We start from the raw sequence: 64,909 nt of genomic DNA on the forward strand, positions 1-64,909 counted from the left end.
CTCACACTCCATATCAAGCCCCCCAAGGCCTCCCAACGAGAGCAGAACAGGAGATTCTCTGCCTGGCGCTCCTTATGCCAGCTAAGGGGGAACAGTAGAGAAAGGATGAGATGGCCAGTTCAGCGACCCTCTGGGCCAAGGGAAGGGAAGAGGAGTTGTACTCATGTATGGAGTTTATATCGACTTATGTCTCAGTCCATTTAGTTCTCTGTTTATGCGGGGAGTTATTTGCCACCTTGAGCAAACCTCCATCCTAGTTACCACTGGTTCCAAATATTCTTCGTGCAGTCACGGAAAACCAAACTGTGGATTCTGAAGAATCAGCTCAGAGCTTGGCACAGCGTTCTTAGAGCACTGCCTTGGCTATGCAGAAACCCTTGGGTCCAGCAACAGTCTGAGCTGGATGAGAGATGGAGGAAGGGAGCCCCATTTTCCAGGATGTCCCACTTTGTGCATATGCATGATTCCCCTAAGAGGTCACCATTCCTCTGCTTCCTTTGAGGTCTGGGAGTTTCCCTGGGTTTAGCTATTAAGGTATAGGACAGGAGGTGCCTTTTGGTTCTGGGGCCATAGGACAGGGCCTCAGCAGGAGGAGACCCAGCTGAGCAGGTAACTATTCATGGGGCAGAGTGTGGGCAAAATGGATTGTTACCTTTTGGAAGCAGCAAGTCCCCCAGTTCTCCTGACCCTCCAACATCACTGCATGGAGTCAGTAAAATGGGCAAGGTGTGGACTATGGGAATTTGGAAGGAAGGGAAGTGAGAGCCTAGTAGTTGTGGGGATGGGGGCAGAGCACTTTTTCTGTCAATGTCGCTGAACAGAACAGTCTTCCATCTTTTTTTTTTTTTTAAATATGTTTATTTATTTATTTATTTGGCTGTGCCGGGTCTTAGTTGCAGCATGTGAGATCTAGTTCCCTGACCAGGGATCGAACCTGGGGCCCCTGCATTGGGAGCGTGGAGTCTTGGCCACTGGACACCAAGGAAGTCCTTCCTTCTTAAATTCAGAGAAAAAAAGCAGTGATGGGTGGAAGAGTTGCCTGTGTCCTGGGCAGTAGAGCATTTCTCTGGTCTTCTCCAGATATACCCAATCCAATCCTACAGGTAGAGGAGTCTGCACATTTTTTTACCTCCTAGAATTTCTCCTATCAGGAACTCCCAAATTCCCCACCTGAACCGGGGGCTGCTGAGCTTTTCCTCCCTGGATTGCTTTCCCCCAGGTGAACCATGTCAGCACCATGACAAGGTCCAACAACTATAAATATCAACCAGCCTTCCATGTCTCTATGAAGTTAAATGTTTGCCAAAGTGTGAGGATAAGAATATTTATTAGCAGTTTGGTAGCCGTAGTTAGACATTTTAAATATTTGACATGCGGTATGTGGACCTCAATTTGTACTCTTGCTCTGACCTCATAAATATTTTTATTTTTTAAAAAATATTTTGTATTTTAAAAAATCTTGGTAAAGTATGACAGTCAGAGGAACCAGCTGGGGGCGCCCTGTACAAGTCGTCAAGTGAAGCTTTCCTTTGACACCCACCTCTTCCCATTCTAGTGCCTGCTCCCCGTCCAGCTTCTTTGAAAATTGCTTTTGTCTTCTGTAACTACTGATGAAATAAAATTTATATTTTAAGGCAGGACAAGAGAAATTAAACATAAATTTCCCTTTCAGTGTCTGTTTAGGCCTCCTCTCTCCACAATGTGTGGTGTGCATCTGCATTACACATTAACCAGAGCTTCTGATGCTTCTTACTCACCTCTTCATAATTTTAAGTGTGATCATTTAAGATTAGAATGTAGTGAATTCATAATTTTCAGGAAGTGAAGATCTAAAATTTTGCATATGGTGGTAATAGGATGTGTTCCTAGTACATCTGAACTTATCACTTGATGTGGTTCAGTGCAGGCCACTCCAAAATGTGCCACTTTGACATATTGGTTATACTTAAGAGACAACCAAGAAGGACACTCTGAACCTTCGTTGTCCCCCTGAAAGCAGGAAATAAATCTCCCATACAAAAGGTATCCTCCTGTTAACAGAATGTAAAAAGATATTCTAATCACCAAAGATAGGAAACTGAAAGCTAAGAAGGCTGCATAAACAAACTGTGTTATTTTACTAATTTAATACCCTAAGACAAAACTTCTTTGTTTTGTCAATTTTTCACAAATGTATTGTTTCTTTGTCTAAAAGGTATAAAAGCTGCCTACTTGGGTCACTTCTCTGAGTCTCATTTTTCTATGAGCTCCCATACATACGAATTAAATTTGTTTTTCTCCAGTTGATCTGCCATATGTCCATTTAGTTATTAGAGCAGCCAAAGAACCTAGAAGAGAAGATAGAAAAATTTTTCCTCCCCACACACCCATTAACAAGATACGTGATGAATTAACTATGACTTGAGTCTGCTATGCTATGAAGTAATTCCCGGGGCACATAAAGCCTGATCATCACTGAGGTAGAGCAAAGGGAAGAAACAAACAAATGGTAAGTGCTGATGCCTGATCATTCAAATCTTCCACCTTGAGGTGAGTAGGGGATGTGTGAAGAATTTTAATCCACTGATTCTCAAACTTGCCAGAGCGTTGGAATCATCTGAGGAGTTTTGGAAAACTGCGATGCCTGTGTCCCATCAGCGAAGTTCTGATGTAATGTTCCGGGGCATAGCCTAAAATGGGGGAGTTTTAGAAACTCCCCAGGTGATTCTAACGTGCAGTCAAGTTTGAGAACCATTGTCCAGATTTAAACCTAAAATGTTCCTCCGTTTCTATATGTACATTCACCATTCCACAGTTTTTGAAATTAGATTACTCAGAACTTGATATATTGATAGATAATATGTTATTGATTAAACAGAGTTCCATATATACCTATATATGGCATGGTCTGGCACAATATTTCTTTGATTATACATCTAATTTCACCTGGCACACATATGCATTATTCTTTTTGAGTTGAAAATGTGGCCCCGTCCTGCCTGTGTTGCCAGATTGGCATTGACAGTAGCGTGTCTATTAAAGCTGTCTAACTTTCATGTACTGGGATCCTGACTGATTAAAATCAATAATTTTCATGACTCTCAGAGAGAGGGCTAGGTAGCATTGGTGCTTAAATCTTTGTCCTACCACCTGAGAAGCAGATTTTGCTGTCTGAGAGTAGGATACTGGTCACTGTAAACTTTGCTAAATATCCAATTTAACCTTAATTTTTAAAGTGTACTTACGTTGAAATGTGCTGAATAAGAATGAGAATTCTATCAGAATATAAGGCCACTGCTTCTAGGTTTCATCCCATTCCTGCTATGTCCCCTTACTGAATTAAGTAATTTAGTTGACCTCCATTGTCTATTGAAGGCCAAGTATGTGCCCAGGATACCATATGTTTCTCTCCATTTCTCTCATCAAATTGGTGGATGCTTAGATGCTTGGATACTACTAGACTGAAAATACTAAGAAGGTAAGGACAGTATTTTTTTAATTACTATATTCCCACTATCTTACACATGCTTAAAACATAGAATACTATAAAGATGTGGTGAATGAATGGATAAATAAATGAAAGAGCAAATATAAACAATATTTTTCTGGCATTAACAAAGTTTTCCAAAATACAGGTAACATAATAGGACTGAAAATAATAAATCATAATGTCAACAAAATGTAAGAAATAAACTGATTTCCAGATTCATAGGCCGAGGAAATTCTATTATTTTGAGATTTGAAATGTCTATACTGTAATTTTATTCTATAGGTTAGATTTTGAGATTTCCTCAGGATGGCAAATATATGTTAGTGGAAGATAAATATTACTAGTGATGGGAAACAGAAAACAAGACTTAGAATGAGACAGTCAGGATTTATTTGTATTGATTTATTTTTATTTTTAAAATTTTTATAGGAGTATAGTTGATTGACAATGTTGTGTTAGTTTCAGGTGTACAGCAAAGTGAATCAGTTATGCATATACATATATCCACTCTTTTTTAGATTCTTTTCCCATATAGGCCATTAAGAGTATTGAGTAGAGTTCCCCGTGCTGCACAGTAGGCCCTTATTAGTTATCTATGTTATATATAGTAGTGTGTATATCTCAATCCCAATCTCCCAATTTATCCCTCCCACACACTTACCCCCTGGTAACCATAAGTTTGTTTTCTACATCTGTAACTTTATTTCTGTTTTGTAGATGAGTTCATTTGTGCCCTTATTTTAGATTCCACATATATGCGGTATCACATGATATTTGTCTTTCATGAGACAGGATTTAAATAGGCATATATATAAAATCACTTAGCATTAGGTGATATAAACATCATGCACTGACAAAAACAAAACAGATTTGCATTTGAAAGAGTAACACACATGATTGAGAACTCACATTTCTAGAAATAGAATGATACATATTCCCTGTAAGAAAGAAGAAAAAGAAACTGAATAAAGAAGGAAACAAAGAAAAGAAAGAAACCAAGAAAGAATAACAAAGAAAATACCTTGGTGTATGGTCATGGGATAAATGATGACTGAAATGTGAAAAAATTGCATAAACTGTAATGTGCTAAATTCCATGAAACTGGGAGTTCACTTCTTTCAGATACTCAGGGCAAGGGAAAATCTCTCAAATGAGTTAGGGGGCAGGCTGATTTGCTCTAACAAAGACTGTGACTCAGAGGCTGTTTTTCTTTTTTCTTTCTTTTTTTTAGCGGGGGCTGCCCTGAGTGGCATGCGGGATCTTAGTACCCTGACCAAGGATGGAACACTGAAGTGGAAGAGGACCGCCAGGGAAGTCCCCAGAGGCTGTTTTTCTTTCACGTGTCCGTTCATATATAACAGGTAATCAAGAGGAAGATTGATATCTTCAATAACTGGCTTTTTTCTAAGTGCACAAAAAAGAGCTTATTGACGCCATCTCTTAGCCATCCTGAGAAAATATCCTGAGCAAGGGGGTCTAAGTGTAAGAAAATAATGTACTGTGTTCCAAAGCAGTTGTGTTTCCACCCTATTGGGTCAAGATTAGGCACATGACACACCAAGCTTCAAAACTTATCTGGAAGTGCTGGATGCACATTAAAAGCTCTTGTTTGTTTGGTTTGGTTTGGTTTAGAAGACAAAAATTCAATGACAGGAACAGCAGAAGAAATATACATGAGGTTATGTTCCATGAAAATAAACTGATCTTCAACAAGAACGATGTCATCGTGTTCTGGGTTAGAACCAGGAATGAGTTCTCCAGAAGAGTAAACTCTGCTTTTCACCATCGTCAAGATGTCGAGTGTTTACCTTTTCAGCATCTGGCTCCTAAGGGTCATGGACAAGGAATATTTACTTATCTTTGAATCTCTGAAATAGAAGACTAAGTCAGAATTGATTCTCCAAATTTGGAAATACTTATCAGAAATGTGCCCTTATTCTGTCCATCTATATTACCTAGCTTTCATAGAACACGTTCTCTCTTCTCTTCTCCCCTGTTTCATGTAGCCCTTCATTAACTAACAAATTTCTTTATCAGCTTCTTTTGACAAACTTTATCTCTCCAGGTGATCTCAGATTGTATAATTTTACTTTATTTGCTTTCAACTCATCACTTCTTTCCATTTCCACCTAAAATTCCTGAGTGCTTTCTGTTGACACTCAAATTTCAGTGAGCAACAGTCATTACACCTTGAATTTCATAAGCTTAATTTTGCCCCTTTTCAAAGAAAGTTTTCTAGCTAATATTCTTCTTATTTAGTTTGCATTTAGTTGTACATACTGGCAGAATTAGCTACTATGGGCCTTTGGACTTGTCTTTGATTAGAAGGTGAGGAAAATGTGTACTGGATACATTTTCTTAGTTATAATATCAAGAATTACTTATTCTAAAGACATTTCTACATCTTTCAGTTTTGATGACCTTTATTAGAATTAATGTCATCTGGGTCATATTTACAATTGAATAATGAAATCAAGGTGAGACCACTGGGAACATTGCCAGTTAAACCCATCATGTGAGTCTTCTCATCCCCAGAAGAGGTTATTTATTTAGCTGGTCACTTTTTTTTTCTTTTTTTGTGTCAGAGATTTTTCAAAACAAGATTCTTCAAAAAAAAAAAATTCTTCAGAGAATATTATCGATGGAAATAAAAAGACTGATACAGAAAATTCAGCATATGTGTAGTTTAAAAAGGGAGATAAACATGTAAAACAGAGAATGTATAAAGTGAGAAGAGAACATGGCCCATGATAAATTCCTGGGAAAGCTATAATTTTAAAGAAACATTAAGGAAAATGAAAGGAATAATGGCAAAATAAAGGAAATAAATGGTACTTTGAAAGCATAAACTGAGTGCTTACCATGTGAGCTCGATTTTATCAGCACCATATAGTTGACCTTTATCAGTGCAGCTAAAGATACTAAGAATTAGCGGAGATGACTGCCCAGGTTCTCCTCCTGTCGGCTTTCCTTTGACTCCTTGCTAGTGACTAAGGATTCAAGATTATGTTAAATATAGTTCCTGTTATTAGATAATGAGAAATGCAGAAAATATGATTTTCATCCCCAGCTCAACTCCTGATGTGTGATTTTGGTCAAATTTCCTCATATCTCTTTGATATTTTATTATATTTTTTAAACATTTTATCTCTTAATTTTCTATCTTTTTTATAAGATTTAATTTCTTCACCTGAAACATTTGTCTTTTAGAGCATGAAAACTTTCAAACTTTGGGGGACTCTGAATTGTACAAGCATGCCACTGTTTTAAAGGGAAGGGCTTAATTTTATTGTTTTCTTACTAGAGAAAATCGTAAGGAAATACCTTTTTTTTAAAAGATAGGAAGAAAATCTACAAAAAACTGGAAGAAGAGAGACTTGTTGCTGTGTGGAAAGGAGATTAGTAGCAATTGTTTCCTTCAATCCCATTTTAGGAAAAGCATCATTCACTCTGTGTTACTTCATCTGCAACCATGAGGAATTCTTCCTATGTGAGTTTCTCCCCTCACCGATGGTTCATTTCCAAGATACCTGGGAAGCATCCACAATTAACCTGAATTAACATAATCCTTTTAAGTAGAAAAATCACATTTACTGAAAGGAAGCAGGCTGTAAAAATCAAAAAAGGATGATGAAGAAAAATTTGTCTGATTTGTAGAGCCTTGTGCTTGGAAGATCAGCACAGTTTCTAGAGAGTTAGAGTCCAGGGAATCTTCTCATATGGAGTGAAGGAACCATTGCCTCAGTAAATGTTCAGACTAATCTGACATCATTTCTCAACAATTCTGTAGTAACATTGTTCTTCATCAACCAGGTAAAAACATACCATAGAGTCTATTATTCCCCTCAACATCCTATCCTTGAGCGCAAATCTTTAATTCTGTATATATCAAAATTGTGTCTTTTTTTAGGAAATGTGTGGCTGGACTGTATAGCTATTGTTTTTTTGTATTTCTCTTCCATATTATTATTTATTTGTTTATATGTTTATATTCTTATAAGCAAGTTTTCCACTATCCTCTGTGTTACTGCCTTACATGCTCTAGATTTTAGGCACAACTTTAGGAATCAGTTAGCATATCTATATAAACTACTTTATGGATCTTATTGTCAATGAAAATTCAATTAACAGTCAAGGTAAGGGAAAAAAAGAGCATTTTACTCAGCCAAACTGAGGAGTATAACCCAGGAGACAGACCCTCAGGGGCTCTGAGAACTATTCCACCTGTTAGAAATGGAAGGAACAGTCACATAACTTTTCAAGACAAAGGGATCATACATCCAAATGACATATTGATATTTTATATAAAGTTCACCAAAGATATACAGTCCAGGTAACTCATACAAAGTTAGCAGCAAGTCGTTATGATCCCTTACAGAGTTGAGAAAGAATGTTCTTCTTCAATAAGTTACATTGCCAACATTAGAAGAAAGGGAAGAAAAGGATCTTTATGCTCGAGTGGGCACCCCCATGTTTGAGGAGGTCTAGTTAGTGTGGAATGCAGATGCACACTACACATGAGGGAGGGAGAGAGGAGGCCCAAACAAACACAGGAAGAGAATTTTATGTTTAAATTTTCTTGTCATACCTAAAAATACAAATATTATTTCATCATTATCAATGTCTCATCTACTTTTTTCCATCAACTAGTGCAGTGGATTCAAATCGGGGTGATTTTTTCTTTCCAAGGGCAATTGTTGATATGTGGAAAAATTTTTGGTTGTCAGAATTGGAAGTTACCATTGATATTTCATGGGTAGAGACCAAGGATTCTGCTAAACATCCTACAAGACAGACCTACAAGAAAGAAAAAACCAGTCCCAACTGTCAATTGTTCTGATATTGAAGAAACCCTGAACTAGAAAATCTTAATATAGGTGAATAGTAAGACTTTTAATTAGCCAGTAATAGGAGAGAACAGGCAGGAATAAATGGAAAGCTAAGAATGAAAATAAAATGTTGTCGGTCTAAGATTTATATGGGATTCCCTGCAATCACTCTAGATGATTAAATTCATATCTACTAGCAAACAATATTTTTACTTGGAATTTTGTCACTGTGATTTGAGACTTTCTGCCTTTCAATCTGTAAACATATTTTCAATACTGTGAATAGTACATCTGAATACATTCCTTGATTATTTTGTTGCTTATTTATTAAAACTTGTTTTAGGTACTGAGGAGTAGCCATGAAAAAGACAGACATCATGCCTACTCTTATGAAGACTATAGTCAGGGAGCAAGGAACTGAATAAATGCTCCAGGAATTGTAGTTAAAATTTGGGTCAGTGTATGAAAGGGGGAAAAAGGGAGTATATTAAAGGAAGATAAAATGAAGTATAAACTTAGGCTAGTGTAAGGGAGTGGCATTTGAAGACAGACTTGAAGGGTAAATAGGGTGGGGTAGGTGGAGATCCTGAGGTGGGAACCAGGTCAGGTACAGGACCTAGAGGAAGACTAGAAGGACGGGAACAGATCACCACATTTCCCTATTCTGCCTCACTATAGATCACTTTCAGAAGATTGCACACTAAAGAACCACACACCATCAGGGAATCTTAGATCTAGGGAAAGGAACAGGATTTTATTGAGCATGGCTAATTTTCAGGTAGTTTGGCATCTTGCATCAGAATTTGGATGTAGTGATGCTCGCTGCCTGCTAATTCCAATGTACTGCATCTTCCTTCTTTGTCCAGAGTCAGGAAACCTGTATCCAATGGAAAACACTTTTTGCACTTATAGATTTTAGAGACAAAGCCTCTTTCTCAAAATGAAGGCTTTATAGAGCCTTGAGCTTAATAATGTATCACCCAAAGAATTTCAATTAACTTTATCACCCAGCCATTGGATACAAGTTCCATAAAGGCAGGTATGCTGCAGGATTTTCTTCATAGCTTTGTCATTGCTACCTAGGTCTGTACCTGGCACTCAGTAAAGAGAGGGTTGAATCATCATTATGATCATAATATCCTTCTTTAAAAAATATTTAATTTACTTATTTTGTTGTGACAGGTCTTAGTTGTGGCTCGCTGGGTCCTTAGTTGTGGCATGCACACTCTTATTTGGGGCATGCATGTGGGACCTAGTTCCCTGACCAGGGATCGAAGCTGGGCCCCCTTCATTGGGAGCATGGAATCTTAACCACTGTGCCACCAGGGAAGTCCTGATTGTAATATCCTTTTAATCTCTTGGCTGTACCATCCTCCAGCTCTCTAAGTGCTCACACAGACATCACTCACCCAGTATTCCTCAGCAGCCTCTTCAGTGGAACGGTGTCTGTGAGCCCTGTGCTCCTGACTTTGAGAGCAGACCAAACAGAGCAAGCTCTTGTTGGCTTCACAGAAGATCTTCTTTGTCTCCTTATGGGTCCCACACACATGTTTCTTAGAGTTCAGGAATTGCCCGAGATTTGCTTTTCTGGCAATGGACACCAGATTCTTCAGAAGAAAATTGGTTTTGAGGTTTGTCTGCTCTGATCGTTGTCTGCACACTGGGCAACTGGCAGGGTCTTCAGCTTGCTCCCAGAGAAGACAGAGACAGGACCTACAGAAGCTGTGTCCACAGCCTATGGTGAGTGGGTCTAGAAGGTAATTCAGGCACACGAGGCAGGTGAGCTCTTTCTGGAAGGCTTCTGGGATGTCTGAGTCCATTTTTCTAAGGGAAGGAAATCAGGAGTTTATTCCTCTTCCCCCAAGACAAAAGAGGCCCAAGGACCAAGAGGACTTGGTGTCAGCCTGCAACCTCCTGGGTGTGGAGGCTGAGAACCCTCTGGGTGGTGGGATCTGAGTACACACGGCCACTGGTCCTGCTCAGCAAAGGGATGCTGCAGCTGATGGAGTGTAAGTTGCAGGAAGTCCACCCATTGCTGACTCTCTGTGGACAGATAGTTGAGAACTGGCATGGGAACCCCATCCAGAAAGAGTCTCTGTGTGTCTTCTTCTTGGTGCTCCAGGTTACCCACTACCTGAGTACCGGGCAGGTAAAGAGCGTGAAGCTGTGCCTGAAGCAGCTGCTGCAGTGCCTCCACACCATCTCCATACTGCACATGAGAAGATAGTGCCCAGCAACCACGCCAACCTCTTCCACTGGCTGCCCAAGGGACACATGTGCTTGCTTCTCTACCTGGTGACTGTGATGCACTCCATGCAAGCCGGCTACTTAGAGAAAGTGCAGAAGTCCACAGACAAGGTCCTCATGTAGCTGGAGAAGCACAAGGTGGTCTACTGCAGCCCCATCCTGTCCTCCTTCCAAGTAATCCTGCTTGAGCACATCATCACGTGCAGGCTCGTGACAGGACATAAGGCCACTGCACTGCAGGAGGTGTCCCAGGTCTGTCAGCTGTGCCAGCAACCCCCCTGGCTCTGCTCCAACCACTCAGCATACACTGCTGGGCTTGTATTGTGTCTCTGTCAACTGCATGGACAATGCTAAAGCCCAGTTCACCACAGCTTTGCGGCTCACCAGTCACCAGGAGCTGTGGGCCTTCATGGTGACCAACCTGGTGAGTGTGTATATAAGGGAAGGACGTAGACACCAAGAGGTACTATTCAGTTTGTCGGAGAGGATCAGTGCAGACCACAGCTTCCCTGTCAGCTCGCACTGCCTGCTAACGGCAGCTTTCCAAGTGCTTAGGCTCTTCATCTTCCAGGGACTCTATGAGGAGGCCAGTCGCACTTTACATCATGTTTGTCTCTGCGTATTTCTTGAAGCCTTTCTTTGCTTCTAGGGCATTTTGTACATAGAACAGTTGAAATAAGAACCTCAAAACTTACCGTCTGTCCTGATGTTAAGGTGCGTTTAGTGACCACTCTGTTATCTATGTATATGTAAAGTTAAGGATAAGTTCTTAAGTGTACAGTTAAAAATTCAGTACTTGATATTTAATATTCCACTCTAGCTTTATGGAAGCCAACCCGTGTGTACGTGCATGCATGTGTTTGTGCGGGCTTTGACCCTCCCCTTCACTGCAGCATCTTTCGATTACATAAAGCTGTTGTAAATACCTTCCTGTGAGTCCAAATTCAGAGGCTCACAGTTTCTCAATCATAAGAACTTAAGACAGCCAGCAAGGGAGGCCCCAGGGAGACATTACAGCTAGTGTCATACAGCTAAGTGTTTACGAAAACCAGATAAATAAAAGTCCAAACTTTAAGCACACAGGGGTGTGAGGGGGTAGCAGAAAGATTCCTGTTGGCAGGTAAATTATTGAAAGCTGGTCAGACCCCTCGTGTGCGCCTCCCACTTCGTCCTATCGGCAGTGGGGCCCTCAGGGTCTAAGGTTCTGGAGGCGCTGGTCCAGGGGTGCCAGGTTCCCTCACAGACGCATAGCTGCCTTCCCCTGTTGGGTCCTCACAGTTGCCCGTTGGTGAGGCCAGGGTCCTCCCACTGGGGTAATCACTCCCAGTTCCAGTTATTGGGAATGCAGGCAGGGAAATCGGAAAGGGCCACTGGGCACAGTGGGTAAATTTGTTGGTTGCATTGTCTTTGTTTCCTTAAAGGGTTTTTAATAAGCATGTTTGGCATACTTCTTTTAATGGGTTTGTAACATTTTATTTATATATATATATACATATATATATACATATATATACATATATATATACATATATATATATATATATATGTATATATATATAGTGTGTGTGTGTGGTACCCGCGCCTCTCACTGTTGTGGCCATTCCCGTTGTGGAGCACAGGCTCCAGACACGCAGGCTCAGCGGCCATGGCTCACAGGCCCAGCCGCTCCACGGCATGTGGGATCTTCCCGGACCGGGGCACGAACCCGAGTCCCCTGCATCGGCAGGCGGACTCTCAACCATTGCGTCACCAGGGAAGCCCACTGTCTTATATTTTTAGCAGCCTGTATCTTCAGCTGGTGCTTTTAATCAGGAGAAAAAAAATTTTGTAAATGCAAAACATTGTTTAAAAGACATAGCCATAGAACATAGCTTCTCGTTTGTGGATTTCTTTTCCTGTATATTCAAAGTAAAATAACTTTCGGGAACCATCAAAAAATAAAATAGGGACCTCCCTGGTGGTCCAGTGGTTAAGAATCCTCCTTCCAACTCAGGGGATGCAGGTTCGATCCTTGGCTGAAATGTTGAACGTATTTGGAAAACCGTGTTGCAAATTATACAATTTGCTTCCTTGCTCAACATGAAATCTGTAAAATTAGTGCCAAAGACATGATTCTTTTTATTTCAAATGTCAGATAATACAGGAAGTTCTTGCTACTAGGATGCAGTAAGTTGTAGTTTTTTTTTGTTTGTTTTGTTTTTTCTGCAGTACGCGGGCCTCTCACTGTTGTAGCCTTTCCCATTGCCAAGCACAGGCTCCGGACACGCAGGCTCAGCGGCCATGGCTGATGGGCCCAGCCGCTCCACGTCATGTGGGATCTTCCCGGACCAGGGCACGAACCCGTGTCCCCTTTATCAGCAGGTGGACTCTCAACCACTGTGCCCCAGGGAAGCCATAGGATCTAGTAAGGTTTATAACGTAAGCTAGATAGTAAATTTAATTAACCAGTATTGAAAAACTTATCATAATATATTCAGAAAGTATATTTAGTGGTGGAATTACAATGGTGAATATACAATTCAGTGTGGGACAGCAACATTGAAATCAAAAACCAATGCTCTATTGTATGATGGTAAAATGGGAACAGACAATGTTCCCTGTCCTACCATCTCATCCTTCGTGGCCTAGGTGATGATCCTAAGTTAAATTAAAATAATATAAAACAATAATGTAAGACCACCTTGATTGCAATACACACAATCACCCTCACACTTGTAGTATCTACACTAACAGAGCCTCCAACACACAGATGCACTTTTCCAAGATAATTAAAAATCAATTGGGCTTAAGCTCAATGTGTGTAATCTAATCAGTTTTTGACATCCACCTTCAAATCCTGAAACTTTAAACTTTTAGATTCTAGTCCCTAACTTTTATTGCAAAGCTCCTTTCCAATAAGATAATTGTTTTGTCTATTTATTAATTTATTCAGGCAAAGATTTGTTCAGTGCCCCTCATGAGGCACTTCCTTTCTTTAGGTCTTTTCCCTTATATTATTGTAAAAGTAAGGGACCTGCAAATTCTGGGTTCTCTAAGAAAAGAAGACTTATCCCCGTCTCCAGGGCCAGTGGAGATTTCTCTGTCAAATCGGTTTTCACCTTGAGGGTGAATTGATGTGTAGGACAGAGTAGATCATGAGGAAGGAGGAGAAAGTTGGGGGCTGACGTGGGTCTGGTTGGTGACCAGGTCTGTCCATGCTGTGTAAGCCCTGGGTTCCTGTACTGGTGTCAGGAAGTGGGAAGCACACGCCCACACTTCGGTGAGTTGAGCAAGCTCACAACACAGGTGAACAGCCACGTCACACATTCCAGACAAATGTCTGTAAGGCAAGCTTTTATTGTCAGGAAGATGGAAGACACCAACAAAAGTTTGCATTTGACACTATCTTTATAACCAATAGCAGTAAAAGGAGGTTCCATTACAGTAGAAAGAGCCTAAAGACAATGAAGTAACCTTGATTCGCTGCAGCTGAGAAGGGTTCCCTCAGAGAAGGAGTCCTGAGCATCCAGTCCGGGTCCTGACTTAGCCCTGCTCACGTGTGGCCAGTGCAAATGAAAGGCCTGACAGGGAAAGTGAACAGGCCATCCTCGTACCTCCAAAGGAGGGAGCGCCCGGCAACGTCCACAAAACCCATACTCCCACTGTCAAAATCAAGGAACACGCCAACCCTGCCCTGAGGTTTCCCTATGTACCGAGGAGTGTTTGGGATGGTGGTCCAGAGACGGTAATGATGACCCTCCTTCACACACACAAGGAGAAAGTTGTCCCTGTTGCATTCCTTCAGTATGCCGTCATCCTTCCTTGTCCAGGGATCCTTACAGACACCTACAGCCCAGTCCCAAGAGCTGTCCACATCCACCTGCCAGTACTGTTTGCCAGAGGTGAAGCCCCGGGATCCCCATGCAGCAAAATACTGCGATGTTCTGCCATCCAAAGACACATAGAGGCTGTCACGCTCATACTTCAGACTTCTTGCATCATCAAACAGCCTGATGTGCTGGCTGCTTACTTCATTATGGAATAAAATTGTTACTGTGGAGAGATGAGAGAATACTCCAGTCAAAATCAATGTTAAAAATAAAATTATGTCTATGAGAGAAGAGGGTCCACCTAGGGTCTCACTGGGAGAAAAAAAACCAAAGAAAACCTTAAGATTATTAGAAGTGCAGTTCTAACTGGAAACATTGGATTCAAATGTTGCCGGGATATCTGCTGAGGAAACGGATAACTAGTTACCGTGGAAAACACTTCCTAAAAATTCAGAGATTATACAGGATAGGGAGGTCATGGCTACTTCTGGCTGGGTACTTTTCCTGACATCTAAAAGACTGGACACCGGGCACTGATCACCTCCAAGACCATGACAGTATAACTCACCTCCACCTCCACCACCACTGCTCAGGGAAAAAAAAATTCATTGTAGAGTAGAGAATTGGTGATCATTCTAGCATCTCAGTTAAGTTAGTAAATGGACACTGCAGAAACAAAGCCTAAGGATGGCTTCTTAAAAGTGGTTTCCTTGTAGGAATTTCCGCCTTTGATATGTGGTTCCAACGTGAGGCCTAGTCTTCCACTTCCTGCTACGTTACCCTCCAGAGTTAGGTTGATCATGAAGCTCTATGTGGCTCATCAACCACCGATTTGCTTCCTTGTTGTTGTTCACAAATCCTGGTCTCTGCATCTAATTTTTGTGGCTTATATATTTTTTTCTAATTATATCAATGGAAAAAAACACATCATACATTCAATTGCCAAGAAACTTTCAAGCAAAAATGTTTTTTACCTCTAAGTAACTGCACTTAGACCCTGAAATTGGAATGTCCTGGATTAATAACCCGTTTCCTAGAATTCAGTGAACAACTGACATTGTATGTGATGCTATTTCTAGGGCTCAAGGAGCCATTTTTGGATCATGTCCTTTTTTTCATTATAAAAATTATTTATCAGATTTATAAGTAATTTATAAGGCCTGAATCACATCTATCCCTACACCAGCCTGCGTGTATTTTGTAAGGATTTTAATGACTCTGTGACTGCACATGTCTATACGTGCCTATTTGCAGGCTGTTCTGTACAAGGTGAGAGATGAAGAGGGAAAGATTGTCTGTGGAAACATTACTGAAGGACCTTTCAGGGTGGACACACCGATGGGGTGACACTCACCTCAGAAGCAGTTGAGCCAGTCCATCAGCCCAGTGATGGGTCTTGCATGGAGTTCTGGCAGCAGAGGCTGAGGCATGTGCAGCTGTGCTGACTCGCTCCTGTAAGGAGGAAGATGCGGTTAAACTTTCTGCCGGCCAGGACTTCTTAACCACAGCCTTTAAGAAAAAGTCAGCATCCTTCAGCTCAACTCTCTTATCAAAATCCTTTTCTCCACAATCATGGGATGGGATCATGCCATTCTTAGGAAATTTTTTCTCACTTTAATTCACGACCTGATTTCACCCCCATTTATCAGAGACACTTGCCTCTCTCACCTAATGTCTGGGAAGTACTAGTCCTTGCACTTCAGTGTGTTTATGATTTTGAAATTTAAATCAGAAAAAAACTGGCCTTTTAGAAACTTCTGCATTGAGCTCTACAGCACATATCTCTCTAAGCCACAGGAGCAAACTTCTGATGCTCAGTTCTGATTCAAACGGAACAGGAAATCATACTCAGCAAAACAGGCACCACACATGCACACACAAGCAATGTAGTATTATCTAGTAAATTATGTGTTCCCTTTGTTAAATGCAGCTTGATCTCTTTCACAGCACCCTGGTCAGCATCACAAGATTAGACTTACCATTTCAGTTTGTCTCCCAATTCCTGTCAAAAATAAAATAAAAAAATATAAGATTTGACTTCTTCATAAATAGCCAACCAGGATTTGGTTTGGGGAAAACTTCAGAAGACATCTAATCACCACCACAAGAAAACAGTCTGGAAAATTCGTTTTCCTTTTTCTCCCTAAAGAAAACTCTGGCACGATGTGTTGAAAGTATCTAAATTCTTAATAAATTAACAAACCTGAGGGTGAAAGAGAAAGAGCAAGAGAGAGAGAGAGAGTGAGAGAGAGAGAAAGGACAAAGGTAGTGATTGTGCATTGCTGCAACCCTCAGCTCTCTGTAAATTCGTCTTTCCTAGGGCTTGTCCAAAAGGGTAATATGCCCCTCCAAAAAGGCAACTCAAACCTAAGATATCCCAACAGGAGGTGGAAATATATGAGCTTTTGCCAAGTGTCTCCCATTGCCCAGCTGGAGATCAAAAAACTGAATGACAAAACATAAGTTGCTCCTTTCTGGTTTTGACAGAAGCAAGCTACAAAAGGAGATTTTGAGAAGGGAATATTCCTGGGGAGTCTCCATAATAACAATTCTGTAAAGCTTGCTCAATCATGGTTTGGATGAGTTGCATTTCATCTATAATATTTCCAACTAGGAGAGACTCCCACCTTAGGATGCAAGAGATGAATAAATATCCCCCTGGTACCATTTAATGGTCATTGAAGGTGTGAGCTTCAGATAAAATATTTTCAATCCTCGGTTCTTACCTGGAGCAGCTCCACATCTGGTTTATAGGACATTTTCATGAGCTCTTTGTATATTACTTTGAGGTCTGTCTTCTTTCCACTCATTTCCTCTTGTCTTTTTCTGATTTTCTTACAAATCTTTTGGCTTTCTTTTATAATACTCCCTAAGTAGTAATTTTCTTCCTCCTGAAGAAATGGAGTTACCATCTGATAAGTTTTCCTAATCATGTCTCCATATCAATACACGTAGAACTGTTGTGAGATGGATTTCAACCGCATTTAGTTTGCTCTGATTCATGTTCTCTCCCAAGAAGCTACATCCATCCCAAATTCGTATCTTCTAAGAAATCAATTTATTCCTCTTTCCTTCACTTATTTTTCATTGTTTTTAACTGCATCAAGAGCCAAACCCACCCTTTCCTCAAACCATTTTCATCAAATTCATGAGTTCCTGAAACATCTGGAGAAAATCTTTTCATGGATCATTTCTTTCATATGCCTGCTTTCAAATCTGAAAGACCCCATGCAAGCAATTGAAATGTATGGGTGATTCATACATCATATGCAATATCCTCAGCTCAATGTTAATAAGTAAATTCGTTTCTCATCTCAATCCTCCCAAACTCCACAGCCTGAGTTTCTCTCTGAGCAGCCATGTTCCATTTTACTGTCAGGGTTAGTATCCTCAGGAAAGATCTTCCTAAGAATCTCACCTACTGCCCTCAAACAGGTGCCAATGCCCATAGCCCTTTCTTTCTGCCCTCCTTTTTTCTATAAACAGGTTCTGTCCTCCCTCTAAGGCCACAGCCTCCTTCCCATATTGTTTGGAAGGTCATTCATCCTCATTCCATTGCATATTCCCTCTCAGTATTGATGGATTCACTCTCTCACTCTCCATCTCTGTCTTTCTCCTTGTTCCTTTTCTCCCTGAGGTTTTTCTTTCACATGTCACATTTTCTCCTACTTGAACTAATATCACTCTCTAGCTAGTGAGCTGTCGCTTCTCACGATGACAGGCACACCCCTTAAATTCCTGTTCATGTCTCCTTTGTATCACCTGGGCTCATGTACTAATCAGACTGAAGTACTTGTGGTTCCCAATGATATGCCCTTTACTTTCTGGAATGTATGACTTACAGAAATCTGTGCCTGAAATAACCCACGGATTTTTAAACACCCACTTGATCTTCAGACGTGGGATTGATCTTAAACATGAGAAACTTTCCCTGGGATCCCGAATCATGGGCATGGAATCGTCCACATCACTCCATGTGCCTCCACCTTAGCACTTGTGGCACATTCTTCTAGTGGATTTTTGTTGTGGTTACTGATCCATTAGATTCTAAAAAACCCAAGAGGCGGGTTTTGTGGGTTCAAATGGTACATAGACAATGTTTTTAAATGGTGTTCAACCCATTCTCAGAATTTCATGGCACATGATGATTTCACCTCAAATTATTCAGGGATAAGTTTCTAGCATGTCTGCCTCAACTTGTTTCAAAGAGAAATACATTCTCATACTTACCATCGAAGGGTCAGTTCCTCTGCCATTTTTCTTGAGATTTCTTTCAATTTCTTGGATCTTTTCCCATAAAGATCTCATTTCGTTTGCCAGCTTCTCCTGTAAAATAATTGAATTTTAACACCAGAAAAGCCAATAGATTGAGGTTTCAGACCCCAAACGATGGAGTGTACCCAGGGATGTCAGGTACAGGACCTAGAGGAAGTCTAGAAGGATGGGAACAGATCACCACATTCCCCTATTCTTGCTCGCTATGGATCAGTTTTAGAAGATTCCACACTACAGAACCACACACCATCAGGGAATCTTAGATCTAGGGAAAGGAACAGGGTATTATTGAGCATGGCTAATTTTCAGGTAGTTTGGCATCTAGCAGTAGAATTTGGATGTAGTGATGCTCGCTGCCTGCTAATTCCAATGTACTGCATCTTCCTTCTTTGTCCAGAGTCAGGAAACCTGTATCCAATGGAAAACACTTTTTGCACTTGTAGATTTTAGAGACAAAGACTCTTTCTCAAAAGGAAGGCTTCATAGAGCCTTGAGCATAATAATGTATCACCCAAAGAATTTCAATTAACTTTATCACCCAGCCATTGGATACAAGTTCCATAAAGGCAGGTATGCTGCAGGATTTTCTTCATAGCTTTGTCATTGCTACCTAGGTCTGTACCTGGCACTCAGTAAAGAGAGGGTTGAATCATCATTATGATCATAATATCCTTCTTTAAAAAATATTTAATTTACTTATTTTGTTGTGACAGGTCTTAGTTGTGGCTCACTGGCTCCTTAGTTGTGGCATGCACACTTTTATTTGGGGCATGCGTGTGGGACCTAGTTCCCTGACCAGGGATCAAAGCTGGGCCCCCTTCATTGGGAGCATGGAGTCTTAACCACTGTGCTACCTGGGAAGTCCTGATGGTAATATCCTTTTTTTTTTTTTTTGCGGTACTGGGGCCTCTCACTGTTGCGGCCTCTCCCGTTGCGGCCTCTCCCGTTGCGGAGCACAGGCTCCGGACGCGCAGGCTCAGCGGCCATGGCTCACGGGCCCAGCCGCTCCATGGCACGTGGGATCCTCCCGGACCGGGACATGAACCCGCGTCCCCCACATCGGCAGGCGGACTCTCAACCACTGCGCCACCAGGGAAGCCCCGGTAATATCCTTTTAATCTCTTGGCTGTACCATCCTCCAGCTCTCTAAGTGCTCGCACAGACATCACTCACCCAGTATTCCTCAGCAGCCTCTTCAGTGGAACGGTGTCTGTGAGCCCTGTGCTCCTGACTTTGAGAGCAGACCAAACAGAGCAAGCTCTTGTTGGCTTCACAGAAGATCTTCTTTGTCTCCTTATGGGTCCCACACGTATGTCCCTCAGAGTTCAGGAATTGCCCGAGATTTGCTTTTCTGGCAACGGACACCAGATTCTTCAGAAGAAAATTGGTTTTGAGGTTTGTCTGCTCTGATCGTTGTCTGCACACTGGGCAACTGGCAGGGTCTTCAGCTTGCTCCCAGAGAAGACAGAGACAGGACCTACAGAAGCTGTGTCCACAGCCTATGGTGAGTGGGTCTAGAAGGTAATTCAGGCACACGAGGCAGGTGAGCTCTTTCTGGAAGGCTTCTGGGATGTCTGAGTCCATTTTTCTGAGGGAAGGAAATCAGGAGTTTATCCCTCTACCCCAAAGACAAAAAAGGCCCAAGCAATATCAGACACAGATTGTCACTGAATAATACACTGCTTCAGGAAGGATTTTTCATTTGACAGAAATGGAAAAGTGAGACACAAAGAGAACTCTCAAGAGCTGCAGAAAATTTTCCCAGCTGCCATACCAACACAACTTCTTGCCCTCCTTTCCCTACCTAAAGGAGAACCTCAGGTTTGTTGAGATCTTATTTTCCTCTAGATAACATGAGCCTCAGGAGTTTCATCTAATTTATAGCTCTGTGTGGTGGGTCCTGATTGCCCTAAACAATCAATCATGATGCTCAATGCCAGTCATTGATTTAGCGCCACATACTTGACTAAGCTTGTATTTTTATTATTTCGTGTAATTGTCAGGCATTTTTCTTTGCATATCCTTTTTTATCTCATTCTGAATCTAGATCCACAAACAGTTTTTTTCTTTGCAAAACACTTTCTGAATAATGCAGAGATAATGAAGAGGACCCTAAACATTGTCAGATTGGATCCTATTCTAACCAGAAGCAACTTACATGGATATACTAATCTGTTGAGTTTGCCTTCCTGTCTTATCTGTACCAAACTCATCAATCAAACCAAAAATGAAAGAGAATGGTTATATCTTCTCAGTCTTTAAAAGTGTTATCAAGGGGCTTCCCTGGTGGCACAGTGGTTGAGAGTCCGCCGGCCAATGCAGGGGACACGTGTTAGTGCCCCGGTCCGGGAAGATCGCACATGCCGCGGAGCGGCTGGGCCCGTGAGCCATGGCCGCTGAGCCTGCGCGTCCGGAGCCTGTGCTCCGCAACGGGAGAGGCCACAACAATGAGAGGCCCGCGTACCGCAAAAAAAAAAAAAAAGACTGTTATCAAGCACCCCTTTCACCTTTGGTAAGATGAAGTTTGCATGTAATGGTAATAATCAGCGCCGAAAAACAAATCATGCTTTTTAAAACTAATTTTGCTAAAAAATTGGGTCCTAGTGTCTGTACTAGTTAAGCACAGAAGTTCCTCAACTTTCTTATATTTCTTTATGTACACAAGTGTCACTTTTCTCTTGCCCAATCATTTCTTAGTTTCTTTAAAATTTCAGTCAGAATAACTCACATTTCTGAAGAGACAAAGTTTACTTCACTTTAAAACAATATTTTCTCCCAGATTATTGCATGCATTACCTAGTTCTCTTGTGTACAATATTATGTCTCCTGTGTATACAGGCACACTCCAGTTTTAAAGTAGACTGTAATAGGTACTGCACATGAAGTCAAATAGTCCTAAAAATTATTTTTAGGCTCTACATCAAACACAAACATATAAGATATCAGACAACCACTTTCTGAGTCTTTGTAATGCATAGGAATAACTAAGAGATGAACAAAATCAGATAACTAGAACTAATCACCATATTAATTCCAACATGTGTGCCAAGACAAGAGGGCAATACAGAAATACAGTCATTTCTCTAAGTTGGCACACAAGATTATTTCAATGAAACAGCCTCAATTTTCTGTTAACATTAGGAAATTGTGTTTTTTTCCCCTCAGGAGAGTCCCATGAACTGCTCTATGGTGAATTGTGTACTCACTGAAAGTGCTGTAGAAACAATCCTCGCTGGAGAAGTAATAAGACAATGTCCGCTCGGGGATCAAGGCTTCCAAGGGTGGTGGTGGTAGCTCTCAGAAGTCTCCAGAGCCAGGTGAGCTCCAAACACTGGCTCTCAGTTCTGGAGAAGAATGAGTTTGGCTCCTTTAGTGTCCTTACATTGAGCTCCGAACCACACCCGCTTTTTCCAAGTGATTGCATTTCACCAGTCTTCTAATAGGGTTAATATGGATAATGAGATTTCCTGAAACCTAGGACAAGACTGCTTTAACACCTTGGATAATCTTCATAAACCCATCTCTGCAAACACCTTCTCACCAAGAACCACTGATTATACCACAAAGCCACCCTCAAATGGGCCTTCATATGTGTTTCTAGATATCATGGATTTTTATTTTTAACTTACCAAAGAAGTTGGAAAGATGATTTCATCACTTAGAGAGTTTAGCAAATGTCTTGGAAAACTTGGAAATCTGATCAAGCCCCCCAGTGTCTCCCAGCAACAACAGGACAGGAGATTCTCTGCCTGGTGCTCCCCAACCCAGCTCAGGGGGACAGTAGAGAAAGGCCCCAGCACAGAGACCCCTTTGGGACAATGTCATTTATAGGTTGCTTTGGAACAAAACAGAAACAACAATAACCACAATGGGAAAACTAGGACAAAGAAACATTTTGAAGAAATAACACATACCCTTCCCTTCCTTTCCTGATATATTTCTCACTGAACAATCAACTTGAGAATGCAGAGTTTTTGGAAGGAGTGAGAATCATGACCCTCTCTTGAAGTCTTCCAAGATACATGTACTATATATATATATATATGTTTCCAGTGGTTGATGCTCCTAAATGTTTATGAACATGATTTAAAAATGACCTTGAACTGCAAAAGCACAACCTCTCTCTCATGGGGGACCACAATTGTTACAAGCATTCCCAAGGTCATTATTTTTCAATTCTTAACCAATCTCCTTAGCACCCTTCTTTTCTAAATGAAGTATGGCAATATAGGTTAATTACTACAATAATAATTTGTGTTCCCAATTAGTCATAAAGTGGTTTTGGGAATGCTGACATGAAAGTGATTTTATTTTATTTCTCTGTTTTTCTATATTTTACGTATTGCAGCAGTCACTAAAATCAGAGCACCAGATGCAAATGTACAGTTTCCTCTTCAGGAGACACTGACACTCTGGATCTCCTCAGTGGAAGAGTTTGAAGACAGCACTAGCCCAGAGCTCCCTGGAGAGGATGACATTGGGCCTGTAAGTGTGTGTTTAATTAGGAGCCTGCCCCTCAAGCAGCAGCTAGGAAGACACATAAGTGTAAGCTCTCTAGTTTAAAATCACGATAAAAGACTTGACTTATGTCTGCAAAACTGCTTCATGGTATCACTTGGATTAGTTTAGTGCCTGATTGAATAACCAGAGGTGTGTGCATGCTAAAGCATGCTGCTGCCCTCACTTCCCCCTTTGTGGTCTAGCCCGGCCAAGTTGGCATGTCAAGAAGCCATCATGAGGTTATATGCTGCAAAAGTTATCAAACATAAAAATAAGTCTCCTTGATCTATTTTAAGTTTATTATTCAAGACCACCCACAGAATGAATGCCCTAGATATATTGATACGTTCTGGAACTCAATAAGTTGATCATATTACTACACATTTCTGATTGCAAAGGTAAGAAACTAACATTTTGGCTTCTAAGTTTACTGTCTGTGAGCTTGACTGACATCAGTGAATTTCTATTTTTAATTTTATATCATTCAGTATTGTGAATTGTTTTGCAGTGTTTTTTTTGTTGTCATGTGGAATCAGCTCTTTTAGAATATTAATAAAAATCCATTGGTTGAAAACATACAAGAGATCATAGACTAAATCAGTAATTACCAGCTATTGTCACTGACGTAACAGGTTAATAATATGTAGTATATTTTGTTCAGTAATATCCAGCATTTCAGAAATTTTGATTGATTTCTATTTATTGATTTAGCTATTGAAAATGCAGCATAGGGACTTCCCTGGTGGCGCAGTGGATAAGACTCCAAGGTCCCAATGCAGGGGCCCTGGGTTCGATCCCTGGTCAGGGAACTAGATCCCACATGTATGCTGCAACTAAGAGTTTGCATGCCACAACTAAGGAGCCCGCCTGCCGCAACTAAGACCTGGAGCAACCAAATAAGTAAATAAATATTAAAAAAAAGAAAGATATCTTTAAAAAAAAGAAAATGCAGCATAATACATTCTTTTGTACATATATCCTTGTTTTTGAGAATTTCTATTGGAAAGAATGTTCAAGATGATGTTGCTGAGTTAAAAGGATATGTGGATATAAGCTTTTTTTTTTTTTTGCGGTACGCGGGCCTCTCACTGCTGTGGCCTCTCCCGTTGCGGAGCACAGGCTCCGGACGCACAGGCTCAGCAGCCATGGTTCACGGGCCTAGGCACTCCGCGGCATGTGGAATCTTCCCGGACCGGGGCACGAACCCGTGTCCCCTGCATCGGCAGGCGGACTCTCAATCACTGCACCACCAGGGAAGCCCGAGATAAGCTTTTGATAGTTGCCAGTGGACTCTCCTGATTCAGAGTGGGATGGTCTTGCTGTGACTGAATGGATGCGGGACTGTGAACAGGTTTCCTCAGCCTCCCACTGAATGAGAATTGTGGTGGGATGAACACAGCTCAGAGCCAGGGAAGGAACAGGGTTTACAGGTCTCCAGCCAGCTCCTCAGGACTCTTAGCCAGGGCAGCACCACCTGTGAGGCATCTGCCTTTTTGAAGCTCTGGGACAAATTTGAGAAGAGTGTCCTTATAAAACAGAGGCTTTGGAGGATGGAGTTATAGTGACCAAGAAGCTCAGCAGGCAGGCCAGGGCCGTCACACCTATCAGGGTGGAGGAGAATGGATTCCTAGGTGACATGGGAAACACTGGCCGTAGGCTTAGAGAAAGGACTGAAGCCCTTGGTGAGGGGAGAGTAGAATTTCAGCCAGATCTTTCTCTCTGTAACCCCTGCTCCTGCACATAAACACTCCCACATAGCAGCTCTATTAGCAGCTCCACTGTTGACTGAAGTCCATGTTGCTTTGCTGTTGCTGCAGAGGTGAGGGGCCAGGAGCAAACAGCTGGGCACCTCAACCTCCTCTCCCTCGGTATGTTGGGGCTTTAGCTCCTGGCTCCAGAAGAACCAAAGCAGAAGAAACTTTTCGCACCTTATTTCATTAGATACAACTTCAAATACAATGTTGAAAAGGAGTGGTGAGAGAAAACACATTTGCTTTTTTCCTGATCTTACCAGAAGTCTTCCGGTTTCTCACAATTAAGTATAATGTTAGCTGTACGTTTTTGTAAATGGTCTTTATCAAGTTGAGGATGTTTCTTTCTATTTCTTGTTTGCAGAGGTTTTTTTTTTTATTTTACCATAAATGAGTACTGAATTTTGTCAAATGCTTTTGTTGCATCTGTTGATACAATCATATCATTTTTTTCTTCATTGTACTATTGACGTGATATGTTACATTAATTGTTGTGAATGTTGAACCAGCTTTGCATATCTGGGATAAAGCCCACTTGGTCATGATGTAGAATTTCTTTTATACATTGTTGGATTCTAGCTTATAATATTTTGCTGAGGAATTTTGTATCTATGCTTATGAAATTTATTGATATGTTCTTTTCGTTTCTTGTGATCTTTTTGTCTGTTTTTTGGTCTTTGGGTACTGAATGCTGGCTTCATACAACGAGTTAGGACATATTCCCTCTGCTTCTATCTTCTGGAAGAGGCAGCAGAGAATTGCTTCTTCATTAAAATTTGGTAGATTTCACCAGTGGATCCATCTGAGCCTTGTGATTTCTATTTTGGAAGGTTTCTAAACCTTGACTCAAATTCCTTAATAGATGTAGGACTATTCAAATGGTCTCTTTTTTCTTATTTGGATTTTGATAAATTGGTTCTTTTAAGAAATTAACTTTTTCTCCAGGATACCAAATCTGCATAGAGTTGTTCAAAACATTCCTATTTATCCTTTTAATGTCCATAGTATCTGTCATAATGTCTCCTCTTTCATTTCTGATATTAATAATTTGTGCCTTCACTCTTTTTTCTTAGTTAAGTTGCATAAAGACTTTTTCATTTAATGATTTTTATTTACTGTTAAAAAGCACAGTATATATGGGCTTCCCTGGTGGCGCAGTGGTTGAGAGTCCGCCTGCCGATGCAGGGGACACGGGTTCGTCCCCCGGTCTGGGAAGATCCCATGTGCCGCGGAGCGGCTGGACCCATGAGCCATGGCCGCTGAGCCTGCGCGCCCGGAGCCTGTGCTCCGCAACGCAAGAAATCGTATAAAATTTTGTCAACAATATTTTATGAAAAGAATTCCAATTAGTATATGCATGCCCCAGAAAGCAAAGCATAATCTACCTCTCTTTTAAGGATAGGAAGGACTTAGTGACTCAATTCCATAAAACATAGTAATAAAAGAGGAAAAAAATCAACGTTACAGGAAAGAAACCTTCCAAATACGACCTTAACCAAGTAATCATGCTTAACATCAACAGTCATGTCAGGTGGATACCTCTTAATTCTGATAGGATGTGATAAGAAGAATGTTTTACCTTTGTGTTGCTCCTCTCGAAAACATAACCCCAGTCTAATTATCAGAAAACCCAACACTGAGCATCATTTTACAAAAGGCCTGGCCAGTATATTTTAAAACTGTGAAGGTCATGAAAATCAAGAAAAGAAACTGTCACCAACCAGAGGAGGAATGAGCACAAAGGACCATCCTGGATGGGATCCTGGAATGGGAAAACGATGTTAATATGAAAACTGGTGCAATCTAAATAAAGTTTGGAATTAAAAAATCTGGAGATAATAGTAGTCAATGTTGATTTCTTAGTTTTGACAAATGTTGCGTAAAATAAAAGATGATAATTTTAGGGGAAAAAGAAACTACGTGAGGGTGTATATGATAAATCTCTGTATCTTTTTTTCAACTTTTTTGCAATTCTAAAAATAATCCAGAGTAAAATTTAAAAGTTTACTAAAAAGATAAACACATGAATAATTGAATCTCCATATGAACTGTTAAATCCACACAGTGTAATATTAAATAGAAGATGAAAAGTATACAATCTTTGCATGTACTGATATGAAAGTACTTCATGACATATTTCTCTAACGAAAAAGGCAAATTCTGGAAGGGTTTATATAACATAATTGAGTATCTGCAAAATATCCACATAAATCAGTGTTTTCCTACCACGAATTTTGTGTGTGTGATAGGTGGAAGCCTGATTCAGACCTGAGTCTCTGAATCTCCACAGCTGGGTCTGCTTTTCCTCTCAGTTCTGCTCTATGCCTCTGTTTCTCTTTTGCATATCTATCGAGGATGTCACTTCAGGAGCAGGCTTTCACGTTGCACTTGCCTGGCATTTTCTCTTTTCTGTTGTGATGGTTTGCGAGTAGATCCTCATGGGATGATACATTCACAGCTAAATCCTCTCAGTGAAGATCTCAGGGATGACTTGTGTCCAGCTTAGTCCCATCAAATTTGAGAATCAATTCTTTCTGCAGAAAAAAAGACATGTCTAAAATCTCATATGGGATTGTCTTCTGTGTGTAATATTTCGTACTATGTTTCAGTGCCTAAATCGTGAATATGAGTCAGTGCCTATGATATAAGGACAACAATAACTGCTTAGATATAAAAAGAGTGGGGATCTGTGTTTGTGGAAAGAGCAGAGGGGACATTTGAAGAGAGGAGAGCCAAGCACCATGGGGGAAGGCGGTGAGTACCAAGAATCTGGAAAAGCTATAATGGGACAATATAAAAATTATAATAGGTAATACTTTTAATTTTATGTGCTTAGAAGACTTTTTTATGATTTTTAAATATTGAAATCAAAGAAAGGGAGTTATTATTTATCTGAAGCTAGGATAATTCTGAACAGTTTGGCTAACTTAGGTGTATGATAGGTTCCAGAGCCTGAACAGATTCTGATTCTGTCTAAGAAAAGATGAGTCCCACAGATTTAGCAGAAATGTTAGGGAGGACTTTGAACATTATCTGCATGGAGCATTTTGAGCCAAATATTTCTATTTCTTAAGAAGCAGAGTGGGGGGGACCTTGAAGATGGCGGAAGAGTAAGACGCGGAGATCACCTTTCTCCCCACAGATACACCAGAAATACATCTACACGTGGAACAACTCCTACAGAACATCTACTGAAGGCTGGCAGAAGACCTCAGACCTCCCAAAAGGCAAGAAACTCCCCACGTACCTGGGTAGGGCAAAAGAAAAAAAGAAAAAACAGAGACAAAAGAATAGGGACGGCACCTGCACCAGTGGGAGGGAGCTGTGAAGGAGGAAAAGTTTCCACACACTAGGAAGCCTCTTCGCGGGCGGAGACTGCGGGAGGCGGAGGGGGTAGCTTTGGAGCCTCGGAGCAGTGCACAGCAACAGGGGTGCGGAGGGCAAAGCGGGGAGATTCCCGCACAGAGGATCGGTGCCGACCGGCACTCACCTGCCCGAGAGGCTTGTCTGCTCACCAGCCGGGGCAGGCGGGGCTGCGAGCTGTGGCTCGGGTTTCGGTCAGAGCGCAGGGAGAGGACTGGGGTTGGCGGCTTGAACATAGCCTGAAGGGGTTAGTGCACCACGGCTAGCCGGGAGGGAGTCCTGGGAAAAGTCTGCACCTGCCAAAGAGGCAAGAGACTTTCTTCCCTCTTTGTTTCCTGGTGCGCGAGGAGAGGGGATAAAGAGCGCTGCTTAAAGAAACTCCAGAGACGGGCGCGAGACGCCAAGGCTGCTACTGCCGCCACCAAGGGGCCTGTGTGCGAGCACAGGTCACTCTCCACACCTCCCCTCCCGTGAGCCTGTGCAGCCCGCCACTGCCAGGGTCCCGTGATCCAGGGACAACTTCCCCGGGAGAACACACGGCGGGCCTCAGGCTGGTGCAACGTCATTCTGGCCTCTGCCGCCGCAGGCCCGCCCCGCACGCAGTACCCCTCCCTCCCCGCCGGCCTGAGTGCGCCAGAGCCCCCGAATCAGCGGCTCCTTTAACCCCGTCCTGTCTGAGCGAAGAACAGACGCCCTCCAGCGACCTACACGCAGAGGCGGGGCCAAATCCAAAGCTGAGCCCCGGGAGCTGTGAGAACAAAGAAGAGAAAGGGAGATGTCTCCCAGCAGCCTCAGAAACAGCGGATTAAAGCTCCACAATCAACTTGATGTACCCTGCATCTGTGGAATATATGAATACACAACGAGTCATCCCAAATTGAGGAGGTGGGCTTCGAGGGCAAGATCTATGATTTTTTTCCCCTTTTCCTCTTTTTGTGAATGTGTATGTGTATGCTTCTGTGTGAGATTTTGTCTGCATAGTTTTGCTTCCACCATTTGTCTTAGGGTTCTATCCGTCCATGGTTTTCTTTTATTTTTAATTTTTTTCTTAATAATTAATTATAATAACTTTATTATACTTTTCTTTCTTTCTTTCTTTCTTTCTTTCTTTCTTTCTTTCTTTCTTTCTTTCTTTCTTTCTTTCCTTCCTTCCTTCCTTCCTTCCTTCCTTCCTTCCCTCCTTTAGACAACGAATCATCCCAAATTGAGGAGGTGGTCTCTGAGAGCAAGATTTATGATTTTTTCCCCTTTACCTCTTTTTGTGAGCGTGTATGTGTATGCTTCTGTGTAAGGTTTTGTCTGTATAGCTTTGCTTCCAACATTTGTCCTAAGGTTCTATCCGTCCCTTTTTTTTTTCTAAATAATTATTTTTTAATTCAATAACTTTATTATACTTTAAATTATTTTACTGTATCTTCTTTCTTTCTGTCTTTTTTCCTTCCTTCCTTCCCTCGTTCCTTCCTTCCTCCCTCCCTCCCTTCCTCCTTTCTTTCCTTCTTGCCTTCTTTCCTTCTTTGCCTCTTTCTTTCTTTCATTCTTCATACTTCTACTAATTCTCTCTACTTTTTCTCCCTTTTATTCTGAGCCGTGTGGATGAAAGGCTCTTGGTGCTCCAGCCAGGAGTCACTGCTGTGCCTCTGAGGTGGGAGAGCCAACTTCAGGACACTGGTCCACAAGAGACCTCCCAGCTACACATAATATCAAATGGCGAAAATCTCCCAGAGACCTCCATCTTAACACCAGCACCCAGCTTCACTCAACGACCAGCAAGCTACAGTGCTGGACAACCTATGCCAAACAACTAGCAAAACAGGAACACGACCCCACCCATTAGCAGAGAAGCTACCTAACATCATAATAAGGCCACAGACACCCCAAAACACATCACCAGACGTGAACCTGCCCACTAGAGAGACAAGATCCAGTCTCATCCACCACAACACAGGCACTAGTCCCCTCCACCAGGAAGCCTACACAACCCACTGAACCAACCTTAGCCACTGGAGACAGACACCAAAAACAGCAGGAACTACGAACCTGCAGTCTGCAAAAAGGAGACCCCAAACACAGTAAGATAAGCAAAATGAGAAGACAGAAAAACACACAGCAGATAAAGGAGCAAGATAAAAATGCACCAGACCTAACAAATGAAGAGGAAATAGGCAGTCTACCTGAAAAAGAATTCAGAATAATGATAGTAAGGATGATCCGAAATCTTGAAAATAGAATGGACAAAACACAAGAAACAGTTAACAAGGACCTATAAGAAATAAAGATGAAACAAGCAACGATGAACAACACAATAAATGAAATTAAAAGTACTCTAGATGGGATCAATAGCAGAATAACTGAGGCAGAAGAATGGATAAGTGACCTGGAAGATAAAATAGTGGAAATAACTACTGCAGGGCAGAATAAAGAAAAAAGAATGAAAAGAACTGAGGACAGTCTCAGATACCTCGGGACAACATTAAACACACCAACATTCGAATTATAGGGATTCCAGAAAAAGAAGAGAAAAAGAAAGGGACTGAGAAAATATTTGAAGAGATTATAGTTGAAAACTTCCCTAATATGGGAAAGGAAATAGTTAATCAAGTCCAGGAAGCACAGAGAGTCCCATACAGGATAAATACAAGGAGAAATAGGCCAAGACACATATTAATCAAACTGTCAAAAATTAAATACAAAGAAAGCATATTAAAAGCAGCAGGGGAAAAACAACAAATAAAACACAAGGGAATCCCCATAAGGTTAACAGCCGATCTCTCAGCAGAAACCCTACCAGCCAGAAGGGAGTGGCAGGACATACTGAAAGTGATGAAGGAGAAAAACCTGCAGCCAAGACTACTCTACCCAGCAAGGATCTCATTCAGATTTGATGGAGAAATTAAAACCTTAACAGACAAGCAAAAGCTGAGAGAGTTCAGCACCACCAAACCAGCTTTACAACAAATGCTAAAGGAACTGATCTAGACAAGAAACACAAGAGAAGGAAAAGACCTATAATAACGAACCCAAAACAATTTAGAAAATGGGAATAGGAACATACATATCGATAATTACCTTAAATGTAAATGGACTAAATGCTCCCACCAAAAGACACAGATTGGCTGAATGGATACAAAAACAAGACCCTTATATATGCTGTCTACAAGAGACCCACTTCAGACCTAGAGACACATACAGACTGAAAGTAAGGGGATGGAAAAAGATATTCCATGCAAATGGAAACCAAAAGAAAGCTGGAGTAGCAATTCTCATATCAGACAAAATAGACTTTAAAATTAGGACTATTAGAAGAGACAAAGAAGGACACCACGTAATGATCAAGGGATCGATCCAAGAAGAAGATATAACAATTGTAAATATTTATGCACCCAACATAGGAGCACCTCAATACATAAGGCAAATACTAACAGCCATAAAAGGGTAAATCGACAGTAACACATTCATAAAGGGGACTTTGACACCCCACTTTCACCCATGGACAGATCATCCAAAATGAAAATAAATAAGGAAACATATGCTTTAAATGATACATTAAACAAGATGGACTTAATTGATATTTATAGGACACTCCATCCAAAAACAACAGAATACACATTTTTCTCAAGTGCTCATGGAACATTCTCCAGGTAGATCATATCTTGGGTCACAAATTAAGCCTTGGTAAATTTAAGAAAATTGAAATTGTATCAAGTATCTTTTCCGACCACAATGCCATGAGACTAGATATCAATTACAGGAAAAGATCTGTAAAAAATACAAACGCATGGAGGCTAAACAATACACTACTTAATAATGAAGTGACAACTGAAGAAATCAAAGAGGAAATTAAAAAATACCTAGAAACAAATGACAATGGAGACACAACGACCCAAAACCTATGGGATGCAGCAAAAGCAGTTCTAAGGGGGAAGTTTATAGCAATACAAGCCCACCTTAAGAAGCAGGAAACATCTAGAATAAACAACCTAACCTTGCACCTCAAGCAATTAGAGAAAGAAGAACAAAAAAACCCCAAAGCTACCAGAAGGAAAGAAATCATAAAAATCAGATCAGAAATAAATGAAAAAGAAATGAAGGAAACAATAACAAAGATCAATAAAACTAAAAGCTGGTTCTTTGAGAAGATAAACAAAATAGATAAACCACTAGCCAGACTCATCAAGAAAAAAAGGGAGAAGACTCAAATCAATAGAATTAGAAATGAAAAAGGAGAAGTAACAACTGACACTGCAGAAATGAAAAAGATCATGAGAGATTACTACAAGCAACTCTATGCCAATAAAATGGACAACCTGGAAGAAATGGACAAATTCTTAGAAATGCACAACCTGCCGAGACTGAATCAGGAAGAAATAGAAAATATGAACAGACCAATCACAAGCACTGAAATTGAAACTGTGATTAAAAATCTTCCAACAAACAAAAGCCCAGGACCAGATGGCTTCACAGGCGAATTCTATCAAACATTTAGAGAAGAGATAACACCTATCCTTCTCAAACTCTTCCAAAATATAGCAGAGGGAGGAACACTCCCAAATTCCTTCTACGAGGCCACCATCACCTTGATACCAAAACCAGACAAGGATGTCACAAAGAAAGAAAACTACAGGCCAATATCACTGATGAACATAGATGCAAAAATCCTCAACAAAATACTAGCAAACAGAATCCAACAGCACATTAAAAGGATTATACACCATGATCAAGTGGGGTTTATTCCAGGAATGCAGGGATTCTTCAATATACGCAAATCTATCAATGTGATAAACCATATTAACAAATTGAAGGAGAAAAACCATATGATCATCTCAATAGATGCAGAGAAAGCTTTTGACAAAATTCAACACCCATTTGTGATAAAAACCCTGCAGAAAGTAGGCATAGAGGGAACTTTCCTCAACATAATAAAGGCCATATATGACAAGCCCACAGCAAACATTATCCTCAATGGTGAAAAACTGAAAGCATTTCCACTAAGATCAGGAAAAAGACAAAGTTGCCCACTCTCACCACTGTTATTCAACATAGTTTTGGAATTTTTAGCCACAGCAATCAGAGAAGAAAAGGAAATAAAAGGAGTCCAAATTGGAAAAGAAGAAGTAAAGCTGTCACTCTTTGCAGATGACATGATACTATACATAGAGAATCCTAAAGATGCTACTAGAAAACTACTGGAGCTAATCAATGAATTTGGTAAAGTAGCAGGTTACAAAATTAATGCACAGAAATCTCTGGCATTCCTATATACTAATGACGAAAAATCTGAAAGTGAAATCAAGAAAACACTCCCATTTACCATTGCAACAAAAAGAATAAAATATCTAGGAATAAACCTACCTAAGGAGACAAAAGACCTGTATGCAGAAAATTATAAGACACTGATGAAAGAAATTAAAGATGATACAAATAAATGGAGAGATATACCATGTTCTTGGATTGGAAGAATCAACATTGTGAAAATGACTCTACTACCCAAAGCAATCTATAGATTCAATGCAATCCCTATCAAACTACCACTGGCATTTTTCACAGAACTAGAACAAAAAATTTTGCAATTTGTTTGGAAACACAAAAGACCCCAAATAGCCAAAGCAATCTTGAGAACGAAAAAAGGAGCTGGAGGAATCAGGCTCCCTGACTTCAGACTATACTACAAAGCTACAGTAATCAAGACAGTATGGTACTGGCACAAAAACAGAAAGATAGATCGATGGAACAGGATAGAAAGCCCAGAGATAAACCCACGCACATATGGACACCTTATCTTTGATAAAGGTGGCAGGAATGTACAGTGGAGAAAGGACAGCCTCTTCAATAAGTGGTGCTGGAAAAACTGGACAGGTACATGTAAAAGTATGAGATTAGATCACTCCCTAACACCATACACAAAAATAAGCTCAAAATGGATTAAAGACCTAAATATAAGGCCAGAAACTATCAAACTCTTAGAGGAAAACATAGGCAGAACACTCTATGACATAAATCACAGCAAGATCCTTTTTGACCCACCTCCTAGAGTAATGGAAATAAAAACAAAAATAAACAAATGGAACCTAATGAAACTTCAAAGCTTTTGCACAGCAAAGGAAACCATAAACAAGACCAAAAGACAGCCCTCAGAATGGGAGAAAATATTTGCAAATGAAGCAACTGACAAAGGATTAATCTCCAAAATTTACAAGCAGCTCATGCAGCTCAATAACAAAAAAACAAACAACCCAATCCAAAAATGGGCAGAAGACCTAAATAGACGTTTCTCCAAAGAAGATATACAGACTGCCAACAAACACATGAAAGAATGCTCAACATCATTAATCATTAGAGAAATGCAAATCAAAACTACAATGACATATCATCTCACACCAGTCAGAATGGCCATCATCAAAAAATCTAGAAACAATAAATGCTGGAGAGGGTGTGGAGAAAAGGGAACACTCTTGCACTGCTGGTGGGAATGTGAATTGGTTCAGCCACTTTGGAGAACAGTATGGAGGTTCCTTAAAAAACTACAAATAGAACTACCATACGACCCAGCAATCCCACTACTGGGCATATACCCTGAGAAAACCAAAATTCAAAAAGAGTCATGTACCAAAATGTTCATTGCAGCTCTATTTACAATAGCCCGAAGATGGAAACAACCTAAGTGCCCATCATCGGATGAATGGATAAAGAAGATGTGGCACATATATACAATGGAATATTACTCAGCCATAAAAAGAAACGAAATTGAGCTATTTGTAATGAGGTGGATAGACCTAGAGTCTGTCATACAGAGTGAAGTAAGTCAGAAAGACAAAGACAAATACCGTATGCTAACACATATATATGGAATTTAAGAAAAAAAAATGTCATGAAGAACCTAGGGGTAAGACAGGAATAAAGACGCAGACCTACTGGAGAACAGACTTGATATGGGGAGGGGGAAGGGTGAGCTGTGACAGGGCGAGAGAGAGTCATGGACATATACACACTAACAAACGTAAGGTAGATAGCTAGTGGGAAGCAGCCGCATGGCACAGGGATATTGGCTCGGTGCCTTGTGACAGCCTGGAGGGGTGGGATAGGGAGGGTGGGAGGGAGGGAGACGCAAGAGGGAAGACATATGGGAACATATGTATATGTATAACTGATTCACTTTGTTATAAAGCAGAAAGTAACACACCACTGTAAAGCAATTATACCCCAATAAAGATGTTAAAAAAAAAAAGAAGCAGAGTGACTCCCATTAATATTTGGGTAACTGAAGGAACAATTATATGTCTGCACTTTGTATTGTCCTGTGAGAACTGCTGTGGCATAAAGTGAAACAAACAGCAAAGAAACAGCAGAACCTGGAGAGTTCTCAAGATAAGCACCAGTTCTGACATCCAATGTCTTCTGTGTCCAGTGCACTAAGGCTGGTCCTTAAAAATTAAATACTAGCAATACTAACAATGGGTCCCTAATTCATAACAGACCAACATACAAAGGAAGAGTCAACATTTCCCCCCAAGTATTGGAGGTAATGACAGAAAAAAATCATTTGCTAGGAAGGATAGGACAGACACACCACAAAAATTACCCCATCAGTGAATATTATACCCAACTAATGATTTTTCTTTGTGTTGAAAAATATCATTTTCTCAGTATTAGCACCAAGGAAAGCAGAAGCATCTGGATGAAACTGAATTAAAAGTTCACCTCTACAATATTTAATTGGCATACATGAGTGCATATATATATGACAGTGAGTTGTGTGTGTGTGTATATAATGAAGGAAGAAAATATGAAAAGGTTTAACTATTGCCCATGATATTTGATTTGACTGATAATATTTTGTGATATATCTCAAAAAAATGGATGCCATTTAAATATTAATTCTATAATAGAAATTTAAAGATGAATGATCCTACTCTATTGTTACTATAATCTACTTATAATATATGTAATTTAATTCTGTGGATGAAATTATGGAAATATAAATTTAACCCAAAACCTATTCTGTATTTCAGAAGGGGATAGGCAGAAGTCTATTTCCCCTTAGCACCAACCAAAAAGCACAAGATAAAATAGTTGCATAAGTAGTACCCATAATTCTCAATTATTTTTTGAGCAGTGTTTTTGCAAGTGACAATTTCCATAGAGTCAAGGTGAGAAAGGAAAAGAGGTAGAATTCAGGGCTGTAGCCTCTATTTTCCATTCAAGGACTAACCTGCAATGTTTCTTCTGTTCAGAGTCATTTGGAGTTGGCTGGACTATGGAAAACTCTGAAAGTTACAGCTGCTGACCCATCCAAGAGAACATAGAACCCCTGACCTGATTGGATGGATTTTCCTACCAGCATTGATGAGACCCATTCTACAATCTTCTTGTGAGTAAAATTTTCTGAGTAGAGGAATTCATATTTCTTTCCCTTAAAAATAAATTTTTTTTTAAATTTAACAGCAGACTTAAGAATTTCTCAGGTGTATGAAATATTCCTAGTTAATAAAAACTATGTAATTACTTTCAGTTTACTCTGGAGCCATAGAATTATAATACCTACAAATGTTTGAAATTTATAAAGGAATACAAATGTTTCTGCTAATTTATGATTTCTATGGTGTAAAAGTAAGATGTGGGTTTCTGGAGAGGAAATCCTAGACAGGTAGTTTTTCCATTTGGCATGATACCTAAAACTTGGTTGGGAACCTGTGTTGTAGAAGGTGAAGAGTAATGCTTCTCCAGGAAAGTTTGCAGCTTCGGTCTTTAAAGTGCCCCATGACAATCCAGCAACTGGTGATGGCTGCGAAAATGTAACACTGGTGACACACTGAATACCAGAAAGCAGAGGAACTTCTGCACTCGCTCTGATATAGAAGTGGGAATTTTGATTAATTTCTGTCATTTATTTGAAAGCACGGTATATCAGATGGCACTGGTTTTTATTTTAACTTGGAATTTTCATATTTCCAAATGGGACAACACTTGTGATAGGATAGTCAATCTGATATGATTGGCAATATATTGATCTGCTAGTCTAAGAAATGGATTCCCTTTACATTAAGGTCACTTAAATTCACGGGTGTCAATGTCAACGAGAAGAGAAAATTCAATTGTTTGAATTCTCAAAACTGAAGGTTGTAGTTAAAAAGAGACTAATACACTGCTAATGAATTATTTTTATTAGTGATAGATAGGAATGAGTTTTTAATAGAATAGAATATTGAACAATAATTTTGTTTAGTGTAGGTATACTGTGTGTGTAATGTCATTTTTTTTTCTCAAGTTGCTCTATCAATGGGTGGTAAGAAGACTATTTTTGTGTATCAGTGCAGGAGACAAAATGCAAAGAAGTGCTTCCGCTGCCAGCTCCTAAAGTACCTGCACATTTCTCCATAATGGCAGTTTTTATTGATATCTTATTTGTTCGTATCTGTGAGCTTCCGTTGAAAGATATGTTTTCGTCATCTTTATATCTCTACCAAAACAGAGAGTACCTGTCTTATTGTATATGATTGTATTTAATATACATTAATATAAACAATGTCTACTGATGTTACCAGAAATGAGATACCTAGGTCTTTAGCTCCTTGACCCTTACATACATCTTTACACTTCTCTTCCTTTCACCTCCCTATCGTACTTCCACGATATGTTCGTTAGATTAATTATATCAGTTATTCTCTTTTGTTAAAAAAAGATGTAGCTCAGCCAAGAGCTGTATTGTGAGTACAATTCCTGTTTCTTATAACATCTTCATTCTGCAGTTTACAAATTTATTTTCTGTGGCTTTCTCTAAACCTATCACACACTCAACTTGAAACTGAACTGAAACCTCTTCTCAAGATACACAAACATATTAGTAATCCCTGAATTTCATCTGGAAGCTGTCTGTCCCTTTCAGGTTCAGTTTCCCACTGTTACAAGCCTTTGGGAACCTCAACTCCTTGTAGGTTCCACTCACCAGGCTAATAATATTGTTAGTATCCCCTAACTAATGAACGATTTAATGAAATCGTTCATTAAACGATTGAGCTATCTGTGATAAATTGTTTCCCACTTTTCTGATGAATGGAATCTATTTTTAAAACTGAAAAGCTCTTCTTAAAATCTTTACTTTCAGTTTTTTTTTTACCTTTTTCATAATTTAGGTAAGTAAATAAACTCTCTTAATGTTTTTAGTTTCCTCATCTAAGTCCTGGGATAATAATAAATGTAAGCTATTTGGAAAAATGCCTGGCTCGTAAAAGTGCCACACATAAAAACTACAGCAGAACTGTATTTCAACCTTCATTGTTTTAAATACATTATCTTATCTTTTACAATAATTGGAAAGAAAACAATTTTTCCTCTCCAGATTCAGATTTCAAATACTCCACTTTTCATTTGTAAAGGTGATTTTATATAATTTTCCACCTTTTTTCTTAGTTACCATATATCTGAGAAGGCTTAGTTTTACACTAGAGGAATATCCTAAGAGATTGTTCAAGGTGTTTGGGGCAAGATCTTATTATGTACCACAGATATGAAGTTAGAAAAGATTGTCTTTTCTATCCAACTAATATATGGATACGAGAAAATTGTGCGCTGTTACAGTTCTTCCACTTGTTTAAATTCTAGTAAGTACCAGGTATTTTGTGGGGAGTTTTCTGAAGGAAGTAATGCTTTCACTATGGCTTAAAGACTGATAAAGTTAAGAAAATAAATACTCTAAATATTACATAATTTTCACTAAATCCTTTCCATTTAAAGACAAAAATTATGGCTCAATAGAATGCATTTATTCTAATGGACAGAGTCCATTAGTCTATAAATCAGTCATTAACTTAAGGTTCAAGTGTTCATGACTGATCCATGAAGTGCTCAGAGCAGGATGCAAGTCTGGAGGGTCTCCTAGGCTTGTCTCATTTCTATTTCTAGCTCCTCAGTTGCACATTCAGTCCATGGCCATCAGGACCCTTCTTAGAAGGTAGCTATGCTCTGGAATCCTATGGAGTGTTACTGTTTTAGAGAAGATTAGATTCACAGTAAAATTGAGTAGAACATACAGAGAGTTCCCATATACCTCCTGCCTCCTCCAAATAAACACACACACAGTATCGCCCATCACCATACACTGTACCAGAGTGGTGTATTTATTCCAATTGAGGAACCTACACCGGCACTTCGTTATCACCCAAAGTCCATGGTTTTACATTAGTGTTCACTCTTGGTGTTGTATATTCTGTAGGTTTTGACTGATGTATAGTGAACATGTGGAATCATGTATCCACCTTTATAATATACAGAAGAGTTACACTGCCCTAAAAACCTTTTGTGATCACCTATTCGTTAGTACCCCCAGCCTCAACCTTTTGCAACCACTGATTATTTTACTGTCATCATATTTTTACTTTTTCCAGAATGTCCTATAGTAGGGCTCATGAAGCATGTAGACTTTTCAGATTAGCTTCTTTCACTTAGGGATATGCATTCAAGTATATGTCATGTGTCTTGATAGCTTCATGGCTCATTTCTTTTTAGCACTGAATACTATTCCATTGTCTGGATGTACCAGAATTTCTTTATCCATTCACCTACCTAAGGACATTTTGGTTGCTTTCAAGTTTTGACAATAATGAGCAAAGCTGCTATAAACATCGCTGTGCGGGTTTTTTGTTTTTTTGTTTTTTTTTAAAGAATACGGGTTTTCAACTGATTAGGGCAAATACAAAGGAACATGATTACCGAATTACATGGTAAGAGGATATTTAGTTTTGTAACAAACTGCCTTATTGTCTTTCAGAATGCCTGTACTAGTTTGCATTCCCATCAGCCATGAATCAAAGTTCCTGATTCTCCACATCCTCTCAGTATTCAGTGATGTCCTTGTTTTGGGAATTTGACCATTCTTATACATGTGTTGTGGTATCTCATTGCTATTTTAAAGCCCTTTCCTTTTCAAGCATTTTAATTTTTAAAGTTCCCTTCGTTTTCTCTTATCCTATGCCCCTTGAGTGAGTAGCCAGTCTTTAGTTTTGTTCATTTGTAGTTAAAACAGGCTGTGGTGAGGTTGATTGGAAGGCATGTTGGAACGGGGCCTGAGGATTTTTAATTGTATGAAAGGAGCTCTTAATGCTCAACATGAACCTCAACTCAGAATTTGGGCCTGTTTTTGTTTACATTTCGTTTACATTTTTAAAGGTAAATTAAATGATAGAAGGTAGGGTGTGCTTTTCTTGTGTATCACATAGGAGAGAACCTTTCTTTTTCTTTCTCTTCAGAAACATAGAAATCACACACACTGCAGGACTTCCAGAAATAACTCACCAGCTGAATCTTGAGAGTGAAGAAGCTGGAGATTTGCTGAGGTGTTTGAACTGCTGGGATGATATAAGTATCCCAAAGAACAAGAAATGGTGTTGCCTAAAGGCCAGGATGACAGGTCCAAAGAAGATATTGTGAAGTTATTGGAATATATGGTGAATAACATTCCATCCAATGACAGGCACATGTTCAAAACAACCCAGTCACTGATGGACTGGGAAAAAGTAGCTTTTAAAGATTTTCCTGGGGAAATATGCAAACTCAAATGGTTAGAAATTTCTTATAACTTGAGAAAGTTTCGCACTTTGAAAGAATTAGTCCTGGAAGCAAAGGAAAATGTTGACAATCCTTACAAATGCAGAAAACACAAGAAGCATCCTGATTTACCCAAGAAGCCCTTGACAGCTTACCTCTGCTTTTTCAAAAAATGCGACTCCAGTACACCAAAAACACCCTAAGCTGAGCAACCAGGACCTGACCAAGGTTCTGTCTGAGGAATACAAGAAGCTTCCAGAGCAGCTGAAGCTGAAATATAGTCAAGATTTCTAGAAGGAGAAACAAGTTTAAGGAGAAAATGACTCTGTTCAGAGAACAGCACCCTGATCTGGTCCAGAGCTCCACGAAATCTGATGTCCCCAAAGGAAGCCAAATCAAAGTGCCAAAGAAGTTTCAGGGAAATGTGCAAAAAGTGGTCTCCCCCCCAAAACAGTTTATTCATGAAGAGCCCAAGAAGCCACCTATGAATGGCTATCACAAGTTCCACCAGGATTTGTGGTTGAGTAGGGAGCTGAAAGGGTTGCCCTGAGGGAGCACGTGGTAGAGATGAGTAGATGCTGGCAGCGTGTCCCACAGAACCAGAAGGAGCATTATAAGAAGGAGGCTGAGGAACTGCAGAAACAGTACAAGGTGGACCTTGATCTCTGACTGAAAAGTCTGTCTCCTGAAGAACATGCTTATTACAGAGAGACAACCTATTTGAAGCATAAGAACATGAACATGATGGGAGGCCCTAATCCCAAGATTAGGAGGATGGATCTGCAGTCCCCATCATCAGGGAATCTGCAGGGAGGGCTTGGACTGGGCCAGGGGCTTCAGGCTCCAGAGACAGAATTATCAGATATGATTGGAGAATATTTTCCTGCCTCAGGGAGATCAGAGGAAAATAAGGAAGATGAACAAGAGGAGAAAGGCAGCAACTCCTCAGACCACAGCAGTAGGTGAAGATGAAGATTGTGTCTGAGGACAGTGGCTGCAGCTCATCTACCTCAGGGGAATCCTCTGGCTCCGATTCCAGCTGAGCTTTTTTCACAACCTGAACAAAGAACTCCCCAGCAAAAGGCCATGGCATCTGGGCTTCCCTGGTGGCGCAGTGGTTGAGAGTCCGCCTGCCGATGCAGGGGACACGGGTTCATGCCCCGGTCTGGGAAGATCCCACATGCCGCGGAGCGGCTGGGCCCGTGAACCATGGCCGCTGAGCCTGCGCGTCCGGAGCCTGTGCTCTGCAGCGGGAGAGGCCACAACAGTGAGAGGCCCGCGTACCGCAAAAGAAAAAAAAAAAAAAAAAGGCCATGGCACCTTCATCAAATGGAAGGGCTCTTCTCCCTGTGACCTTTCATTGCCTTCCTTCTTTCCTTCCCTCTTCAATACAAAGTATGACCAGTTGGGAAAAAGACATCTCGTGCAGTAATTTCTGGTTCCTCTCTGTACCCCAAGTCCACCCCCAGAGACAGTCAATGCCATGAATACTCTTGGAATAAACAATGATCTGATTGGGCTGCCGTACACTCTGGACTAGGCTGAGTTTCCTGAACAGAGAAGTTTTATTTTCCTCACCTTCTGCTGCCAGAGCTGTGAGGGAGCCCCGAGGAGTCTGTGACTCCTCCCTTCTCTGTGATCCTGTCCCTTAGGACTTCTGCATGGGAACAGGGAATGGGAAGATTTGATTGACTGGAGGTAGGAGAGTTGCCTTTAAGAAGATTGTCAAGCTCCTGATGTCTCTCTCCCTGCTCTGTGAAGTGAGAAGTTGGCCCTTCCCTATCTTGCTAGTGACAGGGGCATGCGAGCAGCAGCATTTCTATATGTATATTTATCGCTTAGCTGTCACTGAGATTGTTCTTACTGATTTCAAAAATTAGAAATTAATTTTTAGAACTTCATCATTTCCATTTGAATTAACTCCTCCTTAAAATCAGTCTCCTTTGACTCTTGGCACTAATTTTCCAGGCCATGTCTAAATTTATTTTGGTTCTGCCCCAATCCCTTCCTCATGCTCCAGGTTGTAAGTGAATAATGTTTTCACCATACACTTGATTTATTTGTATTACGTTATGAGTTTGTACGTGTTGTGTGTATAAGTATTTTAGTCCATAGGCTACTAAACTTTTTGGAATTAATGTACAAATATGACACTGCTTTTATTATTTTGGTTTACTGATATATATATATATATATGTTTAACATCCTTAGTGCAGTATAATTACTTTACAGTGGTGTGTTAGTTTCTGCTTTACAACAAAGTGAATCAGCTATACATATACATTTATCTCTGTATACCCTCCTTCTTGCGTCTCCCTCCCACCCACCCTATCCCACACTTCTAGGTGGTCACAAACCACCGAGCTGATCTCCCTGTGCCATGTGGCTGCTTCCCACTAGCTATCTATTTTACGTTTGGTAGTGTATATATCTCCATGCCACTCTCTCACTTCATCCCAGCTGACCCTTCCCCCTCCCTGTGTCCTCAAGTCCATTCTCTACATCTGTGTCTTTATTCCTGTCCTGCCCCTATGTTCTTCAGAACCTTTTTTTTTTTTAAGATTCCATATTTCTGTGTTAGCATATGGTATTTCTTTTTCTCTTTCTGACTTACTTCACTCTGTATGACAGTCTCTAGGTCCATCCACCTCACTACAAATAACTCAATTCCATTTCTTTTTATGGCTGAGTAATATTCCATTGTATATATGTGCTATTCCTCGGTTGATGGACATTTAGGTTGCATCCATGTCCTGGCTATTGTAAATAGAGCTGCAATGAACATTGTGGTACATGTCTCTTTGTGCACTATGGCTTTCTGAGGGTACATGCCCAGTAGTGGAATCACTGGGTCGTATGGTAGCTCTATTTTTAGCTTTTTGAGGAACCTCCATACTGTTCTCCATAGTGGCTGTATCAATTTACATTCCCACCAACAGTGTAAGAGTGTTCCCTTTTCTCCACACCCTCTCCAGCATTTATTGTTTCTAGATTTTTTGATGATGGCCATTCTGACTGGTGTGAGGTGATACCTCATTGTAGTTTTGATTTGTATTTCTCTAATGATTAGTGATGTGGAGCATCCTTTCATGCGTCTGCTGGCAATCTGTATATCTTCTTTGGAGAAATGTCTATTTAGGTCTTCTGTCCATTTTTGGATTGGGTTTTTGTTTTCTGATATTGAGCTGCATGAGCTGCTTGTATATTTTGGAGATTAATCCTTTGTCAGTTGCTTCATTTGCAAATATTTTCTCCCATTCTGAGGGTTGTCTTTTGGTCTTGTTTATGGTTTCCTTTGGTGTGCAAAAGCTTTTAAGTTTCATTAGGTCCCCTTTGTTTATTTTTGTTTTTATTTCCATTTCTCTAGGAGGTGGGTCAAAAAGGATCTTGCTGTGATTTATGTCATAGAGTGTTCTGCCTATGTTTTCCTCTAAGAGTTTATAGTGTCTGGCCATATATTTAGGTCTTTAATCCATTTTAATTTTATTTTTGTGTATTGTATTAGGGAGTGTTCGAATTTCATTCTTTTGCATGTAGCTATCCAGTTTTCCCAACACCACTTATTGAAGAGGTTGTCTTTTCTCCATTGTATATTCTTGCCTCCTTTATCAAAGATAAGGTGACCATATGTGTGTGGGTTTATCTCTGGGCTTTCTATCCTGTTCCACTGATCTATACTTCTGTTTTTGTGCCAGTACCATATTGACTTGATTCCTGTAGTTTTGTAGTATATTCTGAAGTCAGGAAGCCTGATTCCTCCATCTCCATTTTTCTTTCTCAAGATTGCTTTGGCTATTTGAGGTCTTTTTGTTTCCATAAAAATTGCAAAGTTTTTTTTCTAGTTCTGTGAAAAATGCCGTTGGTAGTTTGACAGGCATTGCACTGAATTTGTAGATTGCTTTGGGTAGTATAGTCTATTTCACAATGTTGATTCTTCCAATCCAAGAACATGGTATATCTCTCCATCTGTTTGTGTCATCTTTAATTTCTTTCATCAGTGTCTTATAGTTTTCTGCATACAGGTCTTTTGCCTTCTGAGGTAGGTTTATTCCTAAGTATTTTATTCTTTTTGTTGCAATGGTAAATGGGAGTGTTTCCTTGATTTCTCTTTCAGATATTACATCATTAGTGTATAGGAATGCAAGAGACTTCTATGCATTAATTTTGTATCCTGCTACTTTACCAAATTCATTGATTAGCTCTAGTAGTTTTCTGGTAGCATATTTAGGATTCTTTAAGTATAGTATCATGTCATCTGCAAACAGTGACAGTTTTACTTCTTCTTTTCCAATTTGGACTCCTTTTATTTCTTTTTCTTCTCTGATTGCTGTGGCTAAAACTTCCAAAACTATGTTGAATAATAGTGGTGAGAGTGGCAACCTAGTCTTGCTCCTGATCTTAGTGGAAATGGTTTCAGTTTTTCACCTTTGAAAATGATGCTGAATGTGGGTTTGTCATATACGGCCTTTATTATGTTGAGGTAAGTTCCCTCTATGTGTACTTTCTGGAGTGTTTTTATCAAAAATGGGTGTTGAATTTTGTTGAAAGCTTTTTCTGCATCTACTGAGATGATCATATTGTTTTTATCCTTCAGTTTGTTAATATGGTGTATCACATTGTTTGATTTGTGTATATTGAAGAATCCTTGCATTCCTGGGATAAACCACACTTGATGATGTTGTATGTTCCCTTTAATGTGCTGTTGGATTCTGTTTGCTAGTATTTTGTTGAGGATTTTTGCATCTATGTTCATCAGTGATATTGGCCTGTAGTTTTCTTTTTTTGTGACATCTTTGTCTGGTTTTGGTATCAGGGTGATGATGGCCTTGCAGAATGAGTTTGGGAGTGTTCCTCCCTCTGTTATATTTTGGAAGAGTTTGAGAAGCATAGGTGTTATCTCTTCTCTAAATGTTTGATAGAATTCACCTGTGAAGCCATCTGGTTCTGGGCTTTTGTTTGTTGGAAGATTTTTAATCACAGTTTCAATTCCAATGCTTATGATTTGTTTGTTTATATTTTCTATTTCTTTCTGATTCAGTCTCGGAAGGTTGTGCTTTTCTAATAATTTGTCCATTTCTTCCAGGTTGTCCATGTTATTGGCATAGAGTTGCTTGTAGTAATCTCTCATGATCCTTTGTATTTCTGCAGTGTCAGTTCTTACTTCTCCTTTTCCTTTTCCAATTCTATTGATTTGAGACTTCTCCCTTTTTTTCTTGATGAGTCTGGCTAATGGTTTATCAATTTTGTTTATCTTCTCAAGGAACCAGCTTTTAGTTTTATTGATCTTTGCTATTGTTTCCTTCATTTTTTTCCCATTTATTTCTGATCTGATCTTTATGATTTCTTTCCTTCTGCTAACTTTGGGTTTTTTTGTTCTTCTTTCTCTAATTGCTTTTGGTTTAAGGTTAGGTTGTTTATTTGAGGTGTTTCTTGCTTCTTGATGTAGGATTGTATTACTATAAACTTCCCTCTTAAAACTGCTTTTGCTGCATCCCATAGGTTTTGGTTTTCGTGTTTTCGTGGTCATTTGTTTCTAGGTATTTTTTGATTTCCTCTTTGATTTCTCAGTGATCTCTTGGTTATTTAGTAGTTTGTTGTTTAACCTCCATGTGTTCGTTCCATGTTGCTTTTGGATGGAATGTCCTATAAATATCAATTAAGTCCATCTTGTTTAATGTATCATTTAAAGCTTGTGTTTCCTTATTTATTTTCATTTTGGTTGATCTCTCCATTGGTGAAAGTGGCATCTTAAAGTTCCCTACTATGACTGTGTTACTGTCTATTTCTCCTTTTATGGCTGTTAACATTTGCCTTATGTATTGAGGTGTTCCTATGTTGGGTACATAAATATATACAATTGTTATATCTTCTTCTTGGATTGATCCTTTGATCATTATGTAGTGCCCTTCTTTGTCTCCAGTAATAGTCTTTATTTTAAAGTCTATTTTGTGTTACATGAGAATTGCCACCCCAGCTTTCTTTTGATTTCTGTTTGCATGGAATATCTTTTTCCATCCCCTCACTTTCAGTCTGTATGTGTCCCTAGGTCTGAAGTGTGTCTCTTGTAGACAACATATATATGGGTCTTGTTTTTGTATCCATTCACCCACTCTATGTCTTTTGGTTGGAACATTTTATCCATTTACATTTAAGGTAATTATCGATATGTATGTTTCTATTATCATTTTCGTAATTGTTTTGGGTTTGTTATTGTAGGTCTTTTCCTTCTCTTGTGTTTCCTGCCTGGAGAAGTTCCTTTAGCATTTGTTGTAAAGCTGGTTTGGTGCTGCTGAATTCTCTTAACTTTTGCTAGTCTGTAAAGAAAATTTTAATGATGATAGAATACTTTTTCTGTGTATTAGCTATTTCACTCATGTATTTGTTCATTCATTTGCCTTATATTTATTTTTGTTATGTTCTACGTGCTTCATTGGATCGTGGGAATACAGTAGTAAATAAGTCAAAGGCCATCCTTACTCTCTCATAATTTTCAGTCTGCAGTAAAAAGTATCTAGTAATTTGGGGAAAGTTTGTTGAACATTATGATGAGATGACATATGCTCAGAGAGTGTGTTATAAGAGGAACTATACTGGTCTGTGGAGTCAGGAAAAACTTTCTGGAAAAGCTGTTGATGAGCTGTGATGTGCTGAATGACCAGGGTTTAGAGAAAGTCTAAATGTTTGAGAAAGAGAAAGAGTTTGACCAAATCTGTCAAATACATTTATCCAACCAACTAGGTCACACTTGAAGAAAAAACTGAGCTATTCCTTTTGTTTACTATGCTGAGATATATACCACTTCATTCTTCTACCCCAATATGGTTCAACTATGGAAGAAAAAACACATTGCTTAAAATGTAAATGAACCTTATGATATGTAATTTTTATTTTAATACAAATATTATTTTTTAAAAGAATATTGATTATATTCTAGAAATGCTCAATAAAAAAATTTTTATTAATAGATCATTTAATTAACAAATTTATACATTCAACATGGTTATGCCATTTTATAAACATACCATCATTATGTTCCATTAAATTACAATAGGCTCAGAGACAGTCAAGTATCATCCTGTAGCCTCACATGAGGTCTCAGGACAGTAACTTCCTCCGACGAAAAGTTCATCTAATAAATGGTCACGGAACTTGACTATTCATGGAGACCTAAGGCAAAGGAAAGGCTTCAGAGGGGAGGAAAAGAATGAAGGAAAGAAAGTATATATGAGGGAACCTCTGCAAACATCATAGAAGCTCACAATTCCATTGTCATAATCCAGAAACACTCCAATCCCACCCAGAGGCCTTTGCACATACTGAATTAAGGGTGGGGAGTTCGTGGACAGAATATAATGATTGTTCACTTTCATAGAAGATAGCAAAAATGCTTCTTCAGAATCAATACTGATAACAGTATTGCTTGTCAAGATATCTTTACAGACTCCCAGAATCCAGTTCGAGGAGTGTGTCACATCCACCTCCCAGTAATGCCTTCCGGAGGTGAAGGCCACAGCTCCCCAGGCCACAAAACTCTCTGCACCCTGGAGCTCTCTGGACACACCATGATGGTCATCTCCATATATCATAGTTGTATCATCCTCAGAAAGGCTCACATTGTGAATGGTCGTTTTCTGACTCAGAACGTTATCCACTGCAGAAAGAGCAAAAATGTGGTCAACAAGTGGGATTTCCATGGCCTGAGAGGCAGAGGCTCTCTACCCAATGAGTCTTTTCATTTTCCCTCCTCCAAGGAAATACAAAATGAAGACAAAATGGAGTTCAGACTGGCTCTTCTATGAAGAACAAGAGTTATAACTATCTCTACAGCACATAGAAACACCTCAAATCATATAGAAAAAGAAAAAATCATACAGACATATCATGAACTCTGTGAAGTCTGATTTAATGTCAAATTCTTGATAGTTTATTTCAGGGCACATAAAATTTTATTTTTTTCTTTAGAAAACTTTTCTTGTGTCTTTTGTCTTTAACACTGTTTAATATATAGAGAGCACTTTGATAGTATGTGCGTATTTGTTGGGCTAGAGTCTCTACCTAGCAAGTTTTCAAAGCAAAAATGTTGATAGAAATCCATCAATGAATAGTTTGGAAGCTTCTAAAGGCATGTTATGACTAACCATGTTCACATATCCCTCACCTTTCAATTATTTTGAGATTGATCTAACAGCATTACAATGATTCTGCCTAAGCCAATTGTAGTCTATTTTGTCAAAAGTTAGTAATTATAGAAATAAGAAATATTCTTTGTATAATGCATGATAAACAATTATAATATAGAACAAATTAAAACCAGCAATGCCATATATAACCTTTCAAGAGTGAAATAAACTGAATAAACATACAACATTAACTGCTACTCTGAGAACTAAATATTCTGTTTCTTTATAACTAGCTGATCAGTCCAGTTGCTCTCTTCTTGCTCAGCCTATTTCAGATGTAACTAAAAATATGTATCTTGCTTTGCATTTGCAGTAAAATATAGGTTGCAAAGTTCAGCCTTGTTCTTTGTAGCATGACTGTATTGGCAGAAAAGATATAACAACTTTGGAAAGTCATGTACTAACTTCATGTCAGAAAAAATAAAATCAAAGAAGACTCCTTCCCAAGAACCATCAAAGAAATGGAGGCCTGATCACCAAAGCGCTGACTCTTACCTCTGAAGCTGTTCAGCATGTCTAGGATTCCAGTGACAGGCCAGGAAGTGAGCTCTGGGTTCACTGGCTGAGGCTTTTGCATCTGTACCAAATCAGTCCTGTAAAAAAATGATATCAGTTACACTTCAGGGCCAAAGGTTAATCACACAACCATTACAAAAGAAGCCATTTATTATATTTTTTTATTGGAGTATAGTTGCTTTACAATGTTGTGTTAGTTTTTGCTGTACAGCAAAGTGAATCAGCTATATGTGTATATATATCCCCTCTTTTTTGGATTTCCTTCCCATTTAGGTCACCACACAGCACTGAGTAGAGTTCCCTGTGCTATACAGTCAGTTCTCATTAGCTATCTATTTTATACATAGTAGCATATACATGTCAATCCTAATCTTCAAAAGAAGCTATTTTTAATCCTAGATATTTCATCAGAATTCTCCCATTTTTGGTTAATTGTGCATTCATTATATTCTACACTCTTGGGATTAAAAAAATATGTTACCTTACTTTTTTCCAAAATATAAATTATATCCGTTTTCAAATTCCCCGTTCATTTTAGTCATTATTCCATTTCTAGAAATTTTGAGGTTTGTTTACTCGCTCTATTCAATCTCAGGTGATGCAAAGATCCTGGGCATTTTACGGAGAGCACAAATTCAGGCAAAGCTTTTGTACTTCAGTCAGCAAGTAGTCACCAAAAGGAAGAGTACACTGAACCAGACAGCTTTGCTCTTGTCAGCACAGCGAGGGAATTCAATTCCAGCCTGACTACCCTTGTCCTGAAAGTACAACTTCCCAGTGTGCACCAGGAAGCCATTCCCTCTGAGGTCCAGCTTACAAGGGGGCTTTCAGTGATGGAACAGGTTGAGTCACTGCTACTTCTAGGAACAAAATCACGGCCCCTCTTCCCACTCTTAGGGAATCTACCTCTGTCCAGTATTATTCACCTTCCAACTCACTCAGGTAGGTTCTTCCTCTTGCAACTTAGAAAATTTCGTTCAGTACGTTTTACTGTGGTAAGGCTAGAGAGGTGGAACAAAGTCCAGAATGTCAGAAGCCTTTTAGGTATATTTGAAATCAACCAAATGAGCAGGAAACTTCTGAGACCAAGGAGTAGGAGTCCTTCAGAACTCTTTTGAAATAAAATAGAAAATAGCCACAAAAACAATGTTAATAGCTCAAAAAATGTACAGTCCACCTGCCATTTGTTAGGATTCCACACCTGTGGATTCAATCATGATTTGAAACTGTGAAATCTGAATGAAAAATATTCAGAAAAAAAATCAGGAAATTTCAAAAAGTAAAACTTGAAAATGCCGCACACCAGGCAACTATTTACATAGCATTTAATTTACATTATAATAGGTGTTAGAAGTAGTCTAGAGATGACTTAAAGGATACTAGAAAATGTTTGTGAGTTATTTGTACATACTATGTCATTTTGTATAAGGGATTGTACATCCTCAGATTTAGGTATGGGGGAGGGCTTGGAACCAAATCCTCATGGTACTAAGGGATGACTGTACATTTACTTCATCAAAAAGACAGAAACATTCTCAGAAATCAGAAATCTTTAGTGTAAACTCACCTTTCCAATACATTGCCCAAGTTCTGCAAGGGAAAAAGAAAAGATGATGTTAATCATCAGAGTTCTGTCCTTTTGCATCTTCTTTAGTATTCTTGTTTGTTCCTTTCATTAAGGTATTTATTCTCTGATTCTTCTCTAAGGAACAATTAGAGGTTATCTTAATAACAGAGCCTAAACTAAAACATGATGGACTTAGTCAGGATGCATTACAGAAGGAAGAAGGCCAGGAAGAGTCTGTGTTATGATGCAACAACATCTAGGTCTCCAGTGTCACTCAATGCCCTGTCCTATTCCCAAGGAGAGATCTCATTTATGATAACAATTAAAGCAAAACAGAGGACCATACAAAATGAATTATAGAATACATTGAAATTGATTACCAGTTCTAATTTTTTCTAGACAATGGGCAAAACCTCAATGTATTCAGTAAGTATGGGATAACAGAGTGACAAGGGATTAGGGGAATATATATTGAAAATTATTCCAACAAAGTTAACTTTTCCTGGCGACAGAATTTTGCTGGCTTTGGATAATCAGTGTGGAGAGTCCCTCTGATCACACCGAAATAATTTTGCCCTATGTTAGCTAATAAAAGGATTAAAAAAAAAACTCCCAAAGTTTACCAGGCTATGAGAAATAAGGGATTGGACAAGTAAGATAATGGGAGTCAAGGAGCATCATCCCTTAGCTGAGATAAGAGTATATGCAGGTAACATTTCAATGTCATGGCAACGGTGCCCAGAATAGTACTTCCGTCTCTGAGGATGGAACCTCCCTTCTCACCTGGAGCAGCTCCAAGTCAGGCTTGTGGCACATCTCAGTCAGCTCTCTGTACATTTCTTTCAGACTTTCTTTCTGTTGAGTCATTCTGAATTCACTCTCCCTGAGTTGCTGAAGAGTCTCCTTCGCTTCTTCCTCCAGCGCCTCCAGATGGAGTTGCTCCTGCTCTTGGAGAAACAAGTGGATCCTCTGATACTGAACTTTGATCATCACCTTCCTTATGGCCGCATAGTTCTGCAGAGATGGTGGATTCAAAGACTCACTCATCCTCATTCTCAACAGAAAACGTCAAACATTATTTCCTTAGTGTCATCGGGAAAGGTCTTGACAAACTTTCTACCTCACACCTCAAAGGGTCCTTCCTGTCCATCCTTTCTCTATATTCCTACTTTCTTTCCCCGTTTAAATCAAGCCATCCAAGGGATCCCAGTTTTTCTCCCTAGGAGGTTTCTTCAGGGTTCCTAGTCCATTATTTATTTTTTCTCTTACCTGAATCTTCTTTTCTTTTTGTTCCTTTGCCTGACTTTCCTAAATATATTTTTAAGTATGTAAACCCCGTATTATACAGTTTAAAAAATATTCTTTATTTTTCCTCTAGGTACTACTCTATTCCTCTCCTCTCCTTTAGAGTCACACTGAGCGCAATGTTCTTTTATCATCCATATCTGAGAAAGTTTATCCAAATCTTCAAAATTTGGACTATGAATAATTTTCATGCCCTGGTTTTCCCATATACTAGCAATATTTGAAATAGCTTGTATGGGCCTGTATATTTGTGATCACTGATATGTCATTTGAAACCACTACTTCTCCAGGGAAGAGACCACTGTCTTTTAACTGGTAACTTAAACTGAGCTAAAAGTCTAAGCTAAAATGTAGTAAGGTAGATAGCTAGTGGGAAGCAGCGGCATGGCACAGGGATATTGGCTCGGTGCTTTGTGACAGCCTGGAGGGGTGGGATAGGGAGGGTGGGAGGGAGGGAGACGCAAGAGGGAAGACATATGGGAACATATGTTTATGTATGACTGATTCACTTTGTTATAAAGCAGAAACTAACACACCATTGTAAAGCAATTATACCCCAATAAAGATGTTAAAAAAAAAAGTCTAAGCTAGAATTATGTCAATATTATACAAATGAAAAGGAACATTTTCATCCTTACCTCTAATGATGGAGTTTTGTGAGTTTCCAGATTCAGATGGTTTTGCATTTCTTGTGTCATTTTCCATAAAGAGCCCATTCTCTTTAGAAGTTTCTCCTGGAAAATACCCATAAGCTTTAGTGACACAGATGATGATACTGTAAATTTCATCCCCTTAATTATGAGCAAAGGGAGTCATTGAAAAACCGGTAATTGTGATTTAAAATGAAGTGATAAGATTTTTCCACGTTAATCTAGTCTGATTCTAATATTTTGAATATCAGAAATGACAGAGACGTATCCTAGAAAATTGGGGGAACTTTACAGATGATGGAATCCATTTCCTAAGAAATTGAGACTCATATATTTATATAACCTGACTGAGAAAGCCTCAAGCTCACATCAGAAGCCAGTATGCTTGCTGCTGCCGCATGCCCCAGAATGCAGCAGTTCCACATGTTTGGACAATTGGGCAACAACATTGAAATGATACATTTCTATCTTGGGACCCACACTGAAAAATCTCCACCTCGACCATCTCCATCCCCATCAACTTCATTATTATCCTCATCTTTCTCTCTGATTTAGGAGCCTGTAGGTTCCTAACTGCTTTAGAAGCATCACCTACCCGGTATTCCTCAGCAGCCCATTGTATTGGACTGTGGCTGTGAGCTGCATGCTCTGGGGACTCAGAGCAGGGGCCACAGAGCAGGGTCTTGTCAACCTCACAGAAGAGTCCTTTGGCTTCTTTGTGTGTCAAGCAGATCTGCGCCTCCAAGCTGTTGGTTTGTTTAGCTGCGCCCTGTCTGGCGAGGGAAGCCAGCCTCTTGAGTACAATATTGGTTTGGAAATCCGGCTTCTCTGATAGTCCCCTGCACTCAGGGCAGCTCTTTGGAGTCTGGTCTTCCTCCCAGCAGAGGTACAGGCAGGGACGGCAAAAGCTGTGCCCACAGTCTATGGTGATGGGGTCTATGAAGTAGTTCATACAGACGGAACAGGTTAGTTCATTCTGGAAAGCTTGCATGAATCCTTTGGAATCTATGTTTCTAGAAATTAAAGAGAAAGAACAAGAGTAATCATTCTAGTGATCATTCTTTTACCCTGATTAGATAAAAAACAAAACAAAAAACAGCCTTTGGACAAAGCTTGTCTGCTTGAACTCTATCTGATTTACCTATTTGCTTACCCCCAGTACAAACCTAGAAGTGGTGAATACAGACAGATTGGGTTCATGCTATAACACAAATGATGAAATTAGAGAAGAGACTACCTAGCAACTTTATTGTTTAAAATAAGCCATCGTCTCAATCATACCTAAATTACATGGAAAAGCTTAAATATTAGAGCAAAGGCTAAGAGACAGGGTGACACCAGAGTTCTTTTTAATAGATGATTGGTGCAGAAGCACAGAGAGAATCTCAATCTCTTTCTCTCTCTCCATGACTGGTACCCATACATGCACACACTTATCTCTATGCTAATGGTCTCTATGCCTCATATCTCCCAAGTGACAGATACCCTTTTCCAAAGACAAAATTGTTTACATATAATTTAAGCTTGTTCAATTTAATCAATGTTGACTGAAATTTTGGAGTCCTAAAACTATAAAAAGTTGAGTATTTGCTTCCAACTTAAATAGCAAAACTCCTCCTCTCAAGGAAAAAGTATACTATTTCTAGCTCAGGAAAACATTTTTTCCCAGTCTTTTCAGACCATCAGAGCACCTTCACATTTCAAACTGATGAATGTTCAAGCTACAATGATAATCAGTAAAAATCAAATTTAAAACCAACCACCCCCAAAAAACATTATAATTTACACAGCAATTTCCTCTCTACACTAGAATATCCAGAGATGCAATTGATGGAGGCATGACCATAGACCTGTGTTATTGATATTTTCTTATATGATCAATGTCACTTCTTGGAAGTCCCTACCAGGTGATTGGATCTAGTCTGAATACATTTCAACTCTAGACTGCAAACCAAAGGCTTTCAACAGGTAGCAAATAAGACCTTACAAAAATGTATCATAATTAGTTCAATACATTTAACTCATGTTGATCTGTACAAAGACCATGTAATGTCTACATTACATTCAGCATTTTAGGTGTTTTATGTGCTCCATAGATACATATAAATGGGAAAATTTAAGACCTAAAGACATCTAATACCACATAAGGTAATGAAATAAAAAGTATTAAATAACAATATTACAAATATCAATTTATTGCAATTGCTCTAGTTACAGATATTTTAAATATTGATGTCATTTTAAAAAAAACGAAGAAAACTACTTGTTTGCTTGGACAAGACCCAAGCAGGCCAAGAGGTAAATGAAAAGTATTTGCATAAAGGAAAGTAGGCATGAAGATATTTGCAATCAATTCCTTGCTTACCAGAGTCTACTGTGAGTGGTCTCACCTCTGGAAGCCTGGACGTCCTAGTAGCCTGTGGAGGTCAGGGTCAACAAGAACTCTCCAAAGCTTGGCAGCTACACACTCTCTCAATCTACCTTGGAGAATCAGTCGCCTCTGGACAAAGGTGCTTTTTAAAGGATTAGACTCACTTGAGGCCACACCTGCTTCCTGAGATTGGATACAACCTTCAGACAGGAAGGTGTGAAAACAGCTGATTGGGTTTGCAGCATATAGAAAACAACACTTGAGGGGTAAGACCCTAAAAGAATACAGACTTCCTTTAGGGTAAATGTAAGAAGGTTGACCCCACACAAGTTGTTTGAAAATACATTTGAACTGAAGAAATGATTTCATGAAATGATTTTTTATTCTTCAAGCAATGACTTCATAATTGTTAAAATGTATATTCTTACTCTACTTTTAAAATTTGTAATAGCTAATGATGTTTCTAGCCATTGTTTATCTGATTATGCTTGAAAATAAAACATTAATTGGAATAATTGACACACCTACACTATATACATTTCTCATAAAAAAGGGTAACTAGGCATTCAAATGTTGTTTAAATAATTGTATATATAATAATTGGTGAAATTAACTGTGCTAAGCTTTTTCTTACCTTTAATATTTTATGAGTACTGTGGAATAAGTGGTTTATGTCCAAATAAAATCTATTGTTTGGACTCATACATTTGTAAATTTTTTTTTTTTTTTTGGGTGGTACGCGGGCCTCTCACTGTTGTGGCCTCCCCGTTGCAGAGCACAGGCTCTGGACGCACAGGCTCAGTGGCCATGGCTCACAGGCCTAGCCGCTCCGTGGCATGTGGGATCCTCCTGGACCAGGACACGAACCTGTGTCCCCTGCATCGGCAGGCAGACTCTCAACCACTGTGCCACCAGGGAAGCCCCTGTAAATACTTTTAATCAGAATACTTTGTATATATTATGCATATAACATATACATCAATGGATATATTCATATTAAAATATAAATATAATGTAGTAACTACTTATACAATATTTATGTGAATAATTATCTTTAATAAAATGAATAAAGAAAATTGGTTTTTCGTGAGGTATAATTGACATATAACATTATATAAGATTCAGATCTACAAGCTGAATGATTTGTTATTCATATATATTATGAAATAATCACCACAATAAGTCTAGTTAACATTCGTCACACTACATAATTACAAATACTTTTTCTTGTGAAGAGAATTTTTTTTATAATGTTCATTTATTTATTTATTTTCTTATTAGTCATCCATTTTATACACATCAGTGTATACATGTCAAACCCAATCACCCAGTTCATCACCCCCACCCCCGACCGCTTTCCCCCCTTGGTGTCCATAGGATTGTACTCTACATCTGTGTCTCAATTTCTGCTCTGCAAACTGGTTCATTTGTACCATTTTCTAGGTTCCACATATATGCGTTAATACACAATATTTGTTTTACTCTTTCTGACTTACTTCATTCTGTATGATAGTCTCTAGATCCATCCACGTCACTACAAATAACCCAATTTCTTTCCTTTTCATGGCTGAGTAATATTCCATTGCGTATATGTACCACAACTTCTTTATCCATTTGTCTGTCGATGGGCATTTAGGTTGCTTCCATGACCTGGCTATTGTAAATAGTGCTGCAATGAACATTGGGGTGCATGTGTCTTTTTGAATTATGGTTTTCTCTGGGTATACGCCCAGTAGTGGGATTGCTGGATCATATGGTCATTCTATTTTTAGTTCTTTAAGGAACCTCAATACTGTTCTCCATGGTGGCTGTATCAATTTACATTCCCACCAACAGTGCAACAGGGTTCCCGTTTCTCCACACCCTCTCCAGCATTTGTTGTTTGTAGATTTACATGTAGCTGTCCAGTTTTACCACCACCACTTATTGAAGAGACTCTCTTTTCTCCATTGTATATTCTTGCCTCCTTTGTCATAGATTAGGTGGCCATAAGTTCATGGGTTTTTCTCTGGGCTTTCTATCTTGTACCATTGATCTATATTTCTGTTTTTGTGCCAGTAACCATACTATCTTGATTAAATGTAGTATCATTTGAAGGCAGGGAGCCTGATTCCTCCAGCTCTGTGCTTCTTTCTCAAGATTGCTTTGGCTATTCAGGGTCTTTTGTGTTTCCATACAAAATGTAAAATTTTTTGTTCTAATTCTGTGAAAAATGCCAGTGGTAATTTGATAGGGATTGTATTGAATCTGTAGATTGTTTTAGGTAGGATGTTCATTTTCACAATACTGATTCTGCAATCCAAGAACATGTTATATCTCTCCATCTGTTTGTATCATCTTTGATTTTTTTCATCAGTGTTTTATAGTTTTCTGAGTACATGTCTTTTGCCTCCTTAAGTAGGTTTATTCCCAGGTATTTTATTCTTTTTGCTGTAATGGTAAATGGGAGTGTTTCCTTAATTTCTCTTTCAGATTTTTCATCATTAATTTATAGGAATGCAAGAGATTTCTGTGTATTAATTTTGTATTCTGCGACCTTACTAAATTCATTGATTAGCTCTAGTAGGCTTCTGGTGGCATCTTTAGGATTTTCTATATATATTATCATGTCATCTACAAACAGTGACAGTTTTACTTCTTTTCCAGTTTGGATAACTTTTATTTCTTTTTCTTCTCTGATTGATGTGGCTAGGACTTCTAAGACTATGTTGAATAATAGTAGTGAAAGTGGACACCCTTTTCTTGTTCCTGATCTTAGAGGAAATGCTTTCAGTTTTTCACCATTGAGAATAATGTTTGCTGTGGGTTTGTCATATATGGCCTTTATTATATTGAGGTAGGTTCCCTCTATGCCCACTTTCACCCTGCAATATTTTAAACACTTTATTTTGAGGATCAAATGTGCAAAACAAATTTACTGAAGAAATGACTTAATATTTTCAGCTTTCATCTCAGATACCAGTTTCCACCTTACATTTTGGTGAGTGTCCATTGAAGTGGCTGTTTCTTTGAGAGGCTTCCTAAGCCAGCCTGAGATGGGACGGGTGGTAGGTGGAGAATACATACACATATGCATACTACGCACACACATAATTGCTTTTGACTTTTATAAAAACTAGAAGCCAAAAAAAAAAAAAACAGCCTTTATCCAAGAAATAGATCATGGTGAGCATAACAACAAAAAAAATTCCTATAAATGCAGAAAATCTTCAAATTCTGATATATAATTTTGAGTTGGTTAAACGAGTTTTAGATGAGGGATAGTCTTTTCATTTTCCCACCTGTTATGTATCAAGGTACGGCCTCTATCTTTCTTGTTCTGCCCTGGGGGTTTAGTTCATAGCACAGTGCCTGACACACAGGGAGACTTCCACAGACATTTGTTTAATCAATGACGAGGGAAGAGCAGTTTTTGCAGCACTGTCCATATTCGTTGCAAGTTTTGACACCTTAATGGTGCTTGTAAGTGAAATCATCTTTTTCTAAATTGTCTTTCTAACAGCCCTTCACAGTACCCTGAACTCTGTGAGCATTTAATAAATTTGAATTTCAGTCACACTGTATTAGGAAGGCCGAAATGCATTCCATCCGGTTTCCAGTTCTGCTGAAATTAGCGGAGCTCGCCAGGTCCAGGAGCTCAGTCGGCCCTGCGCCCACAGCACAGCACAGCCCTCCAGCCCCAAACTCTCCCGCTTTTCGCGTTGGAGGCTGCAGGGAGGAGCGGAAGATCTGGGATCCGGGGAAGGGGTCGGTATACATACCCAGCATAAATCCACCCAGGAAATATGCCAGCGCTGTAGCCAAGCACATCCAAAGCTACGGAAGACCCTGGACTTGGCCATGGCTTCCGCAGGACTGAGAGAGAAGAGCCTGCTGGCCTAGCGAGCCTCGGGAATGCTGGCGAACTAGAGCGCGCCCAGGGGATCCAAAGAACGGCCAGGTTGCTGCCAACCTCACCTGCTGCAGCCTTGCGCAAAGCCCCGCCTCCGCCCCACAGGTGGGTCCAGAGGCGAATGGAAACTGGCAGCAAACTCCTGGCCCCTGGAGCACCCGGGGACTTCGATGGGAGAGAGGAAGCCGTGCAGGGAGAGGAGACATTCTGCTTGTTGGCAGACAACGTCCATTCTGTTGATCCTGGACAAGTCTGCGTTCCGGGGGACTACTGAAAATGTCCCTGCTTGTTCCCTGAAGAACTCTACTTACCAGCCTCTTTCCAGGAGCTGCTGAATGTTGGCAGCCAAGTGCATTTAACTACTGCTTTTCCTTCACTGTTGATCACTCTGCTGTCGGATTCTAATTTCTAACTTGGCACATTTGGGAAACATTTCTGGTCCTGGCTGCTCCCTGATAACACGTTAGTTTCTCAACAACATATAACATCGAAATTGATGGGATTGTGTTCTTTGGTTCTCCCTTACCTGAACAAGTCTCCAAATTTCTGTAATTCTCAAGTTTCTTCCTCTGTGATTGGGGTTTTTGCCTACCTCACTACAATGTTGTAGGTTCAAATTGATACAATTAATGATACAATTGTATCAAATTGATACAATTGTATCAAATTGATACAATTAACCTATCAATGTAGGTTAATTGATACAATTAACCACTGAAAATGCCTTGCAACATAACTTGATGGTAGGTTTTCAACAAATGTCATCTTCCCTGCCCTCCCCCCTCCTATCACATTTCCCCCAGTATTTCTTTCTGAAAGTGATTTAAAGGTTTACAAATGGTGGTCCTCTTAAATAGGATGACTCCATCCATCCATTTTACCCTGGAGGAAATCTTTAGCAATTCCTGAAGGGATTCCTCCTATCCAACCAAAAGCAGTTTGCAGTCAGAGCAAAGATGGCTGCTGAGTGGAATATGAACAGGATAGTACATGTCTGGTTATACCCCCAATCTTCACTGCATTGTCTGAAGCCCTGATAATCTTAGTAAAGACACTTTTCTTTGTTCCTATCAAGTTGCCGGAAGGGTCTAATTTCTTTTTCTTGCACTGTAATTGTTGATAGATGTATTTGATGGTTTTTCCCTTAGCACTTCTGTAGAAGTAATGTACAATAGAAGAAATACAGGTTTCTAATAACTTTCAGACTATACTACTGAATTGGGTAACAAAGTACAGAACTCTAAAAATCTAATGGCTTCCTAAAACTGCTAACAAAAGATCAAGCTCAGCAAGAATCAATTACATTCATGATTGAATGAACTGATGAATATGACTATAATTTTTATGACTTTTTGTTTGAAATATTACTGACTTTTTAATCTTTCATTTTCATATATGAGGAAACATTTCCTCTTATGTAATGAAATATAGCAATTTGGTAAATTATACCTTTGTAAGCAGAATTGAAACATTTATATTTGTTCTCCCCCCCGATCCCTCCAGAATTTGAAAACTCTTAGTGAGTATTTGTGTTTTTATGGCAATAGTTACTTACATAAATCCACTAATAATCTGTTCTCCTTTTAAGAGGGCACAATTGGAAAAATAAATTATATTACAAGGCTTTGACTAGAATGTCACATTTTAGAATATGCATCCAATCAGACATGACCAGATAGTTTTAAGGAACTAAGATTGACTTTATGGAGACATAAAGCCCCTTGGAAAATCAGCCTGGTACCTTGCTTGCAAAGTTCCCAGAAGCCTTACCAGGTGAGAAAGTAAGGTCACTTCCTGGCAGATATAAGAACCTCAGGATATTTGGGGGACCTCAAGAAGAGAATTAACCCAAATCTATAGGTATTACAGGTGAGTCTGATGGTAAGTTCTTGGCTTGGCTGGCTGACTTCAAGAGGCTATTAAAAATTCAGTCTGGAGATTCCTTATGAAAAGTTTCAGCAAAGAGGATTTAAAAGAGCCTATGTGGAAAAAAAAAAAAAAAAAGAGCCTATGTGCTCAATTGCTATCCTTGCCAGACTTATGTAAATATTCAGGCCAAATTTCATGTAACTCATCTTATTTTGCAAACAAATTAATTTTAATTTGGCTTTCTTTGATAAAAATGAGGGTGACTATAGAGAGAAAAAAATTCTCTTTCAGTAGAAACTATAATACACTGTTATTAATATTAGATTCTAGTTCTATTAATCATCTTTGAGATTTTGGTTGTCCACCTGAAAACCAAAATGGATCCTGAATTCTTCTAGTTTCTTCAAATATTTGACTACAATTCTTCAAACTAACATTTCCAGTTTTTCTCCCACTTTTGACTTGGAATCATTGAGAACTAAAGCTGTCCTTTCCCTGAAGCCCTGCTATCTGAAGCTGAACAGCTTGATATAAATGTAAGAGAGACCACCACAATAGCCCATGCTTAGGCAGTCTCTGTACCTGTTGCTTTGTAAGGCACTCAGAAAGTTTACATGAATACCTAATGACATCATCAGAGACATTTCTAACTGCAAAAGATACTTCAAACTTTAGATCTAGAAATCCTCTCAAATGGAAACTCTCAGGACTCAGTTGCTGAGTTTATATTTGTTCCAATCATTAAACTTTGTTTTACTTTTGTCTCCACAGAAATGCATCTTATTAAATACCGGACTGCTCGCACCCTATAGGCCTAACTTTGAGAGCCCACTTGCATCACTGCCTCCTGAAATGAGTAACTGACATGACCTACTGTCAGAACTAAGAAATTGGCTCAGTGAGATGAAGCAATCTATTGACTCAATTTCTGGAATGTGAAACTTCTTAAAAGAAATTTCAAAGTCAGGACTGTAGGAGAGCAAAATTTGCCACCCCAAAATGTCTCTTTGGTATGTGTACTATTTCTAGATGAAAACAGCCAAGGCCTCAAAGACTCAGGAATAAACTTTTACCTTCCCCCTAACTGCCGAAAAGAATGTAGATAGAGGACCAGTGGTAGGAATGGAGCTATCACCATTGATAACTATAGGATGAACCAGGTGTGGTAGACAGGGAAGAACCAGGAATAGTCTGTTAAAATTCCTCTCAGTGTTCCATTGTCTCTACCTGGCCCAGCAAACTTTTTTTTTTTTTAACCAAACATTTGCTTTTCCATTTCCATGTGAAATGCCTTCCTCCCCTTTGAAATCCCAAACCCTGAGAGTTTTAGCCATTGGGAGTTACTCAGTTTTCTGGGTCTCTCTCATGTATACATGTTAATAAATTGTTTGATTTTCTCATGCTTTAAAAGAAGGACTAAGTTATTTGTGAAATTTGTTTTTTCTTACTCTTATCTCAATTTTTATAGCTAGTAAATGTTGACTATAGAAAAATCATTTTATTCATTAGCACAGCTTCCCAACCTGATTAATCTTCCCAAATTAAAATTAGATTATTCATTTTTTCAGTATTTATTGAGTGGCTATAGCATTCCAGACATCGTGAAAAATTCTGATGATATGACCCTTGCCTTTAGGAAGCCTACAATACAATAAGAAGGCAAATATTGAATATGTAATTAAATGTAAGAAGTTCTAAAAAGGAGCAGTATTACCTTAAATGTGAAGCATGTCGCTGCCTTAATAGGTGGCATCTGCAATCTTGATCTTGCCAATCCATTGTAAAAAGTCCAGTTAGCTGGGTTAGCAAGTCTTTGGACTTTTAAAAAAAATATATGGATACAAATTCAATATCTCTTCTTCTTAATTAAGCTTAACGCAGAAGGCTGCTATCTAATTATTAGCATCTTAGAGGATATTTGTATCTTACAAAGCACACTTAACAAAGCAACATTGTTGATTTATGCCAACCCCTTGCAGTCTTTCCTTCAAAGCTAAAAAATATATAAGAGACTTTTAGTACTGGAAAATCAGTCTCTCAGTAAAACTATTAACACATTTGATCTGCACATTATTCAGAGGCTCTAGCAAGACAGAACTCATTATCTTCTCCATTCATAAAATTAAATTGTTCCTATATAATCTTCCCTCACCCCTTCTAACATCCTAGAAGAGGCAATCTTGTAACTTCAAAGTCCAAATCCCTTCACATGGGTCACAGCAAGGTTTGAAAACAAAGTACCACATATGTACTAACAAAGCAGTATATGTAAATTTCTTAATAAACATATCAATAATTAAGATTCAATAGAGAAGAAATAATGTTTAGTGTCAAATTTCATGTTTTGGCTGAAGATGTTACCTTATCTCTCATAAATGAGGAATCACCTAGATGCTCACTGTACAGATATAAACATGATGCCATTAATAATGTCACAAGGTGACAGGATGATCTGGTCATCCAGATAGCACTTTCCAAAAAAGTGAAAAGTTGATGTCATGATGGCTGAGATTCATGACAAGTGTTATATTCTAGTTGAGTATTAAAATCCTATGTCTAAAAACTGCCCAAAGTTAGTTTGAAACTTAAGATGTTAGAATGTTAGTATATTGTACAATAAACCATAACATATAACAGGTGAGAAGTGAGACAGGAGTGTAGTGTGAAAAGTATAAAAGACTGATAAAAGTAAGTGAGAAGAAAGTTTAAAGGAAAGGCAGAAAACCATGACTGGATGATTTCCTCCTGAAGTCACAGTTACTCTACTCAACATAAATGTAGAAATTAGAAAAGACCCACCAAGTTAAAGTGTAAAACAGAAAGAGGGCTGCAACCCATGTCCTCCTATCAATACCGGCTGTGTGTACCATGATGCTAACATTCCAGGCAGAAAGGTAAATTATATTATTTGGCCTTTAAACCGTGTTTCCCTATTCAGTATTATAATTAACATGTACCTTCAGCCTATTTTCCATGATAGCTTTTACATACTACTACTAGGATTAGGGGACCCCCTCATGGTTTTTCTTCCAACACTCATTCCTCATTTACATCCTCAGTCCCTGTGTACTTTCAGTACCATTAGATTATGAATAAATCGCTCTTGATTTATTTATTTATTTTTTGGCCATGTTGCACAGCTTGCGGGATATTACTTCCTCCACCAGGGGTTGAACCCCGGCCCTCTGCAGTGAAAGCACAGAGTCCTAACCACTGGACCACAAGGGCATTCTTAAGATCTCTCTAGATTTTTGATCTTCCTTCTAACAGCACTTTCTCTATTCTATCTTACCTGACACATATTTTTACTTGATGATACCCTTTCCCCTAAAAGCAGAAAAAATTCCACTTCATGGGAAAGTAGAAATAAGTCCTGTAGGGACTCATGGGGTCAGAGAGGAACGATGGACCTTTGCTCTGACATCATCAATTCACTGGTTGTTCTCTTTTGAAGTTATTACCCGCTGATTATATCATCTGCTTCTTATTCTCATCACCGTCCCCAGGTGAACACCAAGATATTCTCCCACCTTCTGCAATGTTTTTCACAGCTGTCTTGTAGATTTTTGGTGCACCTCTGGCCCTTCACTCTTCCTTTTCTTTCACACCTTGCATACAATCCATCAGTAAGTTCTATTGGCTCTGCAATCAATATATGTCATGAATCCAGCTGCTCCACCAGTATTCATCTAATCCTAGCCACAGTCCTCTCTCATCTATCTAGACTTCTGCAACAGATCCCTAGCGGGGCTCTTCCTCCACTGTTGCTCCCATACCCA

At 39.3% G+C, this 64,909-nt stretch overlaps 1 protein-coding gene and 2 pseudogenes across 3 annotated transcripts; 2 read left to right on the forward strand and 1 right to left on the reverse strand.

Annotated features, from left to right (window-relative positions):
- Positions 1 to 10,300: 10,300 nt before the first annotated feature.
- LOC309964853 (MAU2 chromatid cohesion factor homolog) lies at positions 10,301 to 11,194 on the forward strand (annotated as a pseudogene). Its single transcript has one exon. The product of its transcript is annotated as an MAU2 chromatid cohesion factor homolog (transcript).
- Positions 11,195 to 40,614: 29,420 nt separating this feature from the next.
- LOC309964854 (upstream-binding factor 1-like protein 1) lies at positions 40,615 to 41,746 on the forward strand (annotated as a pseudogene). Its single transcript has one exon. The product of its transcript is annotated as an upstream-binding factor 1-like protein 1 (transcript).
- Positions 41,747 to 47,937: 6,191 nt separating this feature from the next.
- Positions 47,938 to 59,493, reverse strand: LOC309964855 (tripartite motif-containing protein 64-like; the record flags this gene model as incomplete). The annotated part of the gene is made up of 7 exons (XM_082844057.1): positions 47,938 to 48,431; positions 49,456 to 49,553; positions 51,044 to 51,066; positions 51,827 to 52,057; positions 52,987 to 53,082; positions 53,594 to 54,011; positions 59,327 to 59,493. The coding sequence occupies 7 exons, from the start codon at positions 59,491 to 59,493 to the stop codon at positions 47,938 to 47,940; spliced, it is 1,527 nt and encodes a 508-aa protein (XP_082700183.1).
- Between the last annotated feature and the right edge of the window lie 5,416 nt (positions 59,494 to 64,909).

This window comes from Leucopleurus acutus, assembly GCF_964270905.1.
Source record: "Leucopleurus acutus genome assembly, chromosome: 8".
NCBI lineage: Eukaryota > Metazoa > Chordata > Mammalia > Artiodactyla > Delphinidae > Leucopleurus > Leucopleurus acutus.